We start from the raw sequence: 72,089 nt of genomic DNA on the forward strand, positions 1-72,089 counted from the left end.
TGAAATTACCTTCTGGGAAGTGAGGGGAGCAGTGAGCAGCTCGGTAATCATTTTGGTGATTTAACCCCCAATTCCAACCCTTGATGCTGAGTGGTACACAGGGAGGTAATGGGTCCCATTTTTATAGTCTTTGGTATGACTCGGCCGGGGTTTGAACTCACGACCTACCGATCTCAGGGCGGACACTGTCAGGTTCAAACACTGGTGACATCTATTAAACAAGACAAGAAGCAAAGAATCAAACAGAGACAGAATTCAATTTGGACTCAATATTGAGGAGAGTCGCCTGTACACTGTACCCTTGCACAGTATCTCAGCACGCTCTGGCGAAAGATTGTACTCCTTCTTTATTTGACTTTTCACGACCACATGACCACAGTGGGTCGTAAACAGCGTTGCCTTTGGTTACCAAATAGTTCAAAAGAAGAGGTCGTAAAATAGTTCAAGAAGAGATCGCCTGGAAATTGGGCAAATCCTGTCTTCTCTCCGCTTTGAAGTCCTTGGGTTAGAATCAATCAATCAATCAATGTTCATTTATATAGCCCTAAATCACAAGTGTCTCAAAGGGCTGTACAAGCCACAACGACATCCTCGGTACAGAGCCCACATACGGGCAAGGAAAAACTCACCCCAGTGGGACGTTGGTGAATGACTATGAGAAACCTTGGAGAGGACCGCATATGTGGGTAACCCCCCCCCCCCCCTCCCCTCTAGGGGAGACCGAAAGCAATGGATGTCGAGTGGGTCTGACATAACATTGTGAAAGTCCAGTCCACAGTGGATCCAACACATCAGCGGGAGTCCAGTCCACAGCGGGGCCAACAGGAAACCATCCCGAGCGGAGACGAGTCAGCAGCGCAGAGATGTCCCCAACCGATGCACAGGCTAGTGGTCCACCCGGGGTCCCGACTCTGGACAGCCAGCACTTCATCCATGGCCACCGGACCTATGCAACTCCCCCTCGCAAGGGACAGGGGAGAAGAGGAGAGAAGAAAAGAAACGGCAGATCAACTGGTCTAAAAAAAGGGGGGTCTATTTAAAGGCTAGATTATACAAATGAGTTTTAAGATGGGACTTAAATGCTTCTACTGAGGTAGCATCTCTAACTGTTACCGGGAGGGCATTCCAGAGTACTGGAGCCCGAATAGAAAACGCTCTATAGCCTGCAGACTTTTTTTTGGCTCTGGGAATCACTAATAAGCCGGAGTTCTTTGAACGCAGATTTCTTGTCGGGACATATGGTACAATACAATCGGCGAGATAGGCTGGAGCTAAACCGTGTAGTATTTTATACGTAAGTAGTAAAACCTTAAAGTCGCATCTTAAGTGCACAGGAAGCCAGTGCAGGTGAGCCAGTATAGGCGTAATATGATCAAACTTTCTTGTTTTTGTCAAAAGCCTTGCAGCCGCATTTTGTACCAACTGTAATCTTTTAATGCTAGACATAGGGAGACCCGAAAATAATACTTTACAGTAATCGAGACGAGACGTAACGAACGCATGAATAATGATCTCAGCGTCGCTAGTGGACAAGATGGAACGAATTTTAGCGATATTACGGAGATGAAAGAAGGCCGTTTTAGTAACACTCTTAATGTGTGAACAATATCTTTCTGTTGATTACCATACATGAAAGAACACAGAAAACCCTTCATGTGGCTTTCCCCCTTACACGGTGGAGTTTTACGAGCCTTCTTCTTGGTAGGTTTCAAAGACAGCTTTTGTCTTCTCACCGGGCACTCAAACGTAACACAAAGTTTTTGTGATATTTTAGAACCAATTATTCCAACAGACACTCTAACCACAAGGCCACTGAGCAGGTTTGACAAGTTTACGAGTGTTTTCGGTGTTTTTACCTGGCTTAAAGTGGGCAGAATTCGAAAGTTGAGACCTTGTGTCACTAAAATAAAAGGCATATCTGCGCTTACCTGATCTTTAATCCTAAATCCGCCTCTGTTCCAATTGTTCACAGTCGATCGGAACCCAATGAAACCGGCCGAAGAACAGGAGCGATGTGATTCATGGGCCCGGTTCTGGAGATGGTTTCCGGGAAGAAAGTAGTCAAAGTTTATGGAGGGATTTGTGTGGGAGAGCAAAGGTAAAGTGTTTTTTTTTCTGGGACATAACACGGACGTGAACAAGGACAGTGGCGGTGTGAGGGATGGGGACGGAGAGAGTTAACGTTGTGGGGAGAAGTATGCAGACCGAGTAGAGGGATGATGTGCTTTTTGCGAATGACTCAACCTAAAGGGAGGGAGAAACTATGGAGTGAATCTGACAGATTTTGTTTGGGTGACTTCAGTCCCAATGGGACAATTTTCCATTAATGCGTGTGAGAAATTGTGCGAGAAACAGATGATGAGTGTTAGGTGTCGTCTACGTCGGAATGGAACGGGATAAAAACTTTAATGTCAGTGCACTTAAAAAGTACAGCAAATGTCTTATTTAGTACAACAGTAGGGAGGAGTTAATCATTTGCCAAATGCAGTCTGCTGAAACTGATGGAAAGAGCCAATCTACATAGCGACTGACGCTGTGGTCAAAGTTGGAATTGCCACAAAACACATCTTAAGATATGCATACACTATACTGCCATCTGACGGCTGAAGTGGATATTGCACCCTTCAATTTGTCACGTTTCAGGTGTCAGGTGAACTGCGGCAAATCCCCTTCCTACCGTACAATATAAAAGGTAGACAGAACAGGAAGACTGATGGATCAACACTTGGCTGGGCCCTGTAAAAAAAAGGTGGGGAATAGGTTAATTTAGCTCCTATGGGAGGGTGGGGGTGAGTGGGCAGGGGGACTCAGTTTGAGACCAGGAAAAAACCTCGAGCAATAATAGCACATATGAACACTTTACGGCACACTAAGGCTACATTCGATTTGGATTTTTTTGGGTCAAATCCGATCTTTTTTGGCGGCCGTTCACAGTACAAAAAACAAAAGTTGTATTTCTAATGTGAACGCAATCTGACCGGCACTGCAGTGTTTACGGAAGTAAACATGGCTTCCACCATCTCTGTACCGGCGCATTTGCGGCAATTTCAAGGATTTTGTGCAATCAAAGTCGATACTTTCTGAAACGTATCATTGTGCATAGAAGATTAAAAAGGAAGCGGGAAAAAGAGTATTCCGGCAGTTTTGCGGGTGTAGAAGTCGCTGTCTTGCGGTTCCACGAATACGCACGTCAAAGTAGCCAAGCGTACAGAGTTGTACTATAGATTTAACGTTTTTCAACACACTCATCAGTAATACGTTTTCTCCAGGACTTTTCAGTCTCTCTCCAAACTTCCTCTCCCTCCTGCACCCGGTCGCTCACTGTTTTAGACAGATGATTAAATTAACATGTACCACCTGTGAAATCTAATCACCTGCCAGCTGTGTCTCGCCGTCAGCAAATGCCCCGCCCCTACCCAATGGTGCTCGTCCTCAGCACCATGGACAGCGGTGGTGATACTTTCTCCTGCGAGCGCGCTGGCCACACCTCCCCCCACAGCGGGATATTTTGCTTCGATGTCTGCTTGAAGAGCGAGTCTCTGGACTAGCAGTCGGAGACAGGAGTGGTGGAACTTTCACGTGAGTTCCTAGAACATGTTATCTTCACCTGTTTTCTGCTCCCTTGTCAACTACATATTTATGATGTAACCGTGTATTTTTGGCGAATAGTTCTGACACTTATCGCATTTTGATGACGTTCTGGACAGATGAATGCGACCGGAGGACGCATATATCCGATTTATATCCACATACGAAAGAGGCTTTGGTCAAATAGGAAACACTTGGAACTGCACTGTACACACAGACCTGAAAAGATCCGATACAGGTCGCATGTGGGCTAAAAAAAATCAGACCATGAACTCTGGTCAAAGTGGGCGGTATAGCTCGGTTGGTAGAGTGGCCGTGCCAGCAATTTGAGGGTTCCAGGTTCGATCCTTATGTGGGCTCTGTACCGAGGATGTTGTTGTGGCTTGTGCAGCCCTTTGAGACACTTGTGATTTAGGGCTATATAAATAAACATTGATTGATTGATTGATTGATTGATCCCCGCTTCCGCCATCCTAGTCACTGCCGTTGTGTCCTTGGGCAAGACACTTTACCCACCTACTCCCAGTGCCACCCACACTGGTTCAAATGTAACATAGATATTGGGTTTCACTATATAAAAGTGCTTTGAGTCACTAGAGAAAAGCGCTATATAAAATACAATTCACAAAAAATTAACTTGCAACAGCGGGAGAAGGGTGTGGGCATCCGGTCCGAAGCTGCAGTCATCTGGGCTTTGCTCCGTAAGCCGTCAGACCGCGGTGGTTAGAAGCGGCGAAGGCATGGGCTACGGGGTATGGGTTTGTATGTGTATAGTAGTCCATGGGTGCATGTTTTGTCTATAAGCCTGGAGGCGACCCAGAACAGGGTCAACATCCCAGGTGTCTCTGAAAAAGCTTGCTGGGTCTGCCATTGCAGATAGAACCAAATTAGATAAGTATTGTTTTTGGTCAGGCGATCATACATACTCCAATGTCAGCTCTAACTTCCCATTCGGGCTCTTAAATTGATCGCAATTTCCCCTAGCAGAGTGCAGTGTTTCCGTCATAACTTAAAGGGGTATTTCTAGCATTATATTGCGACCTCTTACGGATTTTGGCAATGACGTAAGCTGTGCAATTAGCTTTGTTTGTTGTGTGATCCGACGAGCTGACGTTAGCTGCCATTGATTTTATGGCCTATCATTACAACAAGGAATTTAATCCCCATTGACCAATTTTCTGTTCTGTCATTATTGTGCTGAAGAAACATTATGAGTTCCTTCTAATTGTTGGTATTGGACAATGTAAGTTGGCTTTGAAATGTTGGCTATCTAACGTTAGCTTTCATTGAATGTACAGTATATTCTACCGTAACAGGACTGGGAATTGTTAAGTGAAGTGAAGTGAAGTGAATTACATTTATATAGCGCTTTTTCTCAAGTGACTCAAAGCGCTTTACATTGTGAAACCCAATATCTAAGTTACATTTAAACCAGTGTGGGTGGCACTGGGAGCAGGTGGGTAAAGTGTCTTGCCCAAGGACACAACGGCAGTGACTAGGATGGCGGAAGCTGGAATTGAACCTGCAACCCTCAAGTTGCTGGCACGGCCACTCTACCAACCGAGCTATACCGCCCCACCAGTTAATTGCTTCTCTTGGGCTCTGTTCACACTGCAGAGCATGATGCCTAATTAGGATTTTTATTGTTAAAGGCAAACCTTTTAGGTAAATTGTGAGTTCTGAAATGAATGCAATAGGATCCTAAAGGGAGCCGTATTAGGTTGCAAGTTTGTTTACAGAAGTAAACATGGCTCCAGTTCTCATAGCTTTCAGTCCTGGCGCACTTGTGGCAATTTCAAGGACTTTGTGTAGTCGGAGTCAACAATTTTTTAACCAAATTATTTTGTGTGGAAGATTAAAAAGGAAAAGGGCAAAAAGTTGTATTTTCACTTGCTTTTTATTTATTCGACCACTATTTTTATTTTTTTGAGACCGTTCGTTGTTTGTTGATGGGTCCGATGAACGCGAACCGATTGTTCAGACTGGAGTTGCATTGGATACATTCTGAAATGTTACTGTTCACAGTCAGTACATGTCCATGCATTCTCAGGGCGTTCAATCGTTCGCAACTGGACTGCTTGGTTTGTCTTAGAAGACGTTTTGCCGCTCATCCGAGTAAGCTTCATCAGTTCGTGCTCATAGACTTAGATTGGTCAGATCAAGTCCAACGGTTGGTGCCAAAACCCCAAATATTTATACCCCAAAAAACCAAGAGGGTGTGCCTGGGCAAGGATGGTTTCGCCCTACCGTAGTGAGAGTTGAAAGTTTTATTTTTTTGATTGAAACTTTGAAAGTTGAAAAACGTATTCGGGTGTTACCATTTAGTGGTCAATTGTATGGAATATGTACTTCACTGTGCAATCTACTAATAAAAGTTTCAATCAATCAATCAGGAAAAAACAACTGTTTTAATGCAATCGAGCAATCCTAACTGTCAAAGCCAACGACAGTCGTTAACGTGTAAATTCCCCGAGTTAGCATTGAGGTATTGTATGTTCTGTGGATCGACTACTACCAGTCCAAAATAGTCGGAATCCCTTGCGTAAGCATTCCATTCAGTTGTAAACAAACGGCACAAATGGCATTCTGGTCACCTTTTGGTCCCCTTCTGCGACCAGAATGTTTCTAACTCCGGTTATTTGTTGGAGGCTAAATTGCAGAGTCTATTCTCCCTTAGAGGGGGTTACCCACATATGCGGTCCTCTCCAAGGTTTCTCATAGTCATTCACATTGACGTCCCACTGGGGTGAGTTTTCCTTGCCCGTATGTGGGCTCTGTACCGAGGAAGTCGTTGTGGCTTGTACAGCCCTTTGAGACACTTGTGATTTAGGGCTATATAAATAAACATTGATTGATTGATTGATTAGGAAGAATTGAAAGGACAGTGTTGTATGTGGGAGACAGTGGGAGACAGTCTGAGAACGCCCTGAGATGACAACAACCTGGATGAATGAGAACCTTCATAGGTATGTCCATACACTAAATTAGTCCGATTTCTCAAATAGTTCGGCTCTAAATAAGCCTCCTACAGCCCATGGAAACACCTTAATCCGATTGTGTTCAGTTTTGGAAAAGTTGGACTAACACACGTGGATTGTGCGATTGGAAGCCAGGGGCCGTATTTATCAAGCTTCTTAGAATTACTCCTAAGAATTCTGCTATGAGTTGACTTATGAGTAAAGAAATTATTCGCTGAAAGCTGCACTTAAAAGTTAGTTATCAAGCGTCTTACTCACACTTTCAGCGAAGTGTAGGACTGAATCTTAAGTGTCACACTCAGAGCTGAATTACGACATTACTATGTGCCGTAAACGGAATTTTAGGTGACGTCATTCCTTTGTCCATAGAAATGACCAATCACGGAAGGGAATCCCTTGTCTAAGAATAAAGAAATATCTTAGAAATATTTAAGTGGACAAAGGGAGTGTATATTTTGACAATAAGCTACAAAATAATACAAAACAAACAAACAATATTGGCAATGAATCAAAAATAAATGTGCATTTTCCCAGTGGCAAGATATGGAAGCATTGTGATGACCTTTAGTTCTGCTGTGAAAGCTCTGCTGCGTGATGTCGCTGATGAGATGACGCCCCTTATTAAATCTGTGACAAAAATAATACCCGCTCTGTCTAAACGATACCGTTTGATCAGCTGCTCGTCATCAAACAAAGCCGGGACATCCTTCCGCTCCCTGAATGTTCGCGCACGTCTCTCTCGCCTCAGTGCCATCCCCCGCTGGCAACTCCTAACCACTTAGGACACCTCTGAAGGTCTCTTAAACATCGTGGAGCGTAGGAGTGATTCTTAGACTTAAGAAAGTTGATGAATAGCTTTTACTCTTAAGTTTGAGAGTAGGACTAAATTTCGCAAATTCTCAGGACTTAAGTGTAAAATGGCACTCTAAGACGCTTGATAAATACGGCCCCAGATCTTTCGAGGGGGTGTGTGCAGCCGGAGAGAACTCTTCGTATCGCACATGCGCCAGTCTCAAAACTCGGAAGCAGATACCATTTAATAAAAACAACACTTGTAAAGAAGAGGATACTGTTTGCTTTACAAATTAAAAGAACAGAACATTTTGAAGTGCACCGATTGTAGAAAGAAATAATGTATTCAAGAAGGTAGCTAAGAAAAGGTATCAGTATCAGTACCAGTCGGGGCACGGACGGTCTTTTCTTTCGGATTTAACACAATCCACAGAGCCTTTTGAATGAACTTCGAGACATTCAAAAGTTTTGTGTCCGTGATTTTTGTTGGAAAATTCCTTGGAAAAAACTCTTCCACCGGTCTTTCTTTGCATCGGACCTGCATCCGCCTCATTCCTGGTAGTAGCGGCATGTTCGTAGCACGTTCCAAGATCGTTTCTTGATGTTGTCTGCTATTTAACATCAACATAGCCATTAGAGATGTAAAATTTGTAATATGTGCCAATTTTACAGCGGACATTACTTAAAGGCCTACTGAAAGCCACTACTACCGACCACGCAGTCTGATAGTTTATACATCAATGATGAAATCTTAACATTGCAACACATGCCAATACGGCCGGGTTAACTTATAAAGTGCAATTTTAAATTTCCCGGGGAACTTCCGGTTGAAAACGTCTATGTATGATGATGTTTGCGTGTGACGTCAATGGTTGAAACGGAAGTATTCGTACACATTGTATCACAATACAAACAGCTCTGTTTTCATCGCAAAATTCCACAGTATTCTGGACATCTGTGTTGGTGAATCTTTTGCAATTTGTTTAATGAACAATGGAGACTGCAAAGAAGAAAACTGTAGGTGGGATCGGTGTATTAGCGGCTGGCTGCAGCAACACAACCAGGAGGACTTTGACTTGGATAGCAGACGCGCTATCCGACGCTAGCCGCCGACCGCATCGATGATCAGGTGAAGTCCTCCGTCGTGCAGTCGATCGCTGGAACGCAGGTGAGCACGGGTGTTGATGGGCAGATGAGGGCTGGCGTAGGTGGAGCGCTTATGTTTTTGTCATAGCTCTGACGAGGTCCCGTAGCTAAGTTAGCTTCAATGGCGTCGTTAGCAACAGCATTGCTAGGCTTCGACAGGCGGCACAGCATTAACCGTGTAGTTACAGGTCCAGAGTTTGGTTCGGTGTCTCCTGATAGTAGTATTGTTGATCTGCTGTCTATCCTTCCAGTCAGGGGCTTATTTATTTTGTTTCTATCTGCATTTAAGCACGATGCTATCACGTTAGCTTCGTAGCTAAAGTGCTTCACCGATGTATTGTTGTGGAGATAAAAGTCACTGTGAATGTCCATTTCGCGTTCTCGACTCTCATTTTCAAGAGGATATAGTATCCGAGGTGGTTTAAAATACAAATCAGTGACCCACAATAGAAAAAGGAGAGAGTGTGGAATCCAATGAGCCCTTGTACCTAAGTTACGGTCAGAGCGAAAAAAAGATACGTCCTGCACTGCACTCTAGTCCTTCACTCTCACGTTCCTCATCCACAAATCTTTCATCCTCGCTCAAATTAATGGGGTAATCGTCGCTTTCTCGGTCCGAATCGCTCTCGCTGCAGGTGTAAACAATGGGGAAATGTAAGGAGCCCTTCAACCTGCGACGTCACGCTACTTCCGGTACAGGCAAGGCTTTTTTTCATCAGCGACCAAAAGTTGCGAACTTTATCGTCGATGTTCTCTACTAAATCCTTTCAGCAAAAATATGGCAATATCGCGAAATGATCAAGTATGACACATAGAATGGATCTGATATCCCCGTTTAAATTTAAAAAATTCATTTCAGTAGGCCTTTAAAACAAGTTGTGAGGATCCGCAGATGGCTAGTGTGACGTCATAGGTCAACCGAAAAAATAATACTTGTCGGAGATAAGCGCCCCCCAGTGTACAGGAGGCCCAAATGATCCAATAGTTGCATTGGAGAGGACATGCATGGACACTTGGACTTCACACTTTAGTGTGAAAATACAACAAAAAAAAAATTGAGAAATCAAACTAATTTAGTACATGGAAACGTAATGACTGACATTTAAAAAATCTGATAAATGTCACATATGGGCAAAGAAATTGACCTGCTGTGTCTGGACACGTGCAATATAAGCGATAACTAATTTTTACCCAATATAATTGGTAATTGTGAAAAACATAGAATAACGGTGGTGTTTTTTGTTATTTTGTTTGGTTTAAAAGTAAGTAACTTTGAGTAAATTGCAAACAGTTGACTGAAAACATGGCCAAAAGAAGTAAGTGGGAGATAAATAAACAGGGGCTTAGGAACGGAACCCTGAGGAACACCACTCGGGAAATTGGAAATATTTCATTTGGATTGTACTGAAAGTCATAATCGAAACCGGTCTATTGTCCGGGTGTGTGAAATCAATTGACGCTCGTTAGTAAAGGAGAACATTGTCCTAAAAGCTGTCAGAGGCCGTGCTCACATCGAGATGAATGACAATACTTAACAGCGTCTGCTATGATAAGATCATTATTGATTTTCATTCCAGGGCTGTTTCTGTACTGATGGACACCAGAATCGAGTTGCCCACAAAGGTTACTGCTGATGAATGGGGATAGAGACATCTATTTTTTAGAGTTCTACAAAAATAAAACTATATATGTAACCGGGTCGATTATGTCTTGTTAATATATTGTATCATATAATCTTTTATTATTGTTGTAGGTACACAAAATGTGTACATTACATGAAACTACTTGATTGTTGATGTTTCGTCAGCATGTGGAACCTTTGTTTCAATTTCAATCCGGGTCACGGCACCAACATTAGGTATTTTTATGGAAAGTACACATTTTGTGTATTTATAACAATAATAAAACAGTATATAATAAGATATCTTTACAAGATGTAATAGACCCTGTTACATACACATCTATACTATATAGTATATAACATCGTCAATCTAAACTAAACAGTGTAATTGTTAGAACGGAATGAAAGTGAGGGTTTTTTTTTTTCCGATCATGCTGACATATTTTTTAATAAAGTAGTCGGTGAGTGTACTGGACTACAGGCAAGCCAGTCTAGTACCCGCACTCTTTTACTATGAAGCCACGTGGCTTGGCATTGTCTTGCTGAAATAAGCAGGGGCGTCCATGGTAACGTTGCTTGGATGGCAACATATGTTGCTCCCAAACCTGTATGTACCTTTCAGCATTAATGGTGCCTTCACCGATGTGTAAGTTACCCATGCCTTGGGTACTAATACACCCGCATACCATCACAGATGCTGGCTTTTGAACTTTGCGCCTAGAACAGTCCAGATGGTTCTTTTCCTCTTTGGTCCGGAGGACACGACGTCCACAATTTCCAAAACCAATTTGAAATGTGGACTCATCAGACCACAGAACACTTTTGCACTTTACATCATTCCATCTTCGATGAGCTCGGGCCTAGCGAAGCCGGCGGCGTTTCTGGGTGTTGTTGATAAATGGCTTTTGCTTTGCATTGAAGAATTTTAACTTGCACTTACAGATGTAGCGACAAACTGTAGTTACTGACAGTGGTTTTCTGAAGTGTTCCTGAGCCCATGTGGTGATATCCTTTACAACACTAATGTCGCTTTTTGATGCAGTACCACCTGAGGGATCCAAGATCACGGGCATTCAATGTTGGTTTTCAGCCTTGCTGCTTACGTGCAGTGATTTCTCCAGATTCTCTGAACCTTTTGATGATATTACAGACCGTAGATGGTGAAATCCCTAAATTCCTTTGGTTGAGAAATGCTGTTCTTAAACAACTTGCTCAGGCATTTGTTGACAAAGTGGTGACCCTCGCCCCATCCTTGTTTGTGAATGACTGAGCATTTCATGGAAGCTGCTTTTATACCCAATCACGGCACCCACCTGTTCCCAATTAGCCTGTTCACCTTTACGGTGTTCCGAATAAGCGTTTGATGAACTTTCTCAGTCTTTTTTGCCACTTGTGCCTGCTTTTTTGAAACATGTTGCTGGCATCAAATTCCAAATGAGCTAATATTTGCAAAAAATAACAACGTTTCCCAGTTTGAATGTTAAGTATCTTGTCTTTGCAGTCTATTCAATTGAATATAAGTTGAAAAGGATTTGCTAATTCTGTTTTTATTTACCATTTCCACAACGTGCCAACTTCACTGGTTTTGGGGTTTGTAAATTACTTTAGTAGAATAGAATAAATTATGTGATTATAGGAGGACATTTGGATGTTGACTGGTCGTCCAGCTTTGCACAGGTTAACACTCCGCAAGACCACCAACCATCCGTCTTTCATACCCGAACCAAACCCACATGGAGTCAGCGGCGGAAGCAATTACATTATTTTCACATCTTATTTTTCCCGGCAGCGAAAAGGATTTAGGGCTTGTCGAATTGTATTCCCGTCCGCAATATTGAAAGCCAAGTGTTGGTGACGCGGGTGGTTGGCAATATGACACATTCTGTGCCGGGGGGAAAAAAAACTGCCTGCGAGCCAGAAGTTCCTCATTGACTTGGCATCAAAGCGAACACCTCACCTGACAGAGAGCAGCATGGCTCCACACCGAGATTTCTCCTCCGTCTTTCAAAGCAAATCAGAGTAATGGTGGAATAATGAGAGGAAAAGAGGCAAAGTCACATTTACACTCCACTTCCCAGGGTATATATATATATATATATATATATATATATATATATATATATATATATATATATATATATATATATATATATATATATATATATATATATATATATATATATATATATTTTGTGGAATAGCCTTCATTTCTAAGAACAAGAATAGACTGTCGAGTTTCAGATGAAAGTTCTGTTTTTCTGGCCATTTTGAGCGTTTAATTGACCCCACAAATGTGATGCTCCAGAAACTCAATCTGCTCAAAGGAAGGTCAGTTTTGTAGCTTCTGTAACGAGCTAAACTGTTTTCAGATGTGTGAACATGATTCCACAAGGTTTTCTAATCATCAATTAGCCTTCTGAGCCAATGAGCAAACACATTGTACCAAAAATAAGGACATTTCAATGTGACCCCTTTTGAACAGTAGTGTATATATATATATATATATATATATATATATATATATATATATATATATATATATATATATATATATATATATATATATATATATACTTACACTACCGTTCAAAAGTTTGGGGTCACATTGAAATGTCCTTATTTTTGAAGGAAAAGCACTGTACTTTTCAATGAAGATAACTTTAAACTAGTCGTAACTTTAAAGAAATACACTCTATACATTGCTAATGTGGTAAATGACTATTCTAGCTGCAAATGTCTGGTTTTTGGTGCAATATCTACATAGGTGTATAGAGGCCCATTTCCAGCAACTATCACTCCAGTGTTCTAATGGTACAATGTGTTTGCTCATTGGCTCAGAAGGCTAATTGATGATTAGAAAACCCTTGTGCAATCATGTTCGCACATCTGAAAACCGTTTAGCTCGTTACAGAAGCTACAAAACTGACCTTCCTTTGAGCAGATTGAGTTTCTGGAGCATCACATTTGTGGGGTCAATTAAACGCTCAAAATGGCCAGAAAAAGAGAACTTTCATCTGAAATTCGACAGTCTATTTTTTCATCCATCCATCTTCTTCCGCTTATCGGAGGTCGGGTCGCGGGGGCAGCAGCCTAAGCAGGGAAACGCAGACTTCCCTCTCCCCAGCCACTTCGTCCAGCTCCTCCCGGGGGATCCCGAGGCGTTCCCTGGCCAGCCGGGAGACATAGTCTTCCCAACGTGTCCTGGGTCTTCCCCGTGGCCTCCTACCGGTCGGACGTGCCCTAAACACCTCCCTAGGGAGGCGTTCGGGTGGCATCCTGACCAGATGCCCGAACCACCTCATCTGGCTCCTCTCGATGTAGAGGAGCAGCGGCTTTACTTTGAGCTTCCCCCGGATGGCAGAGCTTCTCACCCTATCTCTAAGGGAGAGACCCGCCACCCGGCGGAGGAAACTAATTTCGGCCGCTTGTACCCGAGATCTTGTCTTTTCGGTCATAACCGAAAGCTCATGACCATAGGTGAGGATGGGAACATAGATCGACCGGTAAATTGAGAGCTTTGCCTTCCGGCTCAGCTCCTTCTTCACCACAACGGATCGATACAGCGTCCGCATTACTGAAGACGCCGCACCGATCCGCCTGTCGATCTCACGATCCACTCTTCCCTCACTCGTGAACAAGACTCCGAGGTACTTGAACTCCTCCACTTGGGGCAGGGTCTCCTCCGCAACCCGGAGATGGCCCTCCACCTTTATCCGGGCGAGAACCATGGACTCGGACTTGGAGGTGCTGATTCTCATCCCAGTCGCTTCACACTCAGCTGCGAACCGATCCAGTGAGAGCTGAAGATCCTGGCCAGATGAAGCCATCAGGACCACATCATCTGCAAAAAGCAGAGACCTAATCCTGAAGCCACCAAACCAGATCCCCTCAACGCCTTAACTGCGCCTAGAAATTCTGTCCATAAAAGTTATGAACAGAATCGGTGACAAAGGGCAGCCTTGGCGGAGTCCAACCCTCACTGGAAACGTGTCCGACTTACTGCCGGCAATGCGGACCAAACTCTGGCACTGATCATACAGGGAGCGGACCGCCACAATCAGACAGTCCGATACCCCATATTCTCTGAGCACTCCAAACAGGACTTCCCGAGGGACACGGTCGAATGCCTTCTCCAAGTCCACAAAACACATGTAGACTGGTTGGGCAAACTCCCATACACCCTCAAGGACCCTGCCGAGAGTATAGAGCTGGTCAACAGTTCCACGACCAGGACGAAAACCACACTGTTCCTCCTGAATCCGAGGTTCGACTATCCGGCGTAGCCTCCTCTCCAGCACACCTGAATAGACCTTACCGGGAAGGCTGAGGAGTGTGATCCCACGATAGTTAGAACACAACCTCCGGTTCCCCTTCTTAAAGAGAGGAACCACCACCCCGGTCTGCCAATCCAGAGGTACCTTCCCCGATGTCACGCGATGCTGCAGAGTCTTGTCAACCAAGACAGCCCCTCAGCATCCAGAGCCTTAAAGAACTCCGGGCGGATCTCATCCACCCCCGGGGCCTTGCCACAGAGGAGCTTTTTAACTACCTCAGCAACTTCAGCCCCAGAAATAGGAGAGCCCACCACAGATTCCCCAGGCACTGCTTCCTCATAGGAAGGCGTGTTGGTGGGATTGAGGAGGTCTTCGAAGTATTCCCTCCACCGATCCACAACATCCGCAGTCGAGGTGAGCAGAACACCATCCTCACCATACACGGTGTTGATAGTGCACTGCTTCCCCTTCCTGAGGCGGCGGATGGTGGTCCAGAATCGCTCCGGAGCCGTCCGGAAGTCGTTTTCCATGGCTTCCCCGAACTCCTCCCATGTCCGAGTTTTTGCCTCCGCGACCGCCGAAGCCGCACATCGCTTGGCCTGTCGGTACCTGTCCGCTGCCTCGGGAGTCCTATGAGCCAAAAGAACCCGATAGGACTCCTTCTTCAGCTTGACGGCATCCCTCACCGCCGGTGTCCACCAACGGGTTCTAGGATTACCGCCACGACAGGCACCAACTACCTTGCGGCCACAGCTCCAATCAGCCGCCTCGACAATAGAGGTGCGGAACATGGTCCATTCGGACTCAATGTCCAGCACCTCCCTCGTGACATGATCAAAGTTCTTCCGGAGGTGGGAATTGAAACTCTCTCTGACAGGAGACTCTGCCAGACTTTTCCAGCAAACCCTCACAATGCGTTTGGGCCTGCCAGGTCTGTCCGGCATCCTCCCCCACCATCGCAGCCAACTCACCACCAGGTGGTGATCGGTAGAAAGCTCCGCCCCTCTCTTCACCCGAGTGTCCAAAACATGAGGCCGCAAATCCGACGACACAACTACAAAGTCGATCATGGAACTGCGACCCTTATGTTTGAACATGGTGTTCGTTATGGACAATCTGTGACGGGCACAAAAGTCCAATAACAAAACACCGCTCGGGTTCAGATCCGGGCAGCCATTCTTCCCAATCCAGGTTTCACTGTCGCTGCCAACATGAGCGTTGAAGTCCCCCAGTAGAACGAGGGAATCACCCGGGGGAGCACTCTCAAGTACTCCCTCGAGTGAATCCAAAAAGGGTGGGTACTCTGAGCTGCGGTTTGGCGCGTAAGCGCAAACCACAGTCAGGACCCGTTCCCCCACCCGAAGGCGGAGGAAAGCTACCCTATCGTCCACCGGGTTGAACTCCAACATGCAGGCTCTGAGCCGGGGGGCAACAAGAATTGCCACCCCAGCCTGTCGCCTCTCACTGCTGGCAACGCCAGAGTGGAAGAGAGTCCAGCCCCTCTCGTGAGAACTGGTTCCAGAGCCCTTGCTGTGCGTCGAAGTGAGTCCGACTACGTCTAGCCGGAACTTCTCCACCTCGCGCACTAGCTCAGGCTCCTTCCCCCCCAGCGAGGTGACGTTCCACGTCCCAAGAGCTAGCTTCTGTAGCCGAGGATCGGACCGCCAAGTGCCCTGCCTTCGGGTGCCGCCCAGCTCACATTGCACCCGACCTCTATGTCCCCTGCTATGGGTGTTGAGCCCATTGGAGGGGGAACCCACGTTGCCTCTTCGGGCTGTGCCCTGCCCCCAGGGGACATGCCCGGCCTCCAGGCGCTCGCCATCGTGCCCCACCTCCGGGCCTGGCTCCAGAGGGGGGCCCCGGTGACCTGCGTCCGGGCGAGGGAAATCTGGGTCCATAGTTTTTATTTTTCATTGAAGTCTTCGAGCTGCTCTTTGTCTGATCCCTCACCTAGGACCAGTTTGTCTTGGGAGACCCTACCAGGGGGCATAAATCCCCCAGACAACATAGCTCCTAGGATCATTGGGACACGCAAACTCCTCTACCACGGTAAGGTGGCAGCTCAGAGAGGAGCAGTCTATTCTTGTTCTTAGAAATGAAGGCTATTCCACAAAATTGTTTGGGTGATCCCTAACTTTTGAACGGTAGTGTATGTATATATATATATATATATTTTTATTTTTATTTTTTTTATTACTGCCTTGTCCAACTTGAAGCTGAGTTCAGTGTAGTTGGATCAGAGAGAATAGGGTTCCGTTTTTTAATTTTTTTCCACCAGCAATTACAGAAAATGAAAGCAAATGTTTGTCATTTCAGCCTAACAAGCATGTTACCCCTTCAGCTGTTTGGTGTGCTCATTCTATCACCAACGCTCCAAAAAGTCAAATCAGGTGTCAAACTTGTCTGTGATTTTCCTCTACCTTGCCAGCCAGACATCTTTTCAACCCCATACAAAGTTCCTTACTCTTTGATTAAACTTAGTGCAAGACTTTGCTATCGCTAGATAATTGTGAACGTACTAGGAAAATGTCATATTTGTGTATATATACACACAGGTCAAACTCAAAACATTCCAATATCGTGCAAATGTTAGTTTGCACCAGCAATTACTGTAGGTGAAAGGTACAAGGTGAAACTACACTGAACAAAAATATAAACACATTTGTTTTTGACCCATTACCTCCCTGCTTGGCACTCCGCATCAAGGGTTGGAATTGGGGGTTGGATCACCAAAAATTATTCCTAGGCACGGCCACCGCTGCTGCTCACTGCTCCCCTCACCTCCCAGGGGGTGAGCAAGGGGCTGGGTTAAATGCAGAGGACACATTTCACCACACCTAGTGTGTGTGTGAGACAATCATTGGTATTTTAACTTTAATTGATCATATTGATTAATTTGATATATTTTTTATTCTGTTGGTTTGATAAATCTTTGAATGAGTGTAACTATGGAAAATCGATAAAATCCGGATTGCACGGAGTGTCCGGAACTTTTAATAAATGAACAAAGTTTCCGCCTGGCCGTTATATGTGTGGGTTCATGGCTGGGTACAGCTTAGAGTTTTTTTGTTTGTTGTTTTTTTTATTAATCAAAGTTTCCATGTTAATGTAATGCATTTATTGAAGAAAAAATTAAGATTATGGCAAACAGAAAAATATTTGTTTGATTCAGCTATTTTTTCCTGAAATACACATTGAGGTTATGAAATGTCAAGATGACTCAATTAATCAAAAAATAATTGCAATATTAATAGATTAATTGAACAACAATTGATAGATTACTCTATTAATCAAACAACAATCGATAGATTACTTTATTATTCAAACAACAATCGATATATTACATAACAATCAATAGGATTCTCGATTAATCGAATACATAATCAATAGATTTGTGATGATCGGTTGCCCAGATCATGTTTTGTTTTAGTTTAAGACTCCCTTAGTTGTGTTTCAGCACCACTGGGTTTGTGTTTCTTGGTTGCCATGGGTGCTGATTATTTCCACATGCCTATGGTTAGTGTTCGGGATGCTCACCTGGCACAAACCAGACTGCTATTTATTCCTGCCTTTCACCACACTGGGTGTGGCTGTTTTGTTTGTTTCACGCAACAGTTACGTTGGTAAATCCCAGCTTCTTGTTCCTGTTCCTGTGCTAAGCTTTTCCTTTCGCTTTACCAAAGCTCCCCGTGCTATTGGCACACTTTTTCTGTTTTTGTATTCTTGCCTGATTTATTTATTAGAATAAATATTTTTTCTTACCTGCACACTGCTTCCGGATGTCCATTTGCATCTTGGGGAAACGACCTGCGCATAACCATACGACCCCACCATAACAACATTACCTGATTAATCAAACAACAATCGATAGATTACTCAATTAATCAAACAGTAATCGATGTATTACTCGATTATTCCAACAATAATAAAAAGATTACTCAATTAATCCCACAATAATCAATATGTTACTCAATTAATCAAACAACAATCAATATATTACTCGATTAATCAAACAACAATTTATAGATTACTCTATTAATCGTACAACAATCGATAGATTACTTGATTAATCCAACAATAATCAATAGATTACTCAATTAATCCCACAATAATAATATATTACTCAATTAATCGAACAACAATCGATATATTACTCGATTAATCAAACAACAATTTATAGATTACTCTATTAATCGAACAACAATCGATTGATTACTTAATTTATCGAACAGCAATCGAAATATTACTCCATTAATCTAACAATAAACAATAGATTACTCAATTAATCCCACAATAATCAATATATTACTCAATTAATCGAACAACAATTAATATATAACTAGATTAATCAAACAACAATTTATAGATTACTCGATTAATCAAACAACAATTTATAGATTACTATATTAATCGAACAGTAATCGACAGATTACTCAATTAATCCAACAATAATCAATAGATTACTCAATTACTCCCACAATAATCGATATATTACTCAATTAATCGAACAACAATCAATATATATCTCGATTACTCAAACAACAATTCATAGATTACTCGATTAATCAAACAACAATTTATAGATTACTCTATTAATCGAATGGTAATCGACAGATTACTCCATTAATCCAACAATAATCACTAGATTACGCAATTAATCCCACAATAATCGATACATTACTCAATTAATTGAACAAAAATCAATATATATATCTCGATTACTCAAACAACAATTCATAGATTACTCGATTAATCAAACAAAAATGTATAGATTACTCGATTAATCAAACAACAATTTATAGATTACTCAATTAATCCCACAATAATAATATATTACTCAATTAATCGAACAACAATCGATATATTACTCGATTAATCAAACAACAATTTATAGATTGCTCTATTAATCGAACAACAATCGATTGATTACTTAATTTATCGAACAGCAATCGAAATATTACTCCATTAATCTAACAATAAACAATAGATTACTCAATTAATCCAACAATAATCAATATATTACTCAATTAATCGAACAACAATTAATATATAACTAGATTAATCAAACAACAATTTATAGATTACTCGATTAATCAAACAACAATTTATAGATTACTATATTAATCGAACAGTAATCGACAGATTACTCAATTAATCCAACAATAATCAATAGATTACTCAATTAATCCCACAATAATCGATATATTACTCAATTAATCGAACAACAATCAATATATATCTCGGTTACTCAAACAACAAGTCATAGATTACTCGATTAATCAAACAACAATTTATAGATTACTCGATTAATCAAACAACAATTCATAGATTACTCGATTAATCAAACAACAATTTATAGATTACTCTATTAATCGAATGATAATCGACAGATTACTCCATTAATCCAACAATAATCAATAGATTACTCAATTAATCCCACAATAATCGATACATTACTCAACTAATCGAACAACAATCAATATATATCTCGATTACTCAAACAACGATTCATAGATTACTCGATTAATCAAACAACAATTTATAGATTACTCTATTAATCGAATGGTAATCGACAGATTACTCCATTAATCCAACAATAATCAATAGATTACTCAATTAATCCCACAATAATCGATACATTACTCAATTAATTGAACAAAAATCAATATATATCTCGATTACTCAAACAACAATTCATAGATTACTCGATTAATCAAACAACAATTTATAGATTACTCGATTAATCAAACAACAATTTATAGATTACTCTATTAATCGAATGGTAATCGACAGATTACTCCATTAATCCAACAATAATCAATAGATTACTCAATTAATCCCACAATAATCAATATATTACTCAATTAATCAAACAACAATCGATATATTACTCGATTAATCAAACAACAATTTATAGATTACTCGATTAATCAAACAATTTATAGATTACTCTATTACTCGAATGGTAATCGACAGATTACTCCATTAATCCAACAATAATCAATAGATTACTCAATTAATCCCACAATAATCAATCAATCAATCAATGTTTATTTATATAGCCCTAAATCACTAGTGTCTCAAAGGGCTGTACAAGCCACAACGACATCCTCGGTGTCGAGTGGGTCTGATATAATATTGTGAAAGTCCAACACATCAGCGAAAGTCCAGTCCATGGTGGGGCCAGCGGGAACCATCCCGAGTGGAGACGGGTCAGCAGCGTAGAGATGTCCCCATCTGATGGACAGGCTAGCGGTCCACCCCGGAGCAGAGTAGAAAAGAAAAGAAAAGAAACGGCAGATCAACTGGTCTAAAAAGGGAGTCTATTTAAAGGCTAGAGTATACAAATGAGTTTTAAGATGAGACTTAAATGCTTCTACTGAGGTAGCATCTCTAACTTTTACCGGGAGGGCATTCCATAGTATTGGAGCCCGAATAGAAAACGCTCTATAGCCCGCAGACTTTTTTTGGGCTCTGGGAATCACTAATAAGCCGGAGTTCTTTGAACGCAGATTTCTTGCCGGGACATATGGTACAATACAATCGTCAAGATAGGCAGGAGCTTGACCGTGTAGTATTTTATACGTAAGTAGTAAAACCTTAAAGTCGCATCTTAGGTGCACAGGAAGCCAGTGCAAGTGAGCCAGTATAGGCGTAATATGATCAAACTTTCTTGTTTTTGTCAAAAGTCTAGCAGCCGCATTTTGTACCATCTGTAATCTTTTAATGCTAGACATAGGGAGGCCCGAAAATAATACGTTACAGTAATCGAGACGAGATGTAACGAACGCATGGATAATGATCTCAGCATCGCTTGTGGACAAAATGGAACGAATTTTAGCGATATTACGGAGATGAAAGAAGGCCGTTTTAGTAACACTCTTAATGTGTGACTCAAACGAGAGAGTTGGGTCGAAGATAATACCCAGATTCTTTACCGAGTCGCCTTGTTTAATTGTTTGGTTGTCAAATGTTAAGGTGGTATTATTAAATAGATGTTGGTGTTGAGCAGGACCGATAATCAGCATTTCCGTTTTCTTAGCGTTGAGTTGCAAAAAGTTAGCGGACATCCATTGTTTAATTTCATTAAGACACGCCTCCAGCTGACTACAATCCGGCGTGTTGGTCAGCTTTAGGGGCATGTAGAGTTGAGTGTCATCAGCATAACAGTGAAAGCTAACACCGTATTTGCGTATAATGTCACCTAGCGGCAGCATGTAAATACTAAAGAGTGCAGGGCCAAGAACTGAACCCTGGGTTCATAATATATATATAATATATATATAATATATATATAATAGTAATAATAATAATATATATATAATATATATATAATAATCAATATATTACTCATTTAATCGAACAACAATCGATAGATTACTCGATTAATCAAATAATAATCGATAGATTCCCTGATTAATCCGACAGCAATTGATATATTACTTTATTAATCGAACAACAATCGATAGATTACTCGATTACTAAAATAATCGATAGCTGCCACCCTAAATAAATTACTTTGTGTCAAACTATTGAACTTTTTTTTACACTATTTTTAATTATGCAAGCAAGTAATTTACTGTGATTAATCCTGTTTACCCAAAAATTCCAAGTGTGAATAATCTAATAAAAAATGTAATCGTTTGACATCATTATGAATAAATTATTGCTGTCTGATGCATTTTTTTTTTTTTACACTTTTGATTTTGTTATGGTCACAGTTAATGACGGATGGCATCAAATGTCTTGCGGGTGTGAGTTGTGTCTGATGTCTTCAGTGTTTCGCTGTCACCTGAAAGACAGAATTGAGGGGGGCCTACGTGAACAAGGTGGGTAAAAAAAAAAAAAAACAGCACTGAAGCTTCATGAGACAATCTTATCAAATTCACAGATGGCTTGCCAATCCCAGGAAAATGTCAAAAACACTTGATTTCCAGATGGTGGTGTGTGCAAAATAATCACACTTTTTTTTTTTAAAAAAGGCTATTATGCAAAACCAATTTCCTTGCCTGTTGGTGCCTGTTTTTGTGTCTTTGAGATCCCCACGAGCACCGAAAGTGTAAATTCAAACCAGGAGATTTTTATTTAAAAATGTTTTCCTCGTTTCAAACAAGTTCCAACTTGTATGGAACTTGCGCTATTTTAGTATGCTATCATCTCTTATAGTAGCATGGTAACGTAAGTATGCTGACATTTTATGCTGGCTTTTTATCTTATTTTGCATGGTTAAACCTGAAAATGATGGATTTATATACATGGCGGCTTCGACCAACCAGAGGTTCAGGGCACATTGAAATTTCAAAACATTTAAAAGCATGTTTTATTATAAGTTTATGAGCTGGAGTGTGCTTAGAACTACATTTAGAGATATCATTTTTTTGGTAAATTTCATCAGGAAGACGAACGTCAAAACGACTGCAATTGCATGCTTCCATAGAGAAATGACAACTTTGTAGGAGGTCTGGTTTAAGGGACCTCAAATAAAAACATCACATTACATTTTAACCTGGGAAAGTCAGCTCGGCCAGTGAAAATACTGCTATGCAATCTCGCCATACTGCTTCGTAACGTTAGATTAAGGCCGATGCAGAACTCCGCAACTCATCCCTGGAGCTGATACAGAAGTGATAGCATCAGCCGTTGCTAGGATTCTGGGAAACACGTCAAAGATTAGCATGGAAGAAGTTTTGTGGGATCCGAAAGACAATTACTTGATTGAAAGGACACGATTGATTGATTGATTGAGACTTTTATTAGTAGGTTGCACAGTGAAGTACATATTCCGTACAATTGACCACTAAATGGTAACACCCGAATAAGTTTTTCAACTTGTTTAAGTCGGGGTCCACTTAAATTGATTCATGATACAGATATATACTATCATATATACTATCATCATAATACAGTCATCACACAAGATAATCACATTGAATTATTTACATTATTTACAATCAGGGGTGTGGAGGGGCGGGGGGGGGGGGTGGGGGGGGTATGGACATCATGTAGTGGACATAGAGAGAGAGAGAGAGAGAGAGAGAGAGATCAGAAGGCATAAGAAAAAGAAAAAGTATCTGCATTTGATTGTTTACATTTGAGTATTAGCAATCCGGGGAGGGTGTTAGTTTAGGGTTGTAACTGCCTGGAGGTGAACTTTTATTGCGGTTTTGAAGGAGGATAGAGATGCCCTTTCTTTTATACCTGTTGGGAGCGCATTCCACATTGATGTGGCATAGAAAGAGAATGAGTTAAGACCTTTGTTAGTTCGGAATCTGGGTTTAACGTGGTTAGTGGAGCACCCCCTGGTGTTGTGGTTATGGCGGTCATTTACATTAAGGAAGTAAACAATAGGGCTGTGAATCTTTCAGCATCACACGATTCGATTCGATTACTGGCTGTAACGATTACATTCGGAATCGATTTTCGATCCAAATCTATCCTTTTTTAATGCCATTGGGTGCCAGTTCTATGATTAACTACATTCCTCCATGAAATATGTAAACAGCTTGGATACATTTAAAATAAAACTGGTTTTGTCAAATAAAATTATACCCGACGATTTACTAAAGTGGCTGTACGGACAGTTAAAAAAAAAAAGATATATGTGTATTAAAAATATATATATGACACCGAATCCGCGTAAAATCCAACAATGCAACGTAAGTAGAGTCCCAAACTGCACTAGCTTGATGCTAATACACATTGGCTTTTCCATTGACACGTTACCGGTTCGCTTTAGCGATTTCACATGGCGACTCCAACGCCTTCTAATGGGCTAATGAGAACTACGACTAAGATGCACGTTACCGTCAAACAGCTGGCGTGTAATAAGCACAATACTTACAGTATTAACACTTTCTAGGGCGCAACAAAAGACAGGATTTTACAATGGCTGTACTGACGAGCCAACACACCGTAAAGCAGTGGTCCCCAACCACCGGGCTGCGGCCCGGTACCGGTCCGTGGACCGATTGGTACTGGGCCGCGGCCGCACAAGAAATTAAAAAAAAAAATATATATATATATATATATATATATATATATATATATATATATATATATATATATATATATATATATATTTTTTTTTTTAAATTTATTAAATCAACATAAAAAACACAATATATACATTATATATTAATATAAATCAATACGGTATGCAGGGATACAGTCCGTAAGCACACATGATTGTATTTCTTTATAACAAAAAAAAATTAAAAAAATTAAAAAAAAATTACTAGCCCCCCCCCCGGTCCGTGGGACTAATTTTCAAGTGTTGACCGGTCCGCAAGTACAAAAAGGTTGGGGACCACTGCCGTAAAGCATACACTAGCACCATTAACGTCTTAATAATAATAATACATTTCATTTGTGATGCACTGTACATTTGTCAATATCAAAGTGAGTTTAAAAGGATACCAGAGGCGTTAAAAACACATAAAACATCTAAAAAATATATATATAATTTTTTAAAAATCTTTAACGATATTCTACCCTAACTCTGTGACTAAAGATGGCTACCGAATACGGTACTTTTTTCGGTATCGACTACCCAGACACCGAATTCGCGTAAAATCCAACAATGCAACGTAAGTAGAGTCCCAAACTGCACGTTACCGTCAAACAGCTGGCGTGTAATAAGCACAATACTTAAAGTATTAACACTTTCTAGGGCGCAACAAAAGACAGGATTTCACAATGGCTGAACTGACGAGCCAACACACCGTAAACCATACACTAGCGCAGGGGTGTCAAACGTACGGCCCGAGGGCCGGATCAGGCCCGCGAACAGGTTTTATCCGGCCCGTGGGATGAGTTTGCTAAGTATAAAAATTAACCTGAACAGCTGTTCTAAATGTGTCCACTAGATGTTAGTACATCAGTCGAGGAAATTGATCAAACTACATAAATAACAACCTGTAATTTGATATCATATTTTTATCTTGATTGATTGAAAATTAACACCAATGAGTTGACTGATGAACATTATCACATAATTTATTCAGAAAACATAAATAACGACAAATAAAGATAGAATACTATTAAGCGCAACATGCAAGTGTAATAAAAAACCTAACAACATTATGATTTGTACAATTTCAGAATGTGCTCGTTCTATTTTTAAACAAAGAGAACAATCTGAAGTTGTCTTTATTTTTAAGTTATCGTGCCGTGATTTTACCAGTCCGGCCCACTTGGAAGTAGATTTCTCTCCATGTGGCCCCCCATCTAAAATGAGTTTGACACCCCTGCACTAGCGCCATCTAATGTCTTATAAATAATAATACATTTCATTTGTAATGCACTTTACATTTGTCGATCTCAAAGTGAGTTTAAAAGGATACCAGACTAGTTAAAGACACATCAAAAATCTAAAAAAAAAATTTTAAAAATAAAAAAAATAAAAAAATAAAATTACATTTAAAAAAATAAATACATAAAACTTTTTTTTTTTTTAATGTTGCAATAAAAAAACAGAGGTAATGTAACCAGAGTAGTTAAAAACACATTAAACATCTAAAAAATAAAAATAAAAATAAAAACATTTAAAAATTTAAAAAATTAAAAAATTAAAAAATTAAAAAATTAAAAAATTTAAAAATTAAAAAATAAAAAAATAAAAAAATAAAAAGATAAAAAAATAAAAAAATAAAATAAATAAAAAAAAAAAAAAAAAAAAAAAAAAATATATATATAAATTTAAAAAACTTTTTTTGTTGTTTTTTTAAATGTTGCAATAAAGAAAACAGAAGTAATGTAACCAGAGTAGTTAAAAACACATTAAACATCTAAAAAATAAAATAAAATAAATCAATCAATCAATCAATTTTACACGACTTGTACGTTTAATCAACGTTGTCTCTGTGCCTGCTGGGAAAGTGGCGTGGGCAAAGCCCTTAAAATACCCTGTTATGATAATGAGACGAGGCCCGGTGCATTGTATCATTTAGCGTTAACTGCTTCAAAAATATCACTTAAAGATAACGTCGAGCGCCGTAAATTTAATGTGAAGATTTAATTTCTGCATTAAACGGCGTGTGCGCTTCAGCCGCAAATGAACAATACTCATTTGGGATGCGCCGAAGACATCAGAAAGTGATTTATAATGGGAAACATTATTAACATATCAAAGAGTTTTAAATGTGATCGCTCATAACAGTCCGGCATAATGATGGTGTGCGGGTTAGCAGAGACATTAAATTAGATCGCTGTCTGCTTGATGGATGGCAACATTTCCAGCATCAGATGAGGAGTATAAAAGCTTTGATTAAAAATAAGTGGTGATGTCATACAACATCTCTATCTTTGTGTGTTTTTCGCTTTCTTAAGGAGAAACCAAAAAAAAAAAACGCATTAAGATGCTTGCAATACGTATGACACACAGGATTAGTGCATGAAGACAGATGGAATCTTTTATTCATAACAATAATTCATCACCTGGCGAAAAGCATTTGCATCCATGCTGTTGAATCCAATTGGATGCCACTAAAAGGTTGTGTTTATGTATGAGCCCTAAAAGATGATAGCAAACAGTGATGATGTGAGTCGTTCGACTCACAATTGGGACGGGCGCCAGGGGCGTCACTAGCTTTGCACAGGATGCGAGCACAAAACTTCACAAACGGCTAACAAAGACTTAGAAATTATTCATTGTTATTATTATTATTTTAAAAAATGCACGGGACGAAATGAAATGCTTTTCGGGACGATGGCTTTTAACCATTTTTTTTCTTTTTCTTTTTATGTATTTATTCATTTTATACTTTATATTAAATGTCTTGGTTTTTCCTCCCTCTGAAAATCCTAAGAAATGTTTAACAAGCCATCCTATAACAATACAACAGCTATTAATGTAAAAATACAATAAAACAAATATATTTAATGATGTTTTTTTCATTATTTTAACAATAGGCTAATGTATATTACTTTATATAGATTCTACAAGAGTGATGTGGGCATTTTCTATATGAACAAGTCCAAGGACCGCAACCAAGGTCGCAGAGAAAATGCGGACTGGATTTTGAGTGATGTGGGCATTTTCTATATGAACAAGTGGAATGGATTGGATACCGACACACTAAAGGGGCTCTCTACCTTACGCTATGAAGTGAGGGGAAACTGAGTGAATAATGACAGGTTATATGATTATTTATTTAAACTCATATTCGGGCCACTTTATAATGAATATGTCGGCATGTATTTGTAAAAAAAAAAAAAAAAATTGTTTTAAATAAATATAACACCAAATTATTTAGGGGGGCTTAAGAATATTTCAGGGGGGCTTGAGCCCCCCTAAAATAGGCCTAACAACGCCAATGACGGGCGCTATGGTCCAAAATCTACATCGCAATTCATTTTACAGCCCCTCGCAATAACGATGTATTATTTGGTAGAGTGCACAAATTAATCGATTCACATTTAAAACGCGATTCTTATTTATGAGGGCTGTGAATCGTTGGGCAAAATTCGATTCTTGGGGGTATAACGGATCCCGCAATCCCATTCAAAAGCAGACAAACATTACTGGGAGACAACTTCCGGCACCCCTTACAAAAAAAAGCGAGAAACAGGAAAACGCTACAGATGTAGCGACCAACTGTAGTTACTGACAGTGGTTTTTCTGAGCCCATGTGGTGATATCCTTTACACACTGATGTCGCTTGTTGATGCAGTACCACCTGAGGGATCCAAGGTCACGGGCATTCAATGTTACGTGCAGTCATTTCTCCAGATTCTCTGAACCTTTTGATGATATTACCGACCGTAGATGGTGAAATCCATAAATGCCTTGCAAGAGCTTGAGAAACGTTGTTCTTAAACTGTTCGACAATTTGCGCACGCATTTGTTGACAAAGTGGTGACCCTCGCCCCATCCTTGTTTGTGAATGACTGAGCATTTCATGGGAACTGTGTTTTTACCCAATCATGGCACCCACCTGTTCACCTGTGGGATGTTCCAAATAAGTGTTTGATGAGCATTCCTCAACTTTCTCAGTCTTTTTTGCCACTTGTGCCAGCTTTTTTGAAACATGTTGCAGGCATCAAATTCCAAGTGAGCTAAAATTTGCAAAAAATAACAACGTTTTTCAGTTCGAACGTTAAGTATAGTAAGTGAATATAAGTTGAAACGGATTTGCAAATCATTGTATTTTGTTTGTATTTATGATTTACAAAACGAGCCAACTTCACTGGTTTTGGGTTTTGTATTATTAATACCTATTGTGCAAACATCTTATATTATAATAAAATACTGATGTACTTAAAAAAAGAAGTATTTCAACTTGTATTTCAGCGTGTTTGAGTTTATTTTGACGGGTTTTGCGGGCTTTGTTTTTCAATATGGACCGAGGCTGGTGAGCAATAAAAAAACACATTAAAAAAGAAAAACATTTAGCCTATTTTTTTTTTTTATACGCACTTTTATCTACATATCACTGCTGCTTTCATGATTGCAGTGTGCTTTAGTCATCCTAAGTGTGTAGGAGGAAGTTTTATTTTTACATCCGTTAAGACCTGTGTCAAAATACAAGATGGCAAAGAACTTACACTGAGCCGCAAAGTGACATTGAAAGCAATATATGTGTGTGTGTGCGTGTGTGTGTTTGTATGTATGTATGTATGTATGTATGTATATATATATATATATATATATATATATATATATATATATATATATATATATATATATATATATACATACATACAGTATATATATATATATATATATATATATATATATATATATATATATATATATATTTTTTTTTTTTTTTTTTTTCTGGTTGAATAAAGGTTAAACAAAAAAATAAAATTATATATATATATATATATATATATATATATATATATATATATATATATATATATATATAATTTTATTTTTTTAATTTTTTATATATACTATGTCTAGAGGGCTGTATTTATGGTTAAAAACATATTTAATTATATATACTTAACTATTTATATATATATATATATATATATATATATATATATATATATATATATATATATATATATATATATATATATATATATATATATATATATATATATATAATTGTATTTTTATTTTTTTGTTTAACCTTTATTCAACCAGAAAAAAAAAATAAAAATAAAAAATATATATATATATATATATATATATATATATATATATATATATATATATATATATATATATATATATATATATATATATATATATATATATATATATATATATACACTGTATCTATATATATATATATATACATATATATATACACTGTATCTATATATATATCTATATATATACTGTATCTATATATATATATATATATATATATATATATATATACTGTATGTATGTATATATATATATATATATATACATATATATATATACTGTATCTATATATATATATATATATATATGTATATATATGTATATATACTATGTCTAGAGAGCTGTAATTATGGTTAAAAAACATATTTATTTCCTGGTTAAATAAAGGTTAAATTAAAAAAAATTAAAAAATTAAAAAAAAATAAATATATATATATATATATATATATATATATATATATATATATATATATATATATATATATATATATATATATATTTTTTTTTCTATTTATTTATTTATTTTTAAATTTATTTAACCTTTATTTAACCAGGAAATAAATATGTTTTTTAACCATAATTACAGCTCTCTAGACATAGTATATATACATATATATATATATATATATATATATATATATATATATATATATATATATATATATATATATATATATATATATATATATATATATATATATATATATATATATATATATACATACAGTATATATATATATATATATATATATATATATATACATATATATATATATATATATATATATATATATATATATATATATATATATATATATATATATATATATATATATATATATATATATGTATATATATATATATATATATACTGTATGTATGTATATATATATATATATATATATATATATATATATATATATATATATATATATATATATATATATATACTGTATCTATATACTGTATCTATATACTGTATCTATATATATATATATATATATGTATATATATGTATATATACTATGTCTAGCTGTTGACCTGTAAGTATGCTAATGATAGCATGCTAATATTTTATGGTGAGAATTTTATGCGAAATGTGTACTTTTTAACGGAATCATCATTGATTCCGTTATTTGGCGCCATTTTAAATGTATTCTAGCCTTTAACTTGTTAGCATGCTAATATTAGCGTTCTAATGTTAGCATGCTAACGTTTTGCGCCAGCATTTTAGCTAATATTGTACGTTTTAAACCAAACAATGGTGGATTTCACTACTTGGTGCCATCTTGGGAGTATAATAGCTGTTCCCCTTATACAGTAGTATGCTAATGATAGCATGCTAATGTTTTATGGTAGAATTTTGATTTAAATGTGTACTTTTTAACCGAATAGTCATTGATTCCGTTATTTGGTGCCATCTTAAAAGTATACTCACCTTTAAACTTGTTAGCATGCTAATATTAGCATTCTAATGTTAGCATGCTAACGTTTTGCGCCAGCATTTTAGTTAATATTGTACGTTTTAAACCAAACAATGGTGGATTTCGCTACTTGGTGCCATCTTGGGAGTATATTAGCTGTTCTCCTTATACAGTAGTATGCTAATGATAGCATGCTAATGTTTTATGGTAGAATTTTGAGTTAAATGTGTACTTTTTAACCGAATAGTCATTGATTCCGTTATTTGGTGCCATCTTAAAAGTATACTCACCTTTAAACTTGTTAGCATGCTAATATTAGCATTGTAATATTAGCACGCTAACGTTTTACACCAACATTTTAGCTAATTTTGTACGTTTTAAACCAAACAATGGTGGATTTCGCTACTTGGTGCCATCTTGGGAGTATAATGGCTGTTCCCCTTATACAGTAGTATGCTAATGATAGCATGCTAATGTTTTATGGTAGAATTTTTAGCTAAATGTGTACTTTTTAACTGAATAGTCATTGATTCCGTTATTTGGCGCCATCTTAAAAGTATACTCGCCTTTAACCTGTTAGTATGCTAATATTAGCGTTCTAATGTTAGCATGCTAACGTTTTGCGCCAGCATTTTAGCTAATTTTGTACATTTTAAACCCAACAATGGTGGATTTCGCTACTCGGTGCCATCTTGGAAGTATTCTAGCTGTTGACTTGTAAGTATGCTAATGATAGCATGCTAATGTTTTATGGTAGAAGTTTGAGTTAAATGTGTACTTTTTAACCGAATAGTCATTGATTCTGTTATTTGGTGCCATCTTAAAAGTATACTCACCTTTAAACTTGTTAGCATGCTAATATTAGCATTGTAATGTTAGCACGCTAACATTTTACGCCAACATTTTAGCTAATTTTGTATGTTTTAAACCAAACAATGGTGGATTTCGCTACTTGGTGCCATCTTGGACGTATTCTAGTAAAATAGCTGAATGATAGCATGCTAATGTTTTATGGTAGAATTTTTAGCTAAATGTGTACTTTTTAACCAAATCGTTATTGATTCCGTTATTTGGCGCCATCTTCAAAGTATACTCACCTTTATCCTGTTAGTATGCTAATATTAGCGTTGTAATGTTAGCCTGCTAACGTTTTGCCCCAGCATTTTACCTAACTTTGTACATTTTAAACCCAATAATGGTGGATTTCGCTACTCTGTGCCATCTTGGAAGTATTCTAGCTGTTGACCTGTAAGTATGCTAATGATAGCAAGCTAATGTTTTATGGTTGAATTTTGAGTTAAATGTGTACTTTTTAACCGAATAGTCATTGATTCCGTTATTTGGCGCCATTTTAAAAGTATACTCACCTTTAAACTTGTTAGCATGCTAATATTAGCATTATAATGTTAGCACGCTAACGTTTTACGCCAACATTTTAGCTAATTTTGTACGTTTTAAACCAAACAATGGTGGATTTCGCTACTTGGTGCCATCTTGGACGTATTCTAGTAAAATAGCTGAATGATAGCATGCTAATGTTTTATGGTAGAATTTTTAGCTAAATGTGTACTTTTTAACCAAATCGTTATTGATTCCGTTATTTGGCGATATCTTCAAAGTATACTCACCTTTAACCTGTTAGCATTCTAATATTAGCGTTGTAATGTTAGCATGCTAACGTTTTGCCCCAGCATTTTAGCTAATTTTGTACATTTTAAACCCAATAATGGTGGATTTCGCTACTCGGTGCCATCTTGGAAGTATAATAGCTGTTCCCTTTATAGTATGCTAATGATAGCATGCTAATGTTTTATGGTAGAATTTTTTACTGAATCGTTATTGATTCCGTTATTTGGCGCCATCTTAAATGTATTCTATCCTTTAACTTGTTAGCATGCTAATATTAGTATTCTAATGTTAGCATGTTAACGTTTTGCGCCATCATTTTAGTAAATGTTGTACGTTTTCAACCCAACAATGGTGGATTTCGCTACTCGGTGCCATCTTGGAAGTATTCTAGCTGTTGACCTGTAAGTATGCTAATGGTAGCATGCTAATATTTTATGGTAGAATTTTAAGCTAAATGTGTACTTTTCAACCGAATAGTCATCGATTCCGTTATTTGGCGCCATCTTAAAAGTATACTCGCCTTTAACCTGATAGCATGCTAATATTAGCATTGTAATGTTAGCACGCTAACGTTTTGCGCCAGCATTTTAGCTAATTTTGTACGTTTTAAACCCAACAATGGTGGATTTCGCTACTTGGTGCCATCTTGGACGTATTCTAGTAAAATAGCTGAATGATAGCATGCTAATGTTTTATGGTAGAATTTTTAGCTAAATGTGTACTTTTTAACCAAATCGTTATTGATTCCATTATTTGGCGCCATCTTCAAAGTATACTCACCTTTAACCTGTTAGCATTCTAATATTAGCGTTGTAATGTTAGCATGCTAACGTTTTGCCCCAGCATTTTAGCTAATTTTGTGCATTTTAAACCCAATAATGGTGGATTTCACTACTCGGTGCCATCTTGGAAGTATAAGAGCTGTTCCCTTTATAGTATGCTAATGATAGCATGCTAATGTTTCATGGTAGAATTTTTAACCGAATCGTTATTGATTCCGTTATTTGGCGCCATCTTAAATGTATTCTATCCTTTAACTTGTTAGCATGCTAATATTAGTATTCTAATGTTAGCATGTTAACGTTTTGCGCCATCATTTTAGTACGTTTTGTACGTTTTCAACCCAACAATGGTGGATTTCGCTACTCGGTGCCATCTTGGAAGTATTCTAGCTGTTGACCTGTAAGTATGCTAATGGTAGCATGCTAATATTTTATGGTAGAATTTTTAGCTAAATGTGTACTTTTCAACCGAATAGTCATCGATTCCGTTATTTGGCGCCATCTTAAAAGTATACTCGCCTTTAACCTGATAGCATGCTAATATTAGCATTGTAATGTTAGCACGCTAACGTTTTACGCCAACATTTTAGCTAATTTTGTACGTTTTAAACCAAACAATGGTGGATTTCGCTACTTGGTGCCATCTTGGACGTATTCTACTAAAATAGCTGAATGATAGCATGCTAATGTTTTATGGTAGAATTTTTAGCTAAATGTGTACTTTTTAACCAAATCGTTATTGACTCCGTTATTTGGCGCCATCTTCAAAGTATACTCACCTTTAACCTGTTAGCATTCTAATATTAGCGTTGTAATGTTAGCATGCTAACGTTTTGCCCCAGCATTTTAGCTAATTTTGTACGTTTTAAACCCAACAATGGTGGATTTCGCTACTCGGTGCCATCTTGGAAGTATAAGAGCTGTTCCCTTTATAGTATGCTAATGATAGCATGCTAATGTTTTATGGTAGAATTTTTAACCGAATCGTTATTGATTCCGTTATTTGGCGCCATCTTAAATGTATTCTATCCTTTAACTTGTTAGCATGCTAATATTAGTATTATAATGTTAGCATGTTAACGTTTTGCGCCATCATTTTAGTAAATTTTGTACGTTTTCAACCCAACAATGGTGGATTTCGCTACTCGGTGCCATCTTGGAAGTATTCTAGCTGTTGACCTGTAAGTATGCTAATATTTTATGGTAGAATTTTTAGCTAAATGTGTACTTTTCAACCGAATAGTCATCGATTCCGTTATTTGGCGCCATCTTAAAAGTATACTCGCCTTTAACCTGATAGCATGCTAATATTAGCATTGTAATGTTAGCACGCTAATGTTTTGCGCCAGCATTTTAGCTAATTTTGTACGTTTTAAACCCAACAATGGTGGATTTCGCTACTCGGTGCCATCTTGGAAGTATTCTAGCTGTTGACCTGTAAGTATGCTAATATTTTATGGTAGAATTTTTAGCTAAATGTGTACTTTTTAACCGAATAGTCATCGATTCCGTTATTTGGCGCCATCTTAAAAGTATACTCGCCTTTAACCTGATAGCATGCTAATATTAGCATTGTAATGTTAGCACGCTAACATTTTGCGCCAGCATTTTAGCTAATTTTGTACGTTTTAAACCCAACAATGGTGGATTTCGCTACTTGGTGCCATCTTGGACGTATTCTAGTAAAATAGCTGAATGATAGCATGCTAATGTTTTATGGTAGAATTTTTAGCTAAATGTGTACTTTTTAACCAAATCGTTATTGATTCCGTTATTTGGCGCGATCTTCAAAGAATACTCACCTTTAACCTGTTAGCATTCTAATATTAGCATTGTAATGTTAGCATGCTAACGTTTTGCCCCAGCATTTTAGCTAATTTTGTACATTTTAAACCCAACAATTGTGGATTTTGCTACTCGGTGCCATCTTGGAAGTATTCTAGCTGTTGACCTGTAAGTATGCTAATGATAGCATGCTAATGTTTTATGGTTGAATTTTGAGTTAAATGTGTACTTTTTAACGGAATAGTCATTGATTCCGTTATTTGGCGCCATCTTAAAAGTATACTCACCTTTAAACTTGTTAGCATGCTAATATTAGCATTGTAATGTTAGCACGCTAACATTTCACGCCAACATTTTAGCTAATTTTGTACGTTTTAAACCAAACAATGGTGGATTTCGCTACTTGGTGCCATCTTGGACGTATTCTAGTAAAATAGCTGAATGATAGCATGCTAATGTTTTATGGTAGAATTTTTAACCGAATCGTTATTGATTCCGTTATTTGGCGCCATCTTAAATGTATTCTATCCTTTAACTTGTTAGCATGCTAATATTAGTATTCTAATGTTAGCATGTTAACGTTTTGCGCCATCATTTTAGTACATTTTGTACGTTTTCAACCCAACAATGGTGGATTTCGCTACTCGGTGCCATCTTGGAAGTATTCTAGCTGTTGACCTGTAAGTATGCTAATGGTAGCATGCTAATATTTTATGGTAGAATTTTTAGCTAAATGTGTACTTTTCAACCGAATAGTCATCGATTCCGTTATTTGCCGCCATCTTAAAAGTATACTCGCCTTTAACCTGATAGCATGCTATTATTAGCATCGTAATGTTAGCACGCTAACGTTTTGCGCCAGCATTTTAGTTAATTTTGTACGTTTTAAACCCAACAATGGTGGATTTCGCTACTTGGTGCCATCTTGGACGTATTCTAGTAAATTAGCTGAATGATAGCATGCTAATGTTTTATGGTAGAATTTTTAGCTAAATGTGTACTTTTTAACCAAATCGTTATTGATTCCGTTATTTGGCGCCATCTTCAAAGTATACTCACCTTTAACCTGTTAGCATTCTAATATTAGCGTTGTAATGTTAGCGTGCTAACGTTTTGCCCCAGCATTTTAGCTAATTTTGTACATTTTAAACCCAATAATGGTGGATTTCGCTACTCGGTGCCATCTTGGAAGTATAATAGCTGTTCCCTTTATAGTATGGTAATGATAGCATGCTAATGTTTTATGGTAGAATTTTTAACCGAATCTTTATTGATTCCGTTATTTGGCGCCATCTTAAATGTATTCTATCCTTTAACTTGTTAGCATACTAATATTAGTATTCTAATGTTAACGTTTTGCGCCATCATTTTAGTACATTTTGTACGTTTTCAACCCAACAATGGTGGATTTCGCTACTCGGTGCCATCTTGGAAGTATTCTAGCTGTTGACCTGTAAGTATGCTAATGATAGCATGCTAATGTTTTATGGTTGAATTTTGAGTTAAATGTGTACTTTTTAACCGAATAGTCATTGATTCCGTTATTTGGCGCCATCTTAAAAATATACTCACCTTTAAACTTGTTAGCATGCTAATATTAGCATTGTAATGTTAGCACGCTAACGTTTTACGCCAACATTTTAGCTAATTTTGTACGTTTTAAACCAAACAATGGTGGATTTCGCTACTTGGTGCCATCTTGGACGTATTCTAGTAAAATAGCTGAATGATAGCATGCTAATGTTTTATGGTAGAATTTTTAGCTAAATGTGTACTTTTTAACCAAATCGTTATTGATTCCGTTATTTGGCGCCATCTTCAAAGTATACTCACCTTTAACCTGTTAGCATTCTAATATTAGCGTTGTAATGTTAGCATGCTAACGTTTTGCCCCAGCATTTTAGCTAATTTTGTACGTTTTAAACCCAACAATGGTGGATTTCGCTACTCGGTGCCATCTTGGAAGTATAATAGCTGTTCCCTTTATAGTATGCTAATGATAGCATGCTAATGTTTTATGGTAGAATTTTTAACCGAATCGTTATTGATTCCGTTATTTGGCGCCATCTTAAATGTATTCTATCCTTTAACTTGTTAGCATGCTAATATTAGTATTATAATGTTAGCATGCTAACGTTTTGCCCCAGCATTTTAGCTAATTTTGTACGTTTTAAACCCAACAATGGTGGATTTCGCTACTCGGTGCCATCTTGGAAGTATTCTAGCTGTTGACCTGTAAGTATGCTAATGATAGCATGCTAATGTTTTATGGTTGAATTTTGAGTTAAATGTGTACTTTTTAATCGAATAGTCATTAATTCCGTTATTTGGCGCCATCTTAAAAGTATACTCACCTTTAAACTTGTTAGCATGCTAATATTAGCATTGTAATGTTAGCACGCTAACATTTTACGCCAACATTTTAGCTAATTTTGTACGTTTTAAACCAAACAATGGTGGATTTCGCTACTTGGTGCCATCTTGGACGTATTCTAGTAAAATAGCTGAATGATAGCATGCTAATGTTTTATGGTAGAATTTTTAACCGAATCGTTATTGATTCCGTTATTTGGCGCCATCTTAAATGTATTCTATCCTTTAACTTGTTAGCATGCTAATATTAGTATTCTAATGTTAGCATGTTAACGTTTTGCGCCATCATTTTAGTAAATTTTGTACGTTTTCAACCCAACAATGGTGGATTTCGCTACTCGGTGCCATCTTGGAAGTATTCTAGCTGTTGACCTGTAAGTATGCTAATATTTTATGGTAGAATTTTTAGCTAAATGTGTACTTTTCAACCGAATAGTCATCGATTCCGTTATTTGGCGCCATCTTAAAAGTATACTCGCCTTTAACCTGATAGCATGCTAATATTAGCATTGTAATGTTAGCACGCTAACGTTTCGCGCCAGCATTTTAGCTAATTTTGCACGTTTTAAACCCAACAATGGTGGATTTCGCTACTCTGTGCCATCTTGGAAGCATACCAGCTGTTCCCCCGTTGCCACGGACTCAAACGGTGCCGTGTTTGACCCTAAGTAGTGGTCACACCGTGCGATATTCTCCATCATTCCCACATTTCTGTCACAGTGGCTAGCCAAGGCCAAAGACGGATAAAAGGTCATTTCGTCCCCCCCCCCTTTCAACTTTATCTCTGCGACCATATTGTGCCTGGAATCCAATTCCTTTCAAGTCCGTGGCCTCGCTTTAGCTCCTTCTTTTTTATGACGAGACAAAGAGATAGAGGTCTGCTCCCCCGCCAGAGGGACTTCTGGGGCCAACAAATCCAATTCTACTTATGATCGCACTCGGAAAACTGCTAAAAAATCAGTCGGCGAACAAAGAGCGGAACGTAAACATGGTCTCCGGGCGTGGATAATAATGCAGCTTGTGCTGAAATGACTCATCAAGTGTTTGCTAATAAATCCCACCTGAGGGCGGAAGTGTTGCTCCACGTCTTACCTGCGCTCCCATCCGACTGGAGGCTGGAACTTGGAAAACTGTCGTCGCTCTCCAAGAAAAGGAAATGAAAGCCAGGCCGTTAATAATTAATTTGGCAGAGTTGCGGTCCTGCGGGGAAATATGTTGGAAAATGCTCATTAAAGAACGGAGCACACTTTGCTTGAGTCTGCCCGGGTTTTTGGGGACTTCGCCGCCCGAGAAAAGCCTCGCAGGGTGTCAATGCGTCCCCTCCGATACAGGCTGCGGATGTTGGCGAGGATATCAGTGATTGTTGCGATAGCAGATGGGGTCAGAGGTTGATGTCTACTCGACATGAAAATTTTTTGGATGTTCACTTAATTCCGTCATTGATATCGCCAAAAAAAGCAAATATGGGTTGATATCGGCTTGCGTGTAAAATGTCCGATACAGGCAGTCCTGCAGATTGTTTACTTGTGCAAACTTGGTTAACGTTAAATAATGCCTACAATAATTAATAATAATAATAATAATAATAATAGATTTTATTTGTAAAAAGCACCTTACGTTGAGCAAACAACCTCAAAGTGCCACAGTGTTTAAAAAGAAAAGAAAAAAGAAAATAGTAATGATAATAATAATAATAAAAGATAATACAAATAAATTAAATATAAAACTAGAAACAGCCCAATAGCTAGAACCAGCATAAACATCTATAAAAAGGCTTTTTTTAAAAGATGGGTTTTTACGCCTTTTTTAAAAGCTTCCACAGTCTGTGGTGCCCTCAGGTGGTCAGGGAGAGCGTTTCACAGATTGATATCGCCAAAAAAGCAAATATGGGTTGATATCGGCTTGCGTGTAAAATGTCCGATACAGGCAGTCCTGACTTGTGCAAACTTGGTTAACATTAAATAATGCCTACAATAATTAATAATAATAATAATAGATTGTATTTGTAAAAAGCACTTTACGTTGAGCAAACAACCTCAAAGTGCCACAGTGTTAAAAAAGAAAAGAAAAAAGAAAATAGTAATGATAATAATAATAATAAAAGATAATACAAATAAATTAAATATAAAACTAGAAGCAGCCCAATAGCTAGAACCAGCATGCATATCTATAAAAATCTATAAAAAGGTTTTTTTTTAAAAAGATGGGTTTTTAAGCCTTTTTTAAAAGCATCCAGTCTGAGGTGCCCTCAGGTGGTCAGGGAGAGCGTTTCACAGATTGATATCGCAAAAAAAGCAAATAGGGGTTGATATCGGCTTGCGTGTAAAATGTCCGATACAGGCAGTCCTGCAGATTTTTTACTTGTGCAAACTTGGTTAACATTAAATAATGCCTACAATAATTAATAATAATATTAATAATAATAATATATTTTATTTGTAAAAAGCACTTTACGTTGAGCAAACAACCTCAAAGTGCCACAGTGTTAAAAAATAAAATAAAAAAGAAAATAGTAATTATAATAATAATAATAAAAGATAATAAAAATAAATTAAATATAAAACTAGAAACAGCCCAATAGCTAGAACCAGCATGCATATCTATAAAAATCTATAAAAAGGCTTTTTTTAAAGATGGGTTTTTACGCCTTTTTTAAAAGCATCCACAGTCTGAGGTGCCCTCAGGTGGTCAGGGAGAGCGTTTCACAGATTGATATCGCCAAAAAAGCAAATATGGGTTGATATCAGCTTGCGTGTAAAATGTCCGATACAGGCAGTCCTGACTTGTGCAAACTTGGTTAACATTAAATAATGCCTACAATAATTAATAATAATAATAATAGATTGTATTTGTAAAAAGCACTTTACGTTGAGCAAACAACCTCAAAGTGCCACAGTGTTTAAAAAAAGAAAGAAAAAAGAAAATAGTAATGATAATAATAATAATAAAAGATAATAAAAATAAATGAAATGTAAAACTAGAAACAGCCCAATAGCTAGAACCAGCATAAAAATCTATAAAAAGGCTTTTTTTAAAAGATGGGGTTTTAAGCCTTTTTTTAAAAGCATCCACAGTCTGAGGTGCCCTCAGGTGGTCAGGGAGAGCGTTTCACAGATTTATATCGCCAAAAAAGCAAATATGGGTTGATATCGGCTTGCGTGTAAAATGTCCGATACAGGCAGTCCTGCAGATTGTTTACTTGTGCAAACTTGGTTAACATTAAATAATGCCTACAATAATTAATAATAATAATAATAATAATAATAGATTGTATTTGTAAAAAGCACTTTACGTTGTGCAAACAACCTCAAAGTGCCACGGTGTTAAAAAAGAAAAGAAAAAAGAAAATAGTAATATAATAATAATAATAAAAGATAATAAAAATAAATGAAATATAAAACTAGAAACAGCCGAATAGCTAGAACCAGCATGCATATCTATAAAAATCTATAAAAAGGCTTTTTTTAAAAGATGGGTTTTTACGCCTTTTTTAAAAGCATCCACAGTCTGAGGTGCCCTCAGGTGGTCAGGGAGAGCGTTTCACAGATTGATATCGCAAAAAAAGCAAATATGGGTTGATATCGGCTTGCGTGTAAAATGTCCGATACAGGCAGTCCTGACTTGTGCAAACTTGGTTAACATTAAATAATGCCTACAATAATTAATAATAATAATAATATATTTTATTTGTAAAAAGCACTTTACGTTAAGCAAACAACCTCAAAGTGCCACAGTGTTAAAAAAAGAAAAGAAAAAAGAAAATAGTAATGATAATAATAATAATAAAAGATAATACAAATAAATGAAATATAAAACTAGATACAGCCCAATAGCTAGAACCAGCATGCATATCTATAAAAATATATAAAAAGGTTTTTTTAAAAAGATGGGTTTTTACGCCTTTTTTAAAAGCATCCACAGTCTGAGGTGCCCTCAGGTGGTCAGGGAGAGCGTTTCACAGATTGATATCGCCAAAAAAGCAAATATGGGTTGATATCGGCTTGCGTGTAAAATGTCCGATACAGGCAGTCCTGCAGATTGTTTACTTGTGCAAACTTGGTTAACATTAAATAATGCCTACAATAATTAATAATAATAATAATAATAATAATAATAATAATAATAATAGATTTTATTTGTAAAAAGCACTTTACGTTGAGCAAACAACCTCAAAGTGCCACAGTGTTAAAAAAGAAAAAGAAAAAAGAAAATAGTAATGATAATAATAATAATAAAAGATAATAAAAATAAATGAAATATAAAACTAGAAGCAGCCCAATAGCTAGAACCAGCATGCATATCTATAAAAATCTATAAAAAGGCTTTTTTAAAAAGATGGGTTTTTACGCCTTTTTTAAAAGCATCCACAGTCTGAGGTGCCCTCAGGTGGTCAGGGAGAGCGTTTCACAGATTGATATCGCAAAAAAAGCAAATATGGGTTGATATCGGCTTGCGTGTAAAATGTCCGATACAGGCAGTCCTGCAGATTGTTTACTTGTGCAAACTTGGTTAACATTAAATAATGCCTACAATAATTAATTATAATAATAATAATAATAATAATAGATTGTATTTGTAAAAAGCACTTTACGTTGAGCAAACAACCTCAAAGTGCCACAGTGTTTAAAAAAGAAAAGAAAAAAGAAAATAGTAATGATAATAATAATAATAAAAGATAATAAAAATAAATGAAATATAAAACTAGAAACAGCCCAATAGCTAGAACCAGCATAAAAATCTATAAAAAGGCTTTTTTAAAAGATGGGTTTTTAAGCCTTTTTTTAAAGCATCCACAGTCTGAGGTGCCCTCAGGTGGTCAAGGAGAGCGTTTCACAGATTGATATCGCAAAAAAAGCAAATATGGGTTGATATCGGCTTGCGTGTAAAATGTCCGATACAGGCAGTCCTGCAGATTGTTTACTTGTGCAAACTTGGTTAACATTAAATAATGCCTACAATAATTAATTATAATAATAATAATAATAATAATAGATTGTATTTGTAAAAAGCACTTTACGTTGAGCAAACAACCTCAAAGTGCCACAGTGTTTAAAAAAGAAAAGAAAAAAGAAAATAGTAATGATAATAATAATAATAAAAGATAATAAAAATAAATGAAATATAAAACTAGAAACAGCCCAATAGCTAGAACCAGCATAAAAATCTATAAAAAGGCTTTTTTAAAAGATGGGTTTTTAAGCCTTTTTTTAAAGCATCCACAGTCTGAGGTGCCCTCAGGTGGTCAAGGAGAGCGTTTCACAGATTGATATCGCAAAAAAAGCAAATATGGGTTGATATCGGCTTGCGTGTAAAATGTCCGATACAGGCAGTCCTGCAGATTGTTTACTTGTGCAAACTTGGTTAACATTAAATAATGCCTACAATAATTAATAATAATAATAATAATAATAGTTTGTATTTGTAAAAAGCACTTTACGTTGAGCAAACAACCTCAAAGTGCCACAGTGTTAAAAAATAAAATAAAAAAGAAAATAGTAATTATAATAATAATAATAAAAGATAATAAAAATAAATGAAATATAAAACTAGAAACAGCCCAATAGCTAGAACCAGCATGCATATCTATAAAAATCTATAAAAAGGCTTTTTTTAAAGATGGGTTTTTACGCCTTTTTTAAAAGCATCCACAGTCTGAGGTGCCCTCAGGTGGTCAGGGAGAGCGTTTCACAGATTGATATCGCAAAAAAAGCAAATATGGGTTGATATCGGCTTGCGTGTAAAATGTCCGATACAGGCAGTCCTGACTTGTGCAAACTTGGTTAAAATTAAATAATGCCTACAATAATTAATAATAATAATAATATATTTTATTTGTAAAAAGCACTTTACGTTAAGCAAACAACCTCAAAGTGCCACAGTGTTAAAAAAGAAAAGAAAAAAGAAAATAGTAATGATAATAATAATAATAAAAGATAATACAAATAAATGAAATATAAAACTACATACAGCCCAATAGCTAGAACCAGCATGCATATCTATAAAAATCTATAAAAAGTTTTTTTTTTAAAAAGATGGGTTTTTACGCCTTTTTTAAAAGCATCCACAGTCTGAGGTGCCCTCAGGTGGTCAGGGAGAGCGTTTCACAGATTGATATCGCCAAAAAAGCAAATATGGGTTGATATCGGCTTGCGTGTAAAATGTCCGATACAGGCAGTCCTGCAGATTGTTTACTTGTGCAAACTTGGTTAACATTAAATAATGCCTACAATAATTAATAATAATATTAATAATAATGATAGATTTTATTTGTAAAAAGCACTTTACGTTGAGCAAAAAACCTCAAAGTGCCACAGTGTTAAAAAAGAAAAGAAAAAAGAAAATAGTAATGATAATAATATTAATAAAAGATAATAAAAATAAATTAAATATAAAACTAGAAACAGCCCAATAGCTAGAACCAGCATAAACATCTATAAAAAGGCTTTTTTTAAAAGATGGGTTTTTACGCCTTTTTTAAAAGCTTCCACAGTCTGTGGTGCCCTCAGGTGGTCAGGGAGAGCGTTTCACAGATTGATATCGCCAAAAAAGCAAATATGGGTTGATATCGGCTTGCGTGTAAAATGTCCGATACAGGCAGTCCTGACTTGTGCAAACTTGGTTAACATTAAATAATGCCTAAAATAATTAATAATAATAATAATAATAGATTGTATTTGTAAAAAGCACTTTACGTTGAGCAAACAACCTCAAAGTGCCACAGTGTTAAAAAAGAAAAGAAAAAAGAAAATAGTAATGATAATAATAATAATAAAAGATAATACAAATAAATTAAATATAAAACTAGAAGCAGCCCAATAGCTAGAACCAGCATGCATATCTATAAAAATCTATAAAAAGGTTTTTTTTAAAAAGATGGGTTTTTACGCCTTTTTTAAAAGCATCCACAGTCTGAGGTGCCCTCAGGTGGTCAGGGAGAGCGTTTCACAGATTGATATCGCAAAAAAAGCAAATAGGGGTTGATATCGGCTTGCGTGTAAAATGTCCGATACAGGCAGTGCTGCAGATTTTTTACTTGTGCAAACTTGGTTAACATTAAATAATGCCTACAATAATTAATAATAATATTAATAATAATAATATATTTTATTTGTAAAAAGCACTTTACGTTGAGCAAACAACCTCAAAGTGCCACAGTGTTAAAAAAGAAAAGAAAAAAGAAAATAGTAATTATAATAATAATAATAAAAGATAATAAAAATAAATTAAATATAAAACTAGAAACAGCCCAATAGCTAGAACCAGCATGCATATCTATAAAAATCTATAAAAAGGCTTTTTTTAAAGATGGGTTTTTACGCCTTTTTTAAAAGCATCCACAGTCTGAGGTGCCCTCAGGTGGTCAGGGAGAGCGTTTCACAGATTGATATTGCCAAAAAAGCAAATATGGGTTGATATCGGCTTGCGTGTAAAATGTCCGATACAGGCAGTCCTGACTTGTGCAAACTTGGTTAACATTAAATAATGCCTACAATAATTAATAATAATAATAATAGATTGTATTTGTAAAAAGCACTTTACGTTAAGCAAACAACCTCAAAGTGCCACAGTGTTTAAAAAAAGAAAAGAAAAAAGAAAATAGTAATGATAATAATAATAATAAAAGATAATAAAAATAAATGAAATATAAAACTAGAAACAGCCGAATAGCTAGAACCAGCATAAAAATCTATAAAAAGGCTTTTTTTAAAAGATGGGTTTTTAAGCCTTTTTTTAAAAGCATCCACAGTCTGAGGTGCCCTCAGGTGGTCAGGGAGAGCGTTTCACAGATTGATATCGCCAAAAAAGCAAATATGGGTTGATATCGGCTTGCGTGTAAAATGTCCGATACAGGCAGTCCTGCAGATTGTTTACTTGTGCAAACTTGGTTAACATTAAATAATGCCTACAATAATTAATAATAATAATAATAATATATTTTATTTGTAAAAAGCACTTTACGTTAAGCAAACAACCTCAAAGTGCCACAGTGTTAAAAAAGAAAAAAAAAAAGAAAATAGTAATGATAATAATAATAATAATAATAAAAGATAATAAAAATAAATTAAATATAAAACTAGAAGCAGCCCAATAGCTAGAACCAGCATGCATATCTATAAAAATCTATAAAAAGGCTTTTTTTTAAAAAAGATTGGTTTTTAAGCCTTTTTAAAAAGCATCCACAGTCTGAGGTGCCCTCAGGTGGTCAGGGAGAGCGTTTCACAGACTGGGAGCAGCGGAGCAGAAAGCCCGATCTCCCATAGTTCGTAGCTTTGTCCTTGGAGGTTGGAGGAGGTTAGCCTGTTTGGAGCGGAGGTGTCGTCCAATTATCTTGGATCTAATCTGGTTCTCGTCATGGTCTGAATCTTATCTGGGTTTATGGTCCTGGTCTGGATCTTATCTTGTTCTAGTCCTGGTCCATATCAGGATCGTAGCTGGTTCTAATCCTGGTTTTAACCCTGGTCTTATCTGGTTCTGGTCCTGGTTCATATCAAGATCTTATCTGGTTCTGGTCTGGATTTTATCTTGTTCTAGTCCTGGTCCTGGTCCATATTAGGATGTGAATTGTGAATTATATTTATATAGTGCTTTTTCTCTAGTGACTCAAAGCGCTTTACATAGTGAAACCCAATATCTAAGTTGCATTTAAACCAGTGTGGGTGGCACTGGGAGCAGGTGTGTAAAGTGTCTTGCCCAAGGACACAACGGCAGTGACTAGGATGACGGAAGCGGGGATCAAACCTGGAACCCTCAAATCACTGGCACGGCCGCTCTACCAACCGAGCTATACCGCCCCCCTCACGTTATCTTGTTATAGTCCAGGTACTGGTCTGAATTTTATCTGGGGTTATGGTCCTGGTCTGGATCTTATCTTGTTCTAGTCCTGGTCCATATCAGGATCATATCTGGTTCTAATCCTGGTCCTGGTCTGGATTTTATCTGGTTTTGGTCTTCCTCCAGTTCAGGATCTTATCTGGTTTTGGTCCCGGTTCATATCAAGATCTTATCTGGTTCTTGTCTGGATTTTATCTGATTCTAGTCATGGTCCTGGTCCCTATAAGGATGTTATCTGGTTATAGTCCAGGTCCTGGTCTGAATCTTATCTGGTTATGGTCCTGGTTTTGATCTTATCTTGTTCTAGTCCTGGTACTGGTCCATATAAGGATGTTATCTGGTTATAGTCCAGGTCCTGGTCTGAATCTAATCTCGGGTTATGGTCCTGGTGTGGCTCTTATCTTGTTCTAGTCCTGGTCCATATCAGGATCGTAGCTGGTTCTAATCCTGGTCCTGGTCTGGATCTTATCTGGTTTTGGTCTTCCTCCAATTCAGGGTCTTATGTGGTTCTGGTCCCGGTCTATATCAATATATTATCTGGTTTTGGGATGGGTCTTATCTGGTTCTGATCATAGTTCTTTTCTAGATCTTATCTTGGCCTGGTCCGGGTCCTGGTCCGGATCCTATCTGGTCTTGGTCCAGAGCAGGCTTTTATCTGGTTCTAGTCCTGGTCCATATCAGGATGTTGTCTGGTTATAGTCCAGGTCCTGGTCTGAATCTTATCTCGGGTTATGGTCCTGGTCTGGATCTTATCTTGTTGTAGTCCTGGTCCATATCAGGATCGCAGCTGGTTCTAATCCTGGTTCTGATCTGGATCTTATCTGGTTTTGGTCTTCCTCCAGTTCAGGATCTTATCTGGTCCTGGTCCATATAATATATTATCTGGTTCTGGTCATAGTTCTTGTGTAGATCTTATCTTGGTCTGGTCCAGGTCATGGTCCAGATCTTATCTGGTTCTGGTCCAGAACTGGCTTTTGTCTGGTTCTAGTCCCGGTCCTGGTCCATATCAGGATTTTATCTGGTTATAGTCCAGGTCCTGGTCTGAATCGTATCTGGTTCTGGTCCTGGTCTGGATCGTATTTTGTTGTAGTCCTGGTCTAGATCAAGTTTGTATCTGGTTCTAATCCTGGTCCTGGTCTGAATCTTATCTGGTTCTGGTCATCCTCCAGTTCAGGATTGTATCTGGTGCTGGTATCGGTTCATATCAAGATCGTATCTGGTTCTGATCTGGATTTGATCTGGTCCATATAAGGATGGTATCTGGTTATAGTACAGGTCCTGGACTGAATCTTATCTGGTTCTGGTCCTAGTCTGGATCTTATATTGTTCTAGTCCTGGTCCATATAAGGATGGTATCTGGTTATAGTCCAGGTCCTGGTCTGGATCTTATCTTGTTGTAGTCCTGGTCTAGATCAAGATCGTATCTGGTTCTAATCCTGTTCCTGGTCTGAATCTTATCTGGTTCTGGTCATCCTCCAGTTCAGGATCTTATCTGGTTCTGGTCCTGGTCCAGTTCAAGATCTTATCTGGTCCTGGTCCGGATTTTACCTGGTTCCAGTCCTTGTCCCTGTCTGGAGTTTATATGGATCTGGGCCAGACTAGGAGCTAATCTGATTCTGGTCCAGAATATGATTTTATCTGGTTCCGGTCTGGATCTTATCTGGTCATGGTGTGGACCTTATCTGAGTCAAGTCCTGGTCTTGGTTTGGATCTTGTCTGGTTCTGGTCCTTGTTCAGATCAGGAGTTTATCTGGTTCTGGTCCTGATTTTGGTCTTAATCATATCTGGGTATGATCCTGGTCATGGTCTGGATTTATCTCTTTCTTTTTCTTGTCCTGGCCTGGATCTTATCTGATCCTTGTCCAGATCAGGAGCTTATCTGGTTCTGGTCCTGATTTTTGTCTTAAAAATACCTGGGTATGATCCTGGTCCTGGGCTGGATTTTATGTGGTTTTAGTTTTTGTCCTGGTCCGGATCTTATCTGGTTAATGTCATGGACTTGGTCGTGTTCCTCATCATGATCATATCTGGTTCTGATCTGGATTTTATCTGATACTGATGTGGGTGTTATCTGGATCTAGTGTTGGTCATGGTCTGGATCGTATCTGGTCCTAGTCCAGATGAGGATCTTATCTGGTTCTGGTCCTGGTGCAGGTCAGGATCTTAATCATATCTGGGTATGATCATGGTCCTGGCCTGGATTTTAGCTGGTTCTAGTTTGTGTCCTGGTCTGCATCTTATCTGGTTGTGGTCCTGGACTTAGTCCTGGTCCTCATCATTATCATTTCTGGTTCCAATTTGGATTTTATCTGATCCTGGTGTGGGTCTTATCTGGGTCTAGTCTTGGTCCTGGTCTGGATCGTACCAGATGATGATATTTTCTGGTTCTGGTCCTTGTTCAGATCAGGAATTTATCTGGTTCTGGTCCTGATTTTGGTCTTAATCATATCTGGGTATGATCCCGGTCATGGTCTGGATTTATCTCTTTCTTTTTCTTGTCCTAGCCTGGATCTTATCTGATCCTTGTCCAGATCAGGAGCTTATCTGGTTCTGGTCCTGATTTTTGTCTTAAACATACCTGGGTATGATCCTGGTCCTGGGCTGGATTTTATGTGGTTTTAGTTTTTGTCCTGGTCCGCATCTTATCTGGTTAATGTCATGGACTTGGTCGTGTTCCTCATCATGATCATATCTGGTTCCGATCTGGATTTTATCTGATACTGATGTGGGTGTTATCTGGATCTAGTGTTGGTCATGGTCTGGATCGTATCTGGTCCTAGTCAAGATGAGGATCTTATCTGGTTCTGGTCCTGGTGCACGTCAGGATCTTAATCATATCTGGGTATGATCATGGTCCTGGCCTGGATTTTAGCTGGTTCTAGTTTGTGTCCTGGTCTGCATCTTATCTGGTTGTGGTCCTGGACTTAGTCCTGGTCCTCATAATTATCATTTCTGGTTCCAATTTGGATTTTATCTGATCCTGGTGTGGGTCTTATCTGGGTCTAGTCTTGGTCCTGGTCTGGATCGTACCAGATGATGATATTTTCTGGTTCTGGTCCTTGTTCAGATCAGGAATTTATCTGGTTCTGGTCCTGATTTTGGTCTTAATCATATCTGGGTAAGATCCCGGTCATGGTCTGGATTTATCTCTTTCTTTTTCTTGTCCTGGCCTGGATCTTATCTGATCCTTGTCCAGATCAGGAGCTTATCTGGTTCTGGTCCTGATTTTTGTCTTAAACATACCTGGGTATGATCCTGGTCCTGGGCTGGATTTTATGTGGTTTTAGTTTTTGTCCTGGTCCGGATCTTATCTGGTTAATGTCATGGACTTGGTCGTGTTCCTCATCATGATCATATCTGGTTCCGATCTGGATTTTATCTGATACTGATGTGGGTGTTATCTGGATCTAGTGTTGGTCATGGTCTGGATCGTATCTGGTCCTAGTCCAGATGAGGATCTTGTCTGGTTCTGGTCCTGGTGCAGGTCAGGATCTTAATCATATCTGGGTATGATCATGGTCCTGGCCTGGATTTTAGCTGGTTCTAGTTTGTGTCCTGGTCTGCATCTTATCTGGTTGTGGTCCTGGACTTAGTCCTGGTCCTCATCATTATCATTTCTGGTTCCAATTTGGATTTTATCTGATCCTGGTGTGGGTCTTATCTGGGTCTAGTCTTGGTCCTGGTCTGGATCGTACCAGATGATGATATTTTCTGGTTCTGGTCCTGGTCCAGATCATGATCTTAATCATATCTGAGTCTGATCCTGGTCCTAATCTGTACTATATCTGGTTTTAGTTTAAATTCCAAAATGTTTGCTTAGGGCCCTGATCCAAACAATACATCTGACAGACATCAATAAACAATAACAAGAATGAATATTGCAACTTTCTAGTTTGTATTCCTTTCTCCATCATAACAGAAGTAGAGGATAGCTGAGAGTCGTCTGCAGTTATTAAATCATTTCTCTTCATTGATTTCAGGCGAATCAGCTGCAATTAAATAAATGAGCAATCAGTGCACTTACCTTTTAAACATCAGATTCAATCAAGTCTGCAATTTCTTCTGCTACATTAAATAATATTTCCATTGCTAGTCTTTAATGCTCAATAGGATCATTGCAATTTTTTGGGGTGAGAAACTCGGACGCTCACCTGACTCGTATTAATTAGAATGATGAAGCTGCAGTTTCTGGTGTGTGGTATACACTTCTGCTCGATTTCCATCTGTAAACAAATTCAGCAAGACTACAGCATTCACAGACAAAGCATTTAAAGGCCTACTGAAACCCACTACTACCGACCACGCAGTCTGATAGTTTATATATCAATGATGAAATCTTAACATTATAACACATGCCAATACGGCCGGGTTAACTTATAAAGTGACATTTTAAATTTGCCGCTAAACTTCCGGTTCGAAACGCCTCTGAGGATGACGTATGCGCGTGACGTAGACCGGGGAACACGGGTATGCCTTCCACATTGAAGCCAATACGAAAAAGCTCTGTTTTCATTTCATAATTCCACAGTATTCTGGACATCTGTGTTCGTGAATCTGTTTCAATCATGTTCATTGCATTATGGAGAAGGAAGCTGAGCAAGCAAAGAAGAAAGTTGTCGGTGCGAAATGGACGTATTTTTCGAACGTAGTCAGCAACAACAGTACACAGCCGGCGCTTCTTTGTTTACATTCCCGAAAGATGCAGTCAAGATGGAAGAACTCGGATAACAGAGACTCTAACCAGGAGGCCTTTTGACTTCGATACACAGACACCTGTAGAGAACTGGGACAACACAGACTCTTACCAGGATTACTTTGATTTGGATGACAAAGACGCAGACGTGCTACTGTGAGTATGCAGCTTTGGCTTCTAAACATTTGATCGCTTGACCGTATGTGCGCAACTTTTTTTTGCGTATGTACGTAACTTTTTAAAAATATATAAGCTTTATGAACCTTGGGTTAGGTGAACGGTCTTTTGGGCTGAGTGATTGTGTGTGTTGATCAGGTGTTTGAATTGTATTGGCGTGTTCTATGGAGCTAGGAGCTAGCATAGGAGCTAGGAGCTAGCATAACAAACACGCAGGTGTTTTTATGCAGGATTAATTTGTGGCATATTAAATATAAGCCTGGTTGTGTTGTGGCTAATAGAGTATATATATGTCTTGTGTTTATTTACTGTTGTAGTCATTCCCAGCTGAATATCAGGTCACCCCCGGCTCTCACAGCATCTTCCCTATCTGAATAGCTTCAACTCCCCACTAGTCCTTCACTTGCACTTTACTCATCCACCAATCTTTCATCCTCGCTCAAATTAATGGGGAAATTGTCGCTTTCTCGGTCCGAATCTCTCTCACTTCATGCGGCCATCATTGTAAACAATAGGGAACTTTGCGTATATGTTCAACTGACTACGTCACGCTACTTCCGGTAGGGGCAAGCCTTTTTTTTTATCAGATACCAAAAGTTGCAATCTTTATCGTCGTCGTTCTATACTAAATCCTTTCAGCAAAAATATGGCAATATCGCGAAATGATCAAGTATGACACATAGAATAGATCTGCTATCCCCGTTTAAATAAAAAAAATTCATTTCAGTAGGCCTTTAAACCCTAATTGGAAAACGTGTGCGATATATTTCCGAGATGCCACTTTGCGCGAGGGTTGTCAAAAGTATCGACTCGAAGTCAATGGCTTCGATAATTGATTTTTATTTCAAGTGTAACTTCCTCTGATTATAATCCCTCAGCTGTCAAGGCAGGAAGGAAAATGTCAACACAAGCGTGGAAAACACTCAAACAATGTCAACAAAAATAGTCAAATCCCATTGAACACTTGACAACAAGCTCTTTAAATTGAGGGGTGTGAAAGAAATGCTTCATGAAGTGTAAGAAAAGTATGGAAGACACAGAGAGGCCTGAGAAGAACTATTTTCTGCAGGGATAGTGCCAGGAAGTTACAGGTGTGCTCTAAAGGGTGAGCGCGGCTAAGATGGTGGAACATTAGCGGTCTTGGCGCGGACATGCGCCTTGCATCATTTACCATTATTTACATTATTTACAAAATTGATGTAAAAAAAAACAACATTATATATATATGTATGTGTATATATATATGTGTATATACACTACCGTTCAAAAGTTTGGGGTCACTTAGAAATGTCCTTATTTTTGAAGGAAAAGCACTGTACTTTTCAATGAAGATAACTTTAAACTAGTCTTAACTTTAAAGAAATACACTCTATACATTGCTAATGTGGTAAATGACTATTCTAGTTGCAAATGTCTGGTTTTTGGTGCAATATCTACATAGGTGTATAGAGGCCCATTTCCAGCAACTATCACTCCAGTGTTCTAATTGTACAATGTGTTTGCTCATTGGCTCAGAAGGCTAATTGATGATTAGAAAACCCTTGTGCAATCATGTTCACACATCTGAAAACAGTTTAGCTCGTTACAGAAGCTACAAAACTGACCTTCCTTTGAGCAGATTGAGTTTCTGGAGCATCACATTTGTGGGGTCGATTAAACGCTCAAAATGGCCAGAAATAGAGAACTTTCATCTGAAACTCGACAGTCTATTCTTGTTCTTAGAAATGAAGGCTATTCCACAGAATTGTTTGGGTGACCCCAAACTTTTGAACGGTAGTGTATATATATATATATATATATATATATATATATATATATATATATATATATATATATATATATATATATATATATATATATATATATATATATATATATACATATATATATACGTATACATATATATATATATACATATATATATACGTATACATATATATATATATATATATTTATATATATAAATATATATATATATATATATATATATATATATATATATATATACATATTTATTTATATATATATATATATGTCGACATACTGTATATATTATACATATATACTGTACATAGACATATATATTATATTATAGATACATACATATATATATATATATATATATATATATATATATATACACACATATATATTCATATATATATGTATATACACACACATATATATATATATATATATATATATATATATATATTTATATATATATGTATATACACACACATATATATATATATATATATATATATATATATATATATATATTTATATATATATGTAAAATATACATGTCTATGTATATATGTATAATATATACAGTATGTCTACATATATGTGTATATGTACATGTACTGTATATATGTATATTTAATATTTAATATACATGTATATGTAATATACATGTTTTTTTAACTTGTAAAATGTTTTGAAAAAGTTTCATTATAATTATTATACCACATAATACATTTCGAGAATAGATTTGAATCAAGAATCCCGTCTTAATCCAATGGTCACCCCAGGAATCAGAATTGGATTGAATCGTTAGGTGGCCAAAGATTCACACCTCTATAATTTACAGACCACATGGGTTTGACTACAGTCCGTTTGGGGAAGAAAAAAAAAAAAAAATGCAATTCTGTAAAATAATTATCCTGTTTGACACGTTTCAATAAAGTAGTCAATCCTCCGGGACTTCTGGAATTCCCTGCTTAGGCTGCTGCCCCCGCGACCCGGCCTCGGATACCCTCCAGAAAATGGATGGATGTGTTCTTTTTCTTTTATTTTCCACCAAACGAGTATTGAGAATTGTGAAGTTGTGTCCTGGTGACAAGCCTGCAGTAATAATGACATTAGTAACGATGCCGCCTCATAGAGTATTCCTCCTGTGTCCTGTAAGAGATAGCTATCTGCGCACGCGGGAGAGATACGGCCTTTGTCGCGGCGAGGAGGAATCCAATCTTTCTCCCCGGCGCTCAGCTGGGACCGATAGAAGTGATGCATCGCATGCTGAAGTAGTCGCCGGCCGCCTTTGCAAGTTGAAAGCCGGTTGTGTCTTGGCGGATCTGCGGATGACGACTGGCGTGACTCACCACCAAGATTCCACTCGCAGATTGTGTTTTTGATCTGGGCGACTCCGTCACACCCGATAGAAGTTGTAACCCTTGTAATTAAAGGCCTACTGAAATGAATTTTTTTTATTTAAACGGGGATAGCAGATCTATTCTATGTGTCATACTTGATCATTTCGCGATATTGCCATATTTTTGCTGAAAGGATTTAGTATAGAACAACGACGATAAAGATTGCAACTTTTGGTATCTGATAAAAAAAAGGCTTGCCCCTACCGGAAGTAGCGTGACGTAGTCAGTTGAACATATACGCAAAGTTCCCTATTGTTTACAATGATGGCCGCATGAAGTGAGAGAGATTCGGACCGAGAAAGCGACAATTTCCCCATTAATTTGAGCGAGGATGAAAGATTTGTGGATGAGTAAAGTGCAAGTGAAGGACTAGTGGGGAGTTGAAGCTATTCAGATAGGGAAGATGCTGTGAGAGCCGGGGGTGACCTGATATTCAGCTGGGAATGACTACAACAGTAAATAAACACAAGACATATATATACTCTATTAGCCACAACACAACCAGGCTTATATTTAATATGCCACAAATTAATCCTGCATAAAAACACCTGCGTGTTTGTTATGCTAGCTCCTAGCTCCTCTGCTAGCTCCTAGCTCCATAGAACACGCCAATACAATTCAAACACCTGATCAACACACACAATCACTCAGCCCAAAAGACCGTTCACCTAACCCAAGGTTCATAAAGCTTATATATTTTTAAAAAGTTACGTACGTGACGCGCACGTACGGTACGGTACGTGTTATGCTAGCTCCTAGCTCCTATGCTAGCTCCTAGCTCCATAGAACACGCCAATACAATTCAAACACCTGATCAACACACACAATCACTCAGCCCAAAAGACCGTTCACCTAACTCAAGGTTCATAAAGCTTATATATTTTTAAAAAGTTACGTACATACGCAAAAAAAAGTTGCGCACATACGGTCAAGCGATCAAATGTTTAGAAGCCAAAGCTGCATACTCACAGTAGCACGTCTGCGTCTTTGTCATCCAAATCAAAGTAATCCTGGTAAGTGTCTGTGTTGTCCCAGTTCTCTACAGGCGTCTGTGTATCGAAGTCAAAAGTCCTCCTGGTTAGATTCTCTGTTATCCGAGTTCTTCCATCTTGACTGCATCTTTCGGGAATGTAAACAAAGAAGCGCCGGCTGTGTACTGTTGTGGCTGACTACGTTCGAAAAATACGTCCATTTCGCACCGACAACTTTCTTCTTTGCTTGCTCAGCTTCCTTCTCCATAATGCAATGAACATGATTGCAACAGATTCACGAACACAGATGTCCAGAATACTGTGGAATTATGAAATGAAAACAGAGCTTTTTCGTATTGGCTTCAATGTGGAAGGCATACCCGTGTTCGCCGGGCTACGTCACGCGCATACGTCATCCTCAGAGGCGTTTCGAACCGGAAGTTTAGCGGCAAATTTAAAATGTCACTTTATAAGTTAACCCGGCCGTATTGGCATGTGTTATAATGTTAAGATTTCATCATTGATATATAAACTATCAGACTGCGTGGTCGGTAGTAGTGGGTTTCAGTAGGCCTTTAATGAAAGTACTCTCACTCCTGTTGTGCTCATTTGAAGTATTTACCTGATCCCATTTTAAAATCCACTTCAATCCCACTTATTTTTTTCAATTTTTCCATTCACACTTTTTAACTTGTTAGTCGACCCCAAGTGGACGCTGATACAGCAGAGGTGTTCTATGTGGTGTCCGCGAGCTGTCGGTGGTTCGCAGAGGTACTGCAGGGGTGTTGTGGAGTTTTTTACGTTGTTAAGACATTTTTGAAAATACTCCCCCCCGTATATTCCACAAATTCTTTAAATACACATTTTAGGTTTCAAATAAAAACATAAATACATCATTTTGTATTGTTATGTTCATGTGAGCATATCAAGCAAGCTCGCAATTAGCGCCGCAAGTTGCCAGATCACAATTAGACTTAGACTTAGACATTAGACTCGTAGACGTCAGTCTACCCCAGGGCAGCTGTGGCTACGAAAGTAGCTTACCACCACCAGGTGTGAATGAATGATGGGTTTTTTAACATGTAAAAGCGACTTTGGGTACTTAGAAAAGCGCTATATAAATCCCAGGTATCAAATCCCAGGTATCATTATCATTGGCAGTTAGCAATTAACATGCTAGCTGCCAGCCAGCCATTAACACACCAGTTGCCAGGTGGTGATTAGCGTATTAGTTGCCGGTTAGCGATTAGCGCCCTAGTTGCCAGCTAGCAATTAGCACTTCAGTTGCCAACTAGCTATCAGCACCTTAGTCGCTAATAGCATGCTAGTTGACAGGTAGCAATTAATCTAGTTGCCAGGTAGTGATTAGCGCACTACTTGCCAGGTAGCGATTCACGCCTTTGTTGCAGCTAGCGATTACTGTAGCACGCTAGTTTCCAGGTTGTGATTAGTGCATTATTTGCCAGCTAGCGGTTAGCAGACTAATTGCCAGATAGTGATGAGTACATTAGCTGCCAGCTAGCGGTTAACACACTAGTTGCCAGGTAGTGATTAGCTTATTATTTGCCAGGTAGCGATTAGCGTCCTAGTTGCCAGCTAGCAATTAATGCTTCAGTTGCCAACTATCTATCAGCACCTTGGTCGCCGGCTAGCTAATAGCATGCTAGTTGACAGGTAGCAATTAATCTCGTTGCCAGGTAGCGATTAGCGCACTACTTGCCAGGTAGCGATTCACGCCTTTGTTGCAGCTAACAATTACTGTAGCACGCTAATTGCCAGCTGGCGATTAGCACGCTTGTTTCCAGGTAGCGATTAGCATCCTAGTTGCCAGCTAGTGATTAGCGCTTTAGTTGCCAACTAGCTTTTAGCACCTTAGTCGCCGGCTTGCTAATAGCATGTTAGTTGACAGGTAGCAATTAATCTAGTTGCCAGGTAGCGATTAGCACACTTGTTGCCAGGTAGCGATTAGCGTCCTAGTTGCCAGCCAGCCATTAGCACACTAGTTGCCAGGTGGCGATTAGTGTATTAGTTGCCGGTTAGCGATTAGCGCCCTAGTTGCCAGCTAGCAATTAGCACTTCAGTTGCCAACTAGCTATCAGCACCTTAGTCGCTAATAGCATGCTAGTTGACAGGTAGCAATTAATCTAGTTGCCAGGTAGTGATTAGCGCTCTACTTGCCAGGTAGCGATTCACGCCTTTGTTGCAGCTAGCGATTACTGTAGCACGCTAGTTTCCAGGTGGTGATTAGTGCATTATTTTCCAGCTAGCGGTTAGCAGACTAATTGCCAGATAGTGATGAGTACATTAGCTGCCAGCTAGCGGTTAACACACTAGTTGCCAGGTAGTGATTAGCTTATTATTTGCCAGGTAGCGATTAGCGTCCTAGTTGCCAGCTAGCAATTAATGCTTCAGTTGCCAACTATCTATCAGCACCTTGGTCGCCGGCTAGCTAATAGCATGCTAGTTGACAGGTAGCAATTAATCTCGTTGCCAGGTAGCGATTAGCGCACTACTTGCCAGGTAGCGATTCACGCCTTTGTTGCAGCTAACAATTACTGTAGCACGCTAGTTGCCAGCTGGCGATTAGCACGCTTGTTTCCAGGTAGCGATTAACATCCTAGTTGCCAGCTAGTGATTAGCGCTTTAGTTGCCAACTAGCTTTTAGCACCTTAGTCGCCGGCTTGCTAATAGCATGTTAGTTGACAGGTAGCAATTAATCTAGTTGCCAGGTAGTGATTAGCACACTACTTGCCAGGTAGCGATTCACGCCTTTGCTCCTAGTTGCCAGCTAGTGATTAGCGCTTTAGTTGCCAACTAGCTTTCAGCACCTTAGTCGCCGGCTAGCTAATAGCATGTTAGTTGACAAGTAGCAATTAATCTAGTTGCCGGGTAGCGATTAGCACACTTGTTGCCAGGTAGCGATTAGCGTCCTAGTTGCCAGCTAGCAATTAGCGCTTCAGTTGCCAACTAGCTATCAGCACTTTATTCGCCAGCTAGCTAATATCATGCTAGTTTACAGGTAGCAATTAATCTATTTGCCAGATAGAGATTAGCGCACTACTTGCCAGGTAGCGATTCACGCCTTTGTTGCAGCTAACAATTACTGTAGCAGGCTAGTTGCCAGCTGGCGATTAGCACACTTGTTGCCAGGTAGCGATTAGCGCTTTAGTTGCCAACTAGCTATCAGCATCTTAGTCGCCAGCTAGCTAATAGCATGCTAGTTGACAGGTAGCAATTAATCTAGTTGCCAGGTAGCGATTAGCGCACTACTTGCCAGGTAGCGATTTGCGCCTTTGTTGCAGCTAACAATTACTGTAGCATGCTAGTTGCCAGCTGGCGATTAGCACACTTGTTGCCAGGTAGCGATTAGCGTCCTAGTTGCTAGCTAGTGATTAGCGCTTTAGTTGCCAACTAGCTATCAGCACCTTAGTCGCCAGCTAGCTAACAGCATGCTAGGTGCCATGTAGCAATAATTACTCTAGTTGCCAGGTAGTGATTTGTGCCTTTGTTGCAGCTAGCGATTACTGTAGCACGCTAGTTTCCAGGTAGGGATTAGCACCTCTGTTGCCAGGTAGCGATTAGCGCCTTGGTTTCCAGATAGTAGTTAGCGCTTTTGTTGTCCGCGATTAGCGCTTTAGTTACCAACTAGCTATCAGCGCCTTAGTCGACAGCTAGCTTATAGCATGCTGGTTGGGAGGTAGCAATTAATTATTCTAGTTGCCAGTTAGCGATTAGCGCACTACTTGCCAGGTAGAAATTCACGCCTTTGTTGCAGCTAGCGATTACTGTAGCATGCTAGTTTCCAGGTAGTGATTAGTGCATTATTTGCCAGCTAGCGGTTAGCAGACTAGTTGCCAGATAGTGATGAGTACATTAGCTGCCAGCTAGCGGTTAACACACTTGTTGCCAGGTAGTGATTAGCACATTAATTGCTAGGTAGGGAGGAGCGCCCTTGTTGCCAGCTAGCGGTTAGCGCTTTAGTTGTCAACTAGTTATCAGCGCCCTAGTCACCAGCTAGCCAATAAAAGCATGCAAGTTGCCAGGTAGCATTTTAATTAATCTAGTTGCCAGTTAGCGATTACTGTAGCACACTAGTTTCCAGGTAGGGATTAGCACATCTGTTGCCAGGTAGCGATTAGGGCTTTAGTTGCCAGATAGCGGTTAGCGCTCTAGTTGTCCGATAGCGATTAGCGGTTTAGTTACCAACTAGCTATCAGCGCCTTAGTCGACAGCTAGCTTATAGCATGGTGGTTGGGAGGTAGCAATTAATTATTCTAGTTGCCAGTTATCGATTAGCGCACTACTTGCCAGGTAGCGATTCACGCCTTTGTTGCAGCTAGCGATTACTGTAGCACGCTAGTTTCCAGGTGGTGATTAGTGCACAATTTGCCAGCTAGCGGTTAGCACACTAGTTGCCGGGTAGTGATGAGTACATTATCTGCTAGCTAGCGGTTAACACACTAGTTGCCAGGTAGTGATTAGCGCATTATTTGCCAGCTAGCGGTTAGCACACTAGTTGCCAGATAGTGATGAGTACATTAGCTGCCAGCTAGCGGTTAACACACTAGTTGCCAGGTAGTGATTAGCGCATTAGTCGCCAGCTAGCTATTAAAAGCATGCTAGTTGCTAGGTAGCAATTAATTAATCTAGTTGCCAGTTAGCGATTAGTGCACTACTTGCCCAGTAGCGATTCACACCTTTGTTTCAGCTAGTGATTACTGTAGCATGCTAATTTCCAGGTAGTGATTAGCACACTAGTTTCCAGGTAGCGATTAGTGCATTAGTTGCCAGCCAGCGATTAGCACACTAGTTGCCACCTCGCTATTAACATGCTAGTTTCTGCAGAGCGATTTGCCGTGTTATACATTTTAGTGTTGCACAATAACAAAGTACCTTTTAGGACCGGTTTAATTCAAAGCACCATTTTATACGAGACATTCTTCAAAGAGCCCTAACTCCCGTCTTTAATCCGCAGCCTTGTTCTTGTAAGAGTGCATCACGTTTTTTGCAAAACCTGCCTGCTTGTTCCTTGCGATTTAATGAGAGAACAATTGAAAATGCTGTTTTGACAAAGATAATAGGGCTGAGTTTTAATTGACACGGGTGAACAACATTAATTCTTACTGGTGTGAAACTAACTCCAAGATCCTTTGCCGACAACAAAGAGTCCAAAACAAAATGTGTCAGTCAGAGTGAAAAATGTGAAGTTTACGTGGGAGTAGGTAGACTTTATAGATGCTTCTCGCCGAGTGTTCCCTAAGTCATGCCTTGCTCCCCAGTGCAGCTCTCCTCGCATTGCACGGAACAGTCCACGTTCTCCGGTCTTCAACCGACACAATCCACACTTGCGTTCGTTAGCATTCACGGCGACTCTCGGCTTCTTCTCGCCAACGGTCGCACTTCATCAGCGAAACAGCGAGTTTCTAACCCTGGCTTTGTTCGGTAGAACCGTCCGCGGCTGATAAGGACCCCCTTGATACGGCTGACATCATTAATCAGCGGCACTGGGGGAGTAGCCCCCCCCTCCTGTGGAACCCTTTTAGCGGCACACTGCTCCTAATTAGCAGAGCCGGTCCTTTCTCCACGCAGATTGACGCCGTAACGCCCGTCGTAATGGCTACCGGTTCCATAACGTGGAACGATATTTGTCCGTCAACGAGGTAGGCAAAGGAGCAGACGTGAACCAAATCACGGCAGAGAGAACCAATCAAACAACGACATACCCTGACCTGGACCTACATCCGGGCAGGGAAAAACTCCAAAACCCCGAGCTGGGAGGAAGAAAAAATCTTGTGAAGGTGCCGCAGATGTAGGGAACACCCTCCTGGGTGACTGGCTCCAATGGATACCAACTGGGTACAGTTATTGAATGATTAAATCAATACACTAACTACATTTCCGTGCAGTAAATTAGTCTGCTTATTTTCTTTTAGCGCGGACTAATACATTTATTTTCCGGCTGACCTATGACGTCACACCAAACAAGGCGTCTGCGGCTCTTTAGAAGTCCACAGCCTAGCTCTGTTGTGCCTGATGTCCGCTGTAAAATGGGTACAGATTACAAATAGTATGTCTCTATTGGCTATGCTTAATAGCAGACCGGATCAAGAAATGATCTTAGATTGCACTACGAAAGACGCCGCTACCAAGAATGTCTCGGAGCGGATGCAGGTCTGGGGCAAAGAAGGACCGACAGAGGAACGTTTTTATTTTATTATTTTCGGACGGAAAATCCTGGAAAAAGAACTTTCAAATGTCTCAGAGTTTTGAAGAGGCAGGGTCCCCCCTTCACATTCTGTACACACTGCTAGCAAGAATGTCTCCGAGCGGATGTAGGTCCGGAGCAAAGAAGGACCGGCGGAAGAAAGTTGTCTTGAAATACTTTTCCAATGGCGAATCATGGAAACAGAACTTTTGAATATCTCAGAGTTTTGAAAAGGCAGGGCCTACTACATCACATTCTGTACATGCTGCTACCAAGAATGTCTCGGAACGGATGCAGGTCCGGAGCAAAGAAGGACCGGCAGAAGAAAGTTGTCGTAAAATAATTTTCAGACGGCGAATCCTGAAAACAGAACTTTCAAATGTCTTAGAGTTTTGAAGAGGCGGGGTCCCCTACATTACATACTGTACATGCTGCTACCAACAATGTTGCGGAGCAGATGCAGGTTGTCTCGATTTTTTTTTCTCCCCGTGACTGCGTGGGTTCCCTCCGGGTACTCCGGCTTCCTCCCACCTCCAAAAACATGCACCTTGGGATAGGTTGATTGGCAACACTAAATTGGCCCTAGTGTGTGAATGTGAGTGTGAATGTTGTCTGTCTGTCTGTCTGTGTTGGCCCTGCGATGAGGGGGCGACTTGTCCAGGGTGTACCCCGCCTTCCGCCCGAATGCAGCTGAGATAGGCTCCAGCACCCCCCGCGACCCCAAAAAGGGACAAGCGGTAGAAAATGGATGGATGGATGGATGGGCGAATCATTGAAACAAAATTTTCGAATGTCTCAGAGTTTTGAAGAGACGGGGCCCTCTACATCACATTCTGTACATGCTGCTACCAAGAATGTCTCGGAGTGGATGAAGGTCCGGAGCAAATAAGGATCGGCAGAAGAAAGTTGTCTTGAAATACTTTTCCAATGGCGAATCATGAAAACAGAACTTTCGAATGTCTTAGAGTTTTGAATAGCCGGGGTCCCCTACATCACATTCTGTACACGCTGCTACCAAGAATGTCTCGGAGCGGATGCAGGTCCGGAGCAAAGAAGGACTGGCGGAAGAAAGTTGTTTCGAAAGTATTTTCCGACGGCGAATCCTGGAAACAGAACTTTTGAATGTCTCAGAGTTTTGAATAGCCGGGGTCCCCTACTTCACATTCTGTACACGCTGCTACCAAGAATGTCTCGGAGCAAGAAGGACCGGCGGAAGAAAGTTGTCTCGAAAGAATTTTCCCACGGAGAATCATGAAAACAGAACTTTCCAATGTCTCAGAGTTCATTCAAAAGGCTCTGTGGATTGATGGAGGGAGTTTTAAATCAGAAGGAAATCACCCCTTACATCCCAGCCGATGCTGTTGCTATTGTTCTGGACTATCTTGCCAGTTGTGTGGAATACGGAGTGGAATACGGAGTTTGGAGCGTGAAGAGGTTTGTGTACGCTCCCTTCTTTGCCTTATATGTACCTGCTTCATTCTCCTCCATCTCATTCGTATTTTGTTCGGGAGTCTGGATTAAGCCGGCATTCTCCATATCCTTAGCTACCTTCTTAAATAAACCTCAGTTTCCTTTGTTCTCCCATCGATGCACTTTCGAAATGTTCTGCTCTTTTAGTTTGTGAGGCAAATAGACTGTCTCCTCTTCATTACAATTGTTGCCATGTTTTTATTGAATGGTATCTGCTTCCGGGTTGAGACTGGCGCATGCACGATACGAAGGGTCCCCTCCGGCGGCACGCACACCCTCGAGAGATCCGCTTTTCCAATCGCATAATCCAGGTGTGTTAGTCCGACTTTTCAAAATCGGATTAAAGTGTTTCCATGGGTTGTATGATGCTTCTTTAGAGCTGAACTATTTGAGAAATCGGAATCATTTTGTGGATGGACACGTACTGACTGAGAGAGTCCAGTTCATTGGGAAGCCAGCAGAGGGTCTTAGGAGGTATTTTTGAATGTAGACAAGTCGAAAGAGTGGTCCACCCCAGGTCACGATTTGAGACAGCTAGCACGTCTTCCAGACTGGTACCTCTCTGGAGATTACCCGTGGCCACCTGGTGTCCTCTCAATTCAGAAACTGAAAGTACACGATAGGTTGTTGGGGAACATTTTTCATCTCCGAGTCCTCGGGGGGCGGTGAAAAATATTTAGAAGAACTTAACTTAACTTAATCCTCTTCGTCCCTGACGGGACATAAGGCTTCAACGATCTGCCTCCATCTGCACCTGTCTTGAGCAACATGCTGTGCCTCGCCCCAGGTTAGGTTCATCTCCTTCAGCTCAGCTGTCACCGTACACCGCCACGTGTTCTTGGGCCGGCCTTGCTTCCTTTTCCCAGGTGGAGTCCAACGTAGTGCGATCTTGGGGATGCGGTCTTGGTCCATCCTCAGAACATGCCCAAGCCATTGGAATCGGCGGCATTTGATCTCTAGCACCACACTGTTGCACTTGGTCTTCTTGTATAGATGTGCATTGGATATTTTCTCGGGCCAGAAGATTCGACAGAGTTTCCTGAGGCATTCATTGTGGAAGGCTTCGACTTTTTCGAAGAAAAGGAGATGAAAACTCCCGAACTTCCATTAAAAAGCTCGTAGATCGAAATTTAGCTTGTTTTGATTGCCAATTATAGAACATAAGGAGGAACTGTTCCAAAAATCCATGGTTGGAGACACGGTTTTTGGTTTTCTTCTGTGTTCTTTTTACCACCCCAGAAAATCAAACAAAGTCGAACCTCGATTAAGAAAACGCTCTATTTGCAACGTTTCGGTTTGCGAACGCTTACATCGCGCCAAACATGCCTCTGTGTGCGAACCGTGTCTCGCCTTACGAACACTTCATTCATTTATTCATTTTGCATGCCGCTTGAAGCCATGGGGAGATGCCATACATCACATCCTGTACACGCGGGCGCAGGCCGTTTCGAAGGGCTTGGAGGCGAGCGACATTTCTGACGAGTTTGTTTCCGGAGCTGTGTCTGCATGTCTTAGAGATCTTAAGTGTGTCCAAACGTTTACATACTTGCTGTATCGCTTCGGGTTACTAGACAACCGCTTTGATTACGCGTTTTAGCTAGTTAGCCTCAGACTCGCGGCACCTTCAGTTTGAGGATTTTTATCAGCGAAGGAGGATTTGTTCCTGAGCAAGTCTTTTATTGTGACGAGACCGAAAAAGCTGCCACTGTGGCCCTTTATTACAGCAAAGGAGAAGACACTACCGGGACACAAGCCAATGAAGGATTGCCTCACACAGCTAATTTGTGTTTACGCGAGCGGTCACTACGTTTTTCACTCCAAAAACTCCAAGAGTGTTCAACATTGCCACAAATGTTCCCAGACACAAAGTAACAATGTTTTCCTTTTTTGTTTTCCTTTTGTAGCAACATGGTGGTTAACGTTGTGGAGTATAAGCTACTTTTTGTGGGGTATAAGCTGCTTTCTTGAAACCTTTATTCTGCTGTGTTCTTTGAAATGACAAAGAAAAAGCCTCTCCAACTACGGCTGCTCCTTTTTGTACGTGGATCTTACATCGGTGTTGTCGACCACAGCACAAGCAGATGAGATGTGTTGCTAGCATTAGCTTTGTTGTTTGTTTACAAACAACAAAGCTGTGGACTGGACTCCCGCTGATGTGTTGGATCCACTGTGGACTGGACTTTCACAATGTTATGTCAGACCCACACGACATCCGTTGCTTTCGGTCTCCCCTAGAGGGGGGGGGGGTTACCCACATATGCGGTCCTCTCCAAGGTTTCTCATAGTCATTCACCGACGTCCCACTGGGGTGAGTTTTTCCTTGCCCGTATGTGGGCTCTGTACCGAGGATGTCGTTGTGGCTTGTACAGCCCTTTGAGACACTTGTGATTTAGGGCTATATAAATAAACATTGATTGATTGATTGATTGATTGACCTATGTCCACATTGTTTAGCTCGAGAGTGAATTGTGGAGTGTTTCGGGAGATGAATGAGTACCTGATCTCCTCACGCACATGTCCATTTACCTGATATTCCGCATTAAACGGCAGATTTCGTTTTCATAGGCCAGTTCCGTGATTCCGCCTACCATTCGATTTAGATATTTTTCACAAACTGTTACTAAAGAATGGGTACCGAATTTGGTAATTTTATAGGCAAGGGCCGAATTCCTTCGGCACTACCGGGTGTCGTTTCACGTAAAGTATTTTTTCGACACATTTGTTGCACGTAAGCACTCAGGGCGGACTCAAACTCACTCTAAGTAATGTTGCAACTTTGACACCAATAAAGCAAGTACGCTCGGTAGAAAACGCTCACACGTAAAGGAAAGCTTCACTCTTCCAAAATGGGCTAGCTTGATGCTAGTTGGACTTGAAATAGACAGGCTACTATTAGCATTAGCGATTTTGCAAGGCAATTTCAACACCTCCGAACTTGGTACTGAAAAGTACAACTGAGATGATTGTTGCGATCAAAACAGCTGGTGCGTGATAAGCACAGTACTTACAGTACAAACACTTTTTAGGGCGCAACATGACACATTCAGCTTCCTGGGAAAAAAAGGTACTCCCTAGTTAGACAACATAGTATAAATATCCAATACAGTACGGCTGTGACTCTTTGTGCTCCAGACGATTTGATTTTATTAGATTCTTGGGGGTAACGATTCGATTCAGAATAGATTCTCGAGTCAACATTGTCAGGTTCAAACACTGATGACATCTATTAAACAAGACAAGAGGCAAAGAATTAAACAGAGACAGAATTACATTTGGACTCAATATTGAGGAGAGTCGTCTGTACACTGTACCCTTTTACAGTATCTCAGCACGCTCTGCCAAAAGATTGCACGCCTCCTTCTTTTATTTTGGACCCTCCCCGACCACGCGGCCACCGTTGTTTCCAAAGGACAAAGGTTGCAAAAAGTTCACAGAAAAGGTCGTAAAGAATTCGCAGAAAAGGTCAGTTCAAAAAGAGGTCCATAAAATAGTTCAAAAAGACTTCGTAAAATACTTCAAAAAGAGGTCCATAAAATAGTTCAAAAAGAGGTCGTCTGGAAATTGGGCAGATCCTGCCATCTCTCCGCTTTGAAGTCCTTGGGTTAGAACAATATCTTTGTTGATTACAATACATGAGAGAAAACAGGAACACCGTCATCTTGCTTCCCCTACACAGTGGAGTTTTACGAGCCTTACTCTTGGTAGGTTTCAAAGACAGCTTTTGTCTTCTCACCTGACCCTCAATGTAACACAAAGTTTTTGTGATAATTTAGAAACAATTATTGTAACAAACATCTTTTAATTTTTATTTTTTTTAATAAAATCGGGTGCCAGTTCTGTGTTTAACTACATTCCTCCATGAACTAGATAAACAGCTCTGACAAATGTATGTATTACTTAAAAGAAAACTGGTTTCGTTTAATAAAATTCTACCCAAACATTTAAGTAACCAACACTTCTCTTTTCTAAAGTAAATATGTACAGCAGACATATATAATCTACATCAACAATATGATTTGACTGAGGACAGATTTTTTATTTTTTGTTTTATTTCAGTTTTTTAATTGATTAATAATCGTTACAGGGAAGAATCGTGATTTGTTCAAAACTCGATTTTTTGTTTTACACCCCTACTATACAGTACTGCCATCTAATGTCTCGGAAGCGCAACTGCATTGACTGTGATAAGAAAACAATATTTAAAAACTGGACAGCACAGTTAACATAATCATCTTTTTTTTTTCAATGTTACATTAAAAAATAACATTTTATGATCAACAGACACAAAAGTACCGTAAATTACCGATACGGATTCCTAGGTACCGTACCCCTACTTGTCCTTCCCTGTTACAGTATAAACAATGACTACGAAAGACAAATAAGCACATTTAATTAATATTGTTGTGGAAGTGCCAAAGATTTACTTTAAAAAAATGTGTTTTACATTTGAGTCGGGATATTCGAATTGTACAATATGTCCTGTCTGACAATGTCCAGCCTTACACTCTTTCGCACATAATAGAGTAGAGTACCTGGTACATGCAGACCCTCTACGAGTGGCTGAAGTTGCACTTCATCTTTGGAGCGCAGCGTCTCTGTCCTTTTAGTAAAATTGGATATCATTTTTCATGTTTATTAAGAGTTCACCAGAAGGTTGTGCATTCATGGTGGAAAATGTCTCCGTCTTTATTACTCTCAACAGTGTGCTATAGAGGAACTGACATTGTCTCTTCTTAGTTTCATCGCTTAGGAGCAGCGGGCGCTCGGAAACTAGCTAAAAGCGTCAGCTCACGGTCAACTCGTTGCATATTTTATTTCTTCCTAGTCAATAAAGAAATGTTCCAGATATTTATATTTGCCTTCGTAATGTGAGAATAAAGAGAAGGGGTTGGGGCGAAATGGCCCGTCCTTTGGGGGAATGGCAGTAATACAGCATCAATCACTAATTTGAAGAGTAACCTTTGACCAAAAATAAATAAATACAACACAAATGTGCGACTACTGAGGGATATAAACATGTCTTATCTTGAAACTCTAACACACTTTTTAACGACATGACACTCTAAGAAGCACCGCTGCACAAAACAAACCGGCAATGACTTCCTCCAGCAGTTGGAACCCGTTAAAGTGCTCCGATGCCCGCCTTGGAGACCTCAACGGTCTCCCGGACCAGTTTGGTTTCATCCACAGTGCTCCCTTCAGGTGCAGGAGCAAATCGGTCCGGCGAGGATCACTTTTTATGGGCAACATTTTACTCTCCGAATAACCTTAATTACCAAAAGTTCACCTTCTCCAACCTTTCACTTAAGGGGAACCTCACGCCCCTGGGGGCGATGAGAGGCCCTCAGCTGGCAACGCACGTGGTCAGTGTGTGTGTGTGTGTGTGTGTGTGTGTGTGTGTGTGTGTGTGTGTGTGGTTGGCATGCATGACACATCAGAGGAGCTAATGATGAAACTGTTCCGTTCCGTTGCTAAGCTGGCAGAGAGAAAGCAGGCAGCGGGATGCTTGACACCCGAAACCTCTGCCCTGGGTCTCGCCACAGGAGGTCCCCGCATCGAGTGTGACTAATTAAGTGTTTGAGCACTTTGCCGCCCTGTGGCTTCGAAGAATCCACTTCATAATAATCCCCTCAGACTACCGCGCAAAACAACACACGCTCAGACTGTTCCGGGTGTTGGGTGTTCTAACCACGGAGCCGACCGTAACGTCCATGTTGCTTGCTCTCATTGTTGATTGCTGCAGCCTTTTTTATTCCTACTTTTTGGTTTCATGAGCACTATTAAATTACGAATCTTGAGCTGACGATTCGATTCAGAAATCGATGTTCAGTTCATCACGATTCCGGCAATATATTATTCATCAGATACGAGGTGATGGCAGCTACACAACTGCTAAGCACACAATAGCACACAAGCTAGATGTACGTAATACGTAGCGATAATACCAATCACGAAATCAGTTAGCCTTTTTTATTCGTACTTTTTGGCTTCATTAACACATATAAATGTTGGTTCTTGGGCTGACGATTCAATTCAGATATTGATATTCAGTTGATCACAATTCCAACAATATAATATTCATCCAGTACAAGCTACACAACAGCTGAGCATACGATAGCACACAAGCTCGACGTACGTAAAAAGTAGTGATAATAACGATCACAGGATCATTTAGCCATTTTTATTCGTACTTTTGGTTTCATTAGCACAATTACATTTCGGTTCTTGGGCCGACGATTCCATTCAGAAATCAATGTTCAGTTCATCACGATTCCAGCAATATATTATTCATCAGATACGAGGTGATAGCAGCTACACAACAGCTAAGCACACAATAGCACACAAGATAGATGTACGTAATACGTGGCGATAATACTGATCACGGGATCAGTTCGCCTTTTTTATTCCTACTTTTTGGTTTCATTAGCACAATTAAATTCCGATTCTTGGGCTGACGATTCGATTCAGAAATCAATGTTCAGTTTATCACGATTCCGGCAATATATTACTCATCAGGTACGAGGTGATAGCAGCTACACAACAGCTAAGCACACAATAGCACACAAGCTAGACGTACGTAATAGCGAAAATACCAATCACGAAATCAGTTAGCCTTTTTCATTCGTACTTTTTGGTTTCATTAACACAATGAAATTTTGGTTCTTGGGCTGACGATTCAATTCAGAAATTGATATTCAGTTTATCACAATTCCAACAATATAATATTCATCAAGTACAAGCTACACAACAGCTGAGCATGCGATAACACACAAGCTGGACGTACTGTACGTATAAAGTAGCGATAATACCAATCACGAAATCAGTTAGCCGTTTTTATTCCTACTTTTTGGTTTCATTAGCACAATTAAATTCCAATTCTTGGGCTGACAATTTGATTCAGAAATCCATGTTCAGTTCATCACGATCTCAGTAAAATATTGTTAATCAGGTACGAGGGGTTAGCAGCTACACAACAGCTAAGCATGCAATAGCACACAAGCTAGATGTACGTAATAAGTAGGGATAACACCAATCACGGGATCAGTTAGCCTTTTTTAATCGTACTTTTTGGTTTCATAAGCACAATTAAATTCCGATTCTTGGGCTGACGGTTCGATTCAGAAATTGATATTCAGTTTGTCACGATCTCAGCAATATATTATTTATCAGGTACGAGGGGTTAGTAGCTACACAACAGCTAAGCATACAATAGCACACAAACTAGACGTACGTAATCAGTAGCGATAATACTGATCACGGGATCAGATCCGGGGGGACGATATTTCCCTTTTTTTTTAACTGACCCCAGTGTTTACATGCTAACAATTGTACTTGCGTGAAATATTTTTGCTGTACAACAACACAAGCAAATGCCAGTAATAAGATATTTTTATTTTTTTTAAATGGGTTGTCGCGTTTACTTTGGTCTGCACTCTTCAGCATCTACATGCTGCCGCTAGGTGACATCATACGCAAATGCGGTGCTAGCTTTCACTGTTATGCTGATGACACCCAACTCTACATGCCCCCAAAGCTGACCAACACGCCGGATTGTAGTCAGCTGGAGGCGTGTCTTAATGAAATTAAACAATGGATGTCCGCTAACTTTTTGCAACTCAATGCTAAGAAAACGGAAATGCTAGACACCGACATCTATTTAATAGTACCACCTTAACATTTGACAACCAAACAATTACACAAGGCGACTCGGTAAAGAATCTGGGTATTATCTTCCACCCAACTCTCTCGTTTGAGTCACACATTAAGAGTGTTACTAAAACGGCCTTCTTTCATCTCCGTAATATCGCTGAAATTCGTTCCATTTTGTCCACTAGCGACGCTGAGATCATTATTCATGCGTTCGTTACATCTCGTCTCGATTACTGTAACGTATTATTTTCGGGTCTCCCTATGTCTAGCATTAAAAGATTACAGTTGGTACAAAATGCGGCTGCTAGACTTTTGACAAGAACAAGAAAGTTTGATCATATTACGCCTATACTGTACATACCTTTAAATATCTCTAAACCTTTAAGGTTTGACTATTTACATATAAAATACTACACGGTCTAGCTCCATCCTATCTTGCTGATTGTATTGGCAAGAAATCTGTTTTCAAAGAACTCCGGCTTATTAGTCATTCCCAGGTATAGAGTGTTTTCTATTCGGGCTCCAGTACTCTGGAATGCCCTCCCGGTAACAGTTAGAGATGCTACCTCAGTAGAAGCATTTAAGTCTCATCTTAAAACTCATTTGTATACTCTTGCCTTTAAATAGACCCCCCTTTTTAGACCAGTTGATCTGCTGTTTCTCTTCTGCTCTGCCCCCCCTCTCCTTCGTGGAGGGGGGCACAGATTCAGTGACCCCAGATGAGGCGCTAGCTGTCCAAAGTCGGGACCAAGGGTGGACCACTCATCTGTGCATCAGTTGGGGACATTTCTACACTGCTGACTTGTCTCCGCTCAAGAAGATCTCCTGCTGGCCCCACTATGGACTGCACTCTCACTATTATGTTAGATCCACTATGGACTGCACTCTCACTATTATGTTAGATCCACTATGGACTGCACTCTCACTATTATGTTAGATCCACTATGGACTGGACTCTCACTATTATGTTAGATCCACTATGGACTGCACTCTCACTATTATGTTAGATCCACTATGGACTGCACTCTCACTATTATGTTAGATCCACTATGGACTGCACTCTCACTATTATGTTAGATCCACTATGGACTGGACTCTCACTATTATGTTAGATCCACTATGGACTGGACTCTCACTATTATGTTAGATCCACTATGGACTGCACTCTCACTAGTATGTTAGATCCACTATGGACTGCACTCTCACTATTATGTTAGATCCACTATGGACTGGACTCTCACACTATTATGTTAGATCCACTTTGGACTGGACTCTCACTATTATGTTAGATCCACTATGGACTGCACTCTCACTATTATGTTAGATCCACTATGGACTGGACTCTCACTATTATGTTAGATCCACTATGGACTGCACTCTCACTATTATGTTAGATCCACTATGGACTGGACTCTCTCACTATTATGTTAGATCC

The sequence above is a fragment of the Entelurus aequoreus genome, linkage group LG23, assembly GCF_033978785.1.
Source record: "Entelurus aequoreus isolate RoL-2023_Sb linkage group LG23, RoL_Eaeq_v1.1, whole genome shotgun sequence".
In the NCBI taxonomy this organism is placed as follows: domain Eukaryota; kingdom Metazoa; phylum Chordata; class Actinopteri; order Syngnathiformes; family Syngnathidae; genus Entelurus; species Entelurus aequoreus.